Genomic DNA, 72,089 nt, shown 5'->3' on the forward strand with positions numbered 1-72,089 from the left:
GACGCGTCCCTGTCCCCCGAATGAGGATAACCCACCAGATAACAGGACAGGTGATCCCAAGCTCTTGGGTGCAAAGTGCAGGATGACTCCAAAGTTCTCCAACGAGGACACCCGTTGAATACAAGAACAGAGCTCCCAAAGCACACACCAAAGTTAAACCCCGCATCCCCAACGAGGACACCCGTTGAATACAGGAGGAGGCCTTCAATCATCAGGCACACCCCTGGAGGCCTTCTAGCTTTTCACGGACATCCCCCTCCTTGACCGTCTCAAGGAGGGAATTCTTCAGAGAGTACCTGCAACAAATACATTAGCAAAAATAATCCTCCATTGCTCCTCTCCATGCAAGCTTTGTCCTGAATTCAACATCAAAAGTATATAGATCAAACACAGGACGCGTCCTAACCAAGTGGGCGCGTCCTAACCTCCATAAATCCAACTCTGCTTTAATCATTTCTTATAACATGTAAAGTCACAGGACACGTCCTAAAATATAGGGCGCGTCCTTAACCTTATTAGACTTGCACTGTACCCTCTAAACCATCGTGCACAACATTTCACTTTCAATGACGCATCTTTGCTAAAGCAGGCGCGTCCTAAAGCACCCATCACCATAAGATTTCATCTGCCAAGCACTTTCATAAATATTGACGCGTCCATAAAGCCTGGGCGCATCCTTCCTTGACCATGCACTCTTCTCGCCTCATAACATATCCCTTCCCAAGTAGGCGCGTCCTGTAAGCTTGGACACGTCCTTACTTTCACAACGCAATACTGAATTTGACTGTAATTAGCCCGCATTTGACCCGAGTCAATCCAATGCCAAATTTTGGGTATAACAACTACCCCCCAAATTCCATTTGCAGTTAAAAACAAAATTGGAATTTCTTTCCAAGCGAAATTTGGCTCAAAATATGTGGACGCGTCATGACAGGAAGACGCGTCTTACTTTCAACTTCCGCATGTGGTGTACAGCTGTCGTCCTTAGAGTCGTCCTTCTTCTATAAATACCCTAATTGCACCATACCACCACCATTCTTTTTCTCTCTCGCACAACCGCCATTGCCGCCTTTTCAAGCAGGAGTTTCGAGGTCTAAGTTCCGGCGATCTATCCAACCATTTACCTACTTCTTTAGCTCAATCCACTCCTCAACTCAAAAGGTACATAAATCTCCTCTTATTTCTTTATTTGGCCTAATACATTGATTTTAATGAGCAAGAAACCGTTCGTATGCTTTTTGTTCATATCAATTGTCCTTCATGTTCATTTGTATGTATATATGTATGTATAGGTAAATATAACACGTTTAGTTTCCCTGATCTTCCAATCACATATTTCTAGGATTCCATCATATTTCCCCCAAATTGTTAACAGTCGATTAACATTCCACGATTATAATCATGTTGGACGCGTCCTCCCTATAGGGCACGTCCTGTATCTCCTAATTTAAGACATGTTTAAGCTGTCCCAAACAAAGATATATAGGGCCAAAGGTTTATTAGGACGCGTCATTGTAGCACACCAACTGCGGTAGATTTTTAGGACACGCCCTTCCAGTATCCTTTCTTTTTCCTTTTTTTTTTTTAAAAAAAATGGACGCGTCCTCAAATTTTTTATTCATTCTTTTGCAGCTGGAGGACGCGTCCTCCTTCTCACCATTTCATCCATTCAAAGCCCTCAACAAACGCTTCGGAATCTACTCCCCACATCTTATAGCTTTTAAACCCGACTTTCCCAACATCCACAGGACAAATTCCTTCCTTAGAGCAAAAAGACGCGTCTTCCGTTCCCTCAAATCAAAAAACTCAATAATGTCTGATTCCAGCTCTGATTCCATGGACCATGTTCCCATAATTTCAAGAATGGAAAAGAAGGGAGTTAAAAGGCAAAGAACTCCAGTTCTCCATTCAAGGGCCGCCATCGAAGATTGGACGGACGACGAAATTATCCCTACTACAAGCCAAAAACCTCAAGGAATGGCTATTTCTGATATGGACGCGTCAAACACACAGGACGCGTCATCTTCTGGGGACGCGTCCCCACACAGTGTAAGTGAATTCGAAAGAAGGATTCCTGACCCTGAAACGTACCCCATATCTCCTCAAAAATCTGATCCTCCCCTAGAGCATTGGGAACCTTCAGATGTTGAAATAGATTGTGACTGGGCGAGGCTCGGTACCCTTACTGAAGCAGAGAAGAATATCAGAAGGAAAAGAGAGGGTAAGCTGGCATGCGTAGCTCTTGACTCAACTGCAACCGACTGGGAAATTCAATGGCACATGAAGTACTATGACATGGAGGGCATCTGGGCGCGCCCTCTTTGAACTATGAGGCCACACATTTTTAACATCGGGAATCAAAGGATCCCCCGAATGGTGCTTACTCCAAAGCTGATTTCCCTAGGCGTGGGCGCGCCCTTGCATCCATACATTAAGAGAATTTTGAAATGGTACGACGTGGCTCCAGTCCAACTATCACCAAATTCATACAAACTAGCCTGGGCTCTGTACATTATGTACCATAACTTGAGGCTGGGCGCGCCCTCAATGAAAGAGTTCAGCTTCTTTTACAGCATCAGGAAATCAATTCCCGGATACCATTTTCTGGTAGTCAACAAATGGTTGAACAACAAAGGATTTAATGAAGGCAAAATCAGCCACGAGAGAGACTGGAAGGAACCATTTTTCTATATTTATGACGTCAAAAGGACGCGCGTTCGCTTCAATTTGGAACCAAGTGAGTTCAATGCTCTGGACGCGTCCTCCCTTTCAGGACGCGCCTTCTCTTTTATAATCCTTTTCTTTATTTTCCTTGTTGTAACCTATCATCCCCTCTTTTAGACAAAAGGACCCAGAAAGAGCTTACAGGAAAGAAGAAGAAGAGAGCAGAGAAGGTTTTGCAGTATGCTGAAATGCATTTCAACCTCAAAGATATGATTACCGAGGAGAATTTGAAGAAAATAGGAGCTTTGTCCCCACGAGTGGGTTCTCTCTGCAAATTTCAAGATTTCCACAATGGGAAACCCGTCCTCACCGCTTCTGAAAAATCCAAAGGGCTCCAAGCCACAGAAATTATTCAGCCAGACGTCAACAAGAAAGTGGATTTAGAGCAAGGTAAGAAATCATTACATATAAGACGCGTCACGGCTGTAGGATGCGTCATATTTAGCCTGACCTATAAGCATTACTTTATATATGCATTATCACCTTGGACGCGTCCTAACCCCCCTAGCGTGCCTCTTAGGTAATACGTATCACATCTTTAAGACACGTCATTCTCACACCCATTTATACATCTTTGCATTCATCTATATTTGTCCTGCATATAGATTTTTATATCACGTTATGGGCGCGTCCTACTTTCAGGACGCGTCTTTTGTACATAACTAATTCCTTTTTATATTTATACCGCAGATATGGCTTCACTCCCCAAAGGATTCGCAATTGGGGCTTCTAAAAAACTAAGGGCAAGGAAACAGGCTCCTACAAAAGTTGATCCAAAGCCAAAAACCCCACCTCCTGTTGTAACTCCTTCTCCTCCACCAAAGATAATAGACACTACCATGTCTGACATTCCTGAGAAGGTAGAGGACGCGCCCTCAAAGCGTCAAAAAACTGTTCCTGATGATCAGTCCTTTGTTCTCAGATATCTGGGCGCGTCCTCAGTGGGTGATTTTTCTGAGGACGAAGTGAGAGGTTGGACCTTCAGGACTGAGCAACAAACAGAGGAGGCCATGGTCAAGGCTGCAGCCGAGCTTCACCTGCATGCCAGGCAGAGCGCTAACATGGCTGCCAGGCTTAGGGCGCGTCTTGCTGTTACAGACACTGCAAAGAGCCAGGCCGAAGACAAGGTCAAATCCCTGGAAAAACACATTGCCCTGCTCACCAAAGAAAAAGATGCTGAAATCAGACGCCTGGAGGGCGAGAGGACGCGTCTAGAAACAGAAAAAGCTGTTTCGGAAGGCAATGTCTCTGCAATGGAAAAGCAAATGGACAGCGTCATCGCCCTGAACTCCACCATGCAGCTGGAGCTTGACATCCTGAATGATGATAGGCTGCATGGATGGACAGAGGAGAAAAAACTGGTTTATCAGCACGGCTTCCAGGCTGGATTTGAAGAATGGTGCTCTGGGTTCATTGCCAACGACCCAGAGTATACATTCTCAAAGTTTGATGCAGATACCCAGATATGGGTAAACGATTTCAGGGTCAGGGCTGCAGAATCCATCAAGAACAAAAGGATTTTCATAGGCTTAGAGAAAGAGGACGCGTCCCCTGAACCTGCTCTACTCCAAACTCAGCCTTCCCCTGCAAATGACCAGGACAAGCCCCAAGACGCGCCTCCTGCCTAGGACGCGTCTTATGTTTTTCATGTACTCTTTCTAAACTCTTTACAGGCGCGGGCCCTTTGAAGCCTTGCAAGTTGTAAAAACTATTTTTGACCTCCATTCACTTGCACTTTTCTCAATCATTTACATGGGCGCGCCTGGTGTTTAGGGCGCGTCGCCTTTGACTAATTTGTTATCATTTTCTCCTGTCAAGCAAATATCCATTGTGGGCGCGTCCTCTCCAGTTGGACGCATCTTTGTTTGTTTTGGAAAGTTCATGAGCACGACAATACATTGTACTTGTGTGTTTAACCAATGCACAAGGCACGATGGGGCGCGTCCTAACTGTTTTTACTCAAGTTCTATTGTTCCTTTTAGCAGCCACTACTTCAGTTAATATCCACATAGAACTATCAATCAAGATGCGCCTCTCCTTTGATCAAAAATAAATCATCCTTCACGCAGGACGCGTCTTTGACAAGCACTTTTTCTTTTTTACTTATGTTGTCAATATCACATTAATACCCAGTCTAAAGGAGCATCAACCAAGATAACTTGGGCGCGTCCTCGAAAATAGTACATTTTGTCTTGAGTTTCATTATGTAAAACCCTAACTTAGGGCGCGTCCTACATTTAGGACACGTCATGAGACCAAGCAAACTGAGCAAATATCCCTTAGGAAAGTTTCAAAATTTTATTTATAATGCGCTCTGATGTCAAAAGTGCACCAGTCCCACGGCTACTATGCTCTGTGGGGAAATTATTTCCAAAAAATGACCCTTCAACTAGTCCCAAGGTAAGTAGTACATGCACTACCCCCTTAGGCTAAGAGGAATTTATTTAATTCTAGCCTATAAACTGAGCATAAACCAAAATGATAAAAGACATATGCAAGGGGCCAAAGCCACGCCTTATTGGTAATACTTCCGGAGATGTTCCGCATTCCAAGCTCGCGGAACTAGCTTCCCGTCCATATCTTCAAGGTGATAAGTCCCCTTCCACAGGATAGACTTTATTCTGTACGGTCCTTCCCAATTAGCTCCAAACACTCCATGCTAGGGGTTCTTTGTATTGGGCATCACCTTCCTAAGTACCAAATCCCCCACCTTCAGCAACTGTCCTTTTACCTTCTTGTTATAATACCTTGCGACGCGCTGCTGATATGCTGCTAGCCTTAGCTGAGAATTTTCCCTCGTCTCCTCTAAGAGATCTAAATGAAGCCTTTGATTAACCTCAGCGTCTTCTTTCCCGTAACAATCCCTGCGAAGTGATCCCGATCCAACTTTCACGGGGACCATAGCTTCGTAGCCGTAAGTCAGCATAAACGGCGTTTCTCCCGTAGTAGATCGCGGCGTAGTGTTGTATGACCACATCACCTTCGGGAGTTCTTCAGGCCAATTCCCTTTACGTTCCTCCAGCTTGGTTTTGAGGGTATGCTTTATTATTTTGTTAACAGCTTCTGTTTGTCCATTGCTTTGAGGATGATAGACCGTCGCAAACTCCTTCTTAATTCTTAACTCCTCACATAGCTGCCGCAACTCCTTGCTATCAAACTGTTTTCCATTGTCAGAGACAAGATTGTAAGGGATTCCAAACCTACATACGATTGAATTGAAAACGAAATCCCTGATTTTCTTTGCGGTGATAGTAGCCAGTGGCATAGCTTCCGCCTATTTAGTAAAGTAATCGACCGCAACCACTGCATACTTGATGTCTCCTTTAGCTTTCGGCAATTCTCCGATAAGATCAATTCCCCACATGGCGAACGGCCATGGGCTTGCCATAGGCGTCAAGAGTGTAGCCGGCATAGACGAGTAGTTTGCAAAACGCTGGCAGCGATCACATGCCTTGACGAAATTTGTAGCATCTTCTCTCATCGTGGGCCAATAATACCCTTGGCGCAACACTTTCATTGCCAACGAGCTACCCCCCGAGTGATTGCCACAGATTCCTTCATGTACCTCTCTTAGGATGTAATTTCCTTCTTCTTCTTCAACACACCTGAGCAGAGGTTGGTTGAACCCTCTCTTGTACAGGACTTCATCGTATATCACATATCTTGCAGCTTGATAACGGAGTCGACGAGCCATAAACTTATCCTCGGGGAGTGTTCCCTTGCGAATGTAAGCTAGAATGGGCGTCATCCATGTTTCCTTAGGAGCCTCATCCACTTGCATAGTTTCTATCTCTGGGATACTAGAAATCTCCTGGATTTCAAGAGGGATGGATCCTAACAACACAGCTTCTTGTTGCGACCCCATTTTTGCCAGAGCATCCGCATTACTGTTTTTCTCCCGCGGAACGCATTCCAATCTAACTTCTTTGAACATTCCAATCAGGCGCTGTGTACATCTCAAGTATAATTCTGTTCGCGGACCTCGCGCTTGAAATCCCCCGTTTACCTGATTCACTACTAACTCTGAGTCACTTCTCGCAATTAGGTTTCGCACCCCCATTTCCAAAGCAATTTTCAGGCCATTGATCAGCGCCTCATATTCCGCATCATTATTGGTTACGTAAAACTTGAAATGAATGGTGCTCATCAGATGGTGGCCTTCTGGAGACACAAGTACTATAACCGCACCTGCTCCTCCATTGTTAACCGCCCCATCGACATGCAAGATCCACCAAGGATGTGGATGCTCCTCCAAAGACTCCCCAGCATGAGGTGTATGTAACATTACCAGAGCTTTATCATCGATTTCAGAATCAAATTCCAACAAGAAATCGGCTAAGGCTTGCCCTTTTATCGCTGTTCGAGGTACATATTCCAAATCAAACTGTCCCAACTCCACAGCCCATTTCAGCATTCTGCCTGATGACTCTGGTTTGTGCAGGACCTGTCGCAGCGGGTACGCTGTACGAACTTCAACTCTATGGGCTTGAAAATACGGCCGCAATTTTCTTGACGCAAGAATCAGGGCGTAAACCAGTTTCTCCATATTTGTGTAGCGAGTTTCAGCGTCGTGTAACCGCTTGCTCACGTAGTACACTGGTGATTGCTGCCCATCTTCCTCTCTTACCAGAACTGCACTGATCGAATATTCAGACACTGCGAGGTACAGTATTAGATTTTCCCCATCCAACGGCTTTGACAACATGGGAGGATGTCCCAGTTGCTCCTTGATTCTTTCGAAAGCCTCTTCACATTCTGACGTCCATACAAAGTCTTTCCCAGCTAATTTAATCGCCTTGAAAAACTCCTTGCATCTATCAGACGACTTGGAAACAAATCGATTTAACGCGGCGATTCTCCCAGTCAAACTCTGCACCTGTTTCACATTGGTAGGTGACTTCATATCCAATAATGCATTGATCTTCGCGGGGTTGGCCTCAATTCCCCTGTGGTTGACAATGAACCCGAGAAACTTGCCCGACTCCACGCCGAACACACATTTTTGCGGGTTTAATTTCATACGAAACCTCCTCAAAATATTAAACATCTCCATCAGGTGCTTGATATGGTCAGTCGTCACCTCAGATTTCACCAGCATATCGTCCACATACACTTCCATGGTTCTCCCGATTTGATCTTTGAACATCATGTTTACCAACCGCTGGTAGGTTGCGCCAGCATTAATCAAACCAAACGGCATTCCTATGTAACAGTATAACCCCCTGTCCGTAATAAAGGATGTATGTTCTTGATCGGGGCCATACATCGGAATTTGATTGTATCCGGAGTATGCATCCATAAAACTCAACAACGTATGCCCTGCCGTCGCGTCAACCAACTGATCGATTCTTGGCAGCGGGAAGCTATCCTTTGGACAGGCCTTATTGAGATCCGTGAAATCCACACATGTCCTCCACTTCCCATTCGGTTTCTTCACCAGTACTGGATTTGCAAGCCATTCGGGGTAGAACGATTCTTTGATCAAACCCACTTCCAACAACCGGTCTACTTCTTCTTTTAATGCTATCGCCCTTTCTCCACTTACTGGGCGGCGTTTCTGACGTATGCCCTTGCAATTCGGGAGGATATTCAAACGGTGACACATTACTTCCGGGTCGATCCCTATCATATCTGAATGACTCCATGCGAAAACATCAAGATTTGCAATTAGAAAGCGGGTGAGACCTCCTCTCATCTCATCATCCAACTGAGATCCCACTTTCAAAACCTTGCTCGGGTCATTTTTATCAACTGGGATAGATATTGTGTCTTCGGCCGGTCCCGTTTTTTCGGTGGGCATAGGGATCCTGGGATCCAAATTGAAATCAAAGTCTCGGGGGTCTTCAACTTTCACTTTTTCATCTGAGGGCGCGTCCTCGTTTGGAGGAGCATCAACCTCACCTTCATTCAAGGGCGCCTCCTTCTTTTGAGGAGCATCAACCTTGAAGTTATTGCCGAGACCTTGCAAAATCTCACTTCTTCCTTCCAACTTTTCCCCGTTAACCTCTTTCTGTGTGATTCCCTCTGTATGACTCACCACCACTTCTTCTATACTACGGATTTTTGAAACACGTCCCTGCATCACGAAAGAGTTCCCAGAGGTATTGGTTTCTTCCTTCCCCGGGTTTTCAACAAAATAGTGGGCATGGACCTCTCCACTTGGTTTTGTATGAATATCTTCTATATCTTCGAATGGGAGACCTTTCCCTTCATACCTTCTTCTGCGAAATTCCTTGACAGCCTTGTGATAACAATCGCGTGACTCATACTGTGACCCTCTCAGATTGCCAAGTCCGTTTGGCGTTGGGAATTTTATCATCAAGTGATATATCGATGTTATCACCCTGAACGCTCGCAACCAAGGTCTGCAGACCAGCACATTGTGCGCGGAATCCTGATCTAGCACCTTGAAATCTATTATTTGAGTAACCGACAAAGCTCCTTCCCCGAGCGTGACGGGAAGCCTGACCGAACCCATAACTCTCACGGCTTCCCCAGTAAAGCCATAGACGTGTGCATCTTTGAAATACATGTCGCTATCTGGGAAACCCAGCTTTTTGTAGGTGCTGTAGTACAAGATGTTTGTAGAACTCCCATTATCCAAGAAAACTCGATGTACGTTCATTGCCCCAATAAGCATGGTAATCACCAGCGCATCGTTGTGAGGATGATGCACCCACCTAGATTCTTTTTCCTTGAATGTAATATCAGCGGACTCCCCCTTAAAGACCTTCGGGGGTCTGTCTTCCAAGCTGTGGACGTTGGTGAGCGGTGGATGTCTCGCTTCTCTCGCATTTCTTTCTAGTGCTCGATTACTATCACCAACGAAAGGGTGTCCTCCAAAAATTGCCCTGATACTGCCGGCCCTCTGAAACTTGACCTCTGATGTTTTCTCAACATCCTCCGCCCGCGGGGGCTGTCTTTCATCTTTACCCTTTGTTATTCCTAGAGGACTAACAATGAGATTTACAGAAGGGGGGGGTTGAATGTAAATCTCAAAACTTTTTCAGGTTTTGAGAAGTTTATTAAAGCAGTGTGTTCTAGATGAACAAGTGTATGAATTGCTTTGAGCTAATGCAGACAGATATATATTCAAACACAAAATGTAAGGAACACAACAAACTTTAAAAACTTTTCTGGTGGATTTGTTGTTCCACCAGAGATGGTATATTAGAAAATCTGTGTTCAACAATGTTGATCACAGCTGCATCCTAGTACAAACTAGATGAATTTTCTCTCAAGATATTTCTTAACAGCTCTGGAAAATCTCTCTCTAATTACTAGCTTCTTCTTGGTTTATATATTACCAAGTGTACAAGTGAAAAACAATATAAAATTACAATAGTAAAATAAGTTCTTCACTTGCTTCTTTTCCTGTTCAATCAAGTACTTTGTTGACTATTGCATCTTTGTACTAAAGAAGAACGGCTGCTTTTTCTGTTGATCCTGAAATTCGGCTACCACATCTCAGTTTTCTCTGTCAACCCATGTGCCTCTGTTTGTAGGTACAACTACCACTTATCAACGGCTAATTAGCAGAACATCCGTTGAAGCTTTCATCCGTTGATGACTTCATCCGTTGAAGCTTTCATCCGTTGATTCTCTCATCCGTTGAAGGATGTTATCCGTTGAAGCTTTTAGAGACATCCGTTGAAGCTTAGCTTCTCATCCATTGAAGGTCTTTAAGTCATCCGTTGATACCACTTCATTTATACAAAATTACAAGGCATGAAATATTTACAATTGGCCTTCCTATCTGCATATCATCTAGTAGTCAACATGACTCATAGTTTCTCTCAACTTCTAAGAATTACATTTTAAATACAGAGACTGAAATATGCTACAATACTAGACTTATTTCTAAGTAAAGCTACACCATCAACGGATAGCCAAAGTGGTCTTATTCGTTGAGGCTACAGACACTAAATTTCTACTTAAGTGTTTTGTTAAACATATCATCAAACTAATGCACATATATTCCTAACAATCTCCCCCTATTTATGTCTATAAGAATTGTAGGCATAAATTCAGGGTTAACTTGATGATAACAAAACACTTAACAAATATTTGAATTGAAACTAAGTAGAAATATAAAAGTGCTGCAAAAGTGTATGTACTAGGAGGTAATTGAAGATTTACAGTATTTCCAAGGGTGCTCCTCTAGCCTGAGCAAATCATCATTTTCTTCTTTGTTCCCTGGTTTTCTTTCCTAGCCCTTTGTCATTTTCCTCAATTTGGAGTTGGAGTTGTCTGAAGAATTCAGCTTCATCTTCATCACTGATATCCAACTTAGATTGCATTTCCTTGAGAGTTTCATTGCTGGCAATCTTGAGTTGGTCTTCAAGTCTGAAAAATCTTCTGACTCCTTTGTCATCTCTAAATTCCATCAACCAATGAGGTGATTTGTGAATTTTAGTTCCCCTTTCTTGTATGAGTAAGGTTCTGGGCAAAGCATTTGGTTCCCTCCAAGTCTTCCTTATGTTGGCAATCTTGTTGAGAATTTCAGTCTTGGCTGTTCTGGTAAAGCCAGAATCCTTTTTGATGGCTGAAAAGACTCTGATCAAGGTAGAGTAGCCTTCATTTAGAATCCTGTAGAGAGGCCATGTTCTTTCCCCAGCTCCCTTATATCTGAACACCAATCTCTCTGGTAGCTGTCTGTAGGCAGCTATTCCCCTTACTTCCTCCAGCTCATCCAGATAGAGATTAATGTCTGAAGCTTCTTTTATGTCACAGATGTGAACATAATCATCTTTAGAAATGGGTGGCTTAGGGTTAGGTTTTTGTTTTTGAGTGAATTTCTTAGAGGTTAGGGGAGGTGTAGATTTAGATTTTCTTTTCTGTTTCTTTGGTAGTGGTAGAGTGGTTAAAAAGGTAGGCAATGTGATGTTGTCCCAATCAATAGGTTCCTCTTTTGGAATGATTGGTTCACCATGGATATTTATAGAGGGATCAGCAACAAAAGGTTCAGGTATGGAAGGTAGTGGTTTAGATATAGATTTGGTATCTTCAGGGTTATCTTCACTCCTTCTGTGTGCCTTGGCCTTTCTTCTGTTTCCCTTCTGCCATTCCTCTCTTTCTTCCATATTTTCACCAAATATGCTCCCAAGAACCTCATCTAAGTTAGCAATCTTTTCTTCACCCCTGACTTCAATTCCTTTCATTTCTTCAACTTGGCTTGACTTTAGCTGTTTTTCAAACTTTGCTTGTGCTCTTTTGTCAGCCTTGAGTTTTACAGCTTCTTTCTTCAACCTTCTGGTTTCTTCCCTTTTAGCCTTTAGAAATTTGGGATGTCCTTGCATCACACAGATACTCTTTCCCTCTCTATAGATAAAGGCCATGTTCATTCTCTCACCCTTGTCCTTGGTCTCCTTCTTCTTTATGATGCTTGCACTTAGAACTTTGTCTCCATCAGGTTTTGGAAGAGGAAAGTCTACTTCCTGCATCTGAGCAAAGTCTAGGGGATTCTTTGTGGAGTCCATACTGGATCTAGTGTTAGGCTTTAGAACCATAGGTTTTAAATTCTTGAAAGAAGTCTCTCCAACCTTATTTCTCCCTACTGGCTTGAGCTCCATGTTGATTGGTTCAATCTTTGTGCTAAATTTCACAGATGTTGATTTATTTTGTGTAGAACCAAACACCAATTGCAACCTTTCATCAATTCTCCTCCATTGTTCTTTCATTTGTATTTCAGCTGCTGCTAGCTGAATCAAATCAATTCCATCAGGTTTTCCCTTGATTTGAATGATTGGAGAGGTAGTGATGGCAGGAACTAGCACTTTAGATATCTGAATCTTTGTAGAGGGCTCTCCTTCCCCTTCCCTTTTATTCTCCCCCTTTTTGTTATCATCAAGGAGAGGGGTCAAGCCTTGTGCTTTTGCCAGCTGCATTAGGAGATTGGTTTGAGATTGTTGGTTGAGAAGAAGGGTGGCCACAGAATCTTCAATTCCTTGAACTCTGTCTTCCAACTTGGCCAGCCTTTGTTCAGTAACTGATTCCTTTTTCAATCTCGAAACCAAGTCCTGCAAAGTACCATAGGGCATGACTGAATCCAATTTTTCTGAAGTGAAGGATTTCAAGTCAGCAATATCTTTCCTGAGATCATCCAGACTCATATTTTGCTTTACTTGCTGCAACTTTATGAGATGCAGTGAGTCCAGGTGAGCTTGGAGGATAGCCTTGATATTTGCATTTGAAGTGTTCTGAATGGCCTTTTGAATAGTGATGATTTGTTTGACCAAGTGGACATTGAATTCACCTGTTCTATGCTCCTTAGTCAAGGCCCATTCAGGTAGATTAGGAATGGAACTAGGGTCTTCATCTCCCCCTATGTTCATGCTTCCATCAGAAGAAATAGAGTCATCATCATCAGAATTTACTCCAAATTCCTCAGATGGCTCACCAGCTGTAGAAGGCATCCTGTTAATAGCAGCTTTATCCCTTTGAAGAGATTCTGTTGAGTGCACTAGATGTAGTGTCCTTTCTGCCTCCTCATTGCCCTGAGCAGCCAACATTTGATAGGCTGTCACAGGATGAGTAAAAGTGTCAGCATCCAAGGAAATGTTATCAATTACAGCTTTGTAATGTTGCTGAAATTGTCTTTCCTTTTCAGCATCATCCACAATCATTGACTCATGAGCAATGGCTGGTTCCACCCTTGTATCAACTGTACCTGCTTTTCTCTCTTTTTCTCTATGTTCTTGCATCAGGGGCTCCCCCTGGCTCACACATCTCACTCCCTCACCTTCACCTTCTAAGGTGGTACTCCACTCACTGACTTTTGCCATGCTGGAAGAAATAGCATGCATTTTTGTGCTCTCAATCTCTCCTTTTGCCTGGGAGCAACCCAGCCTCTCACTCAAATTTTCAGTCCCTGCCCTCAATCCTAAAAGTGATTGCACAGTATTCATGTCTTCTACACTTGGAATCATTTCAGTTATTTGTGTAGAGACTATCAACGGATGTGGAATATCCGTTGAAGGTGAAACTGTTGTTATCAACGGATAACTGCTGTTGAGCTTATCCGTTGAAGAGCAACCACTTGTCAACGGATGAGTGATATCCGTTGAAGAAGGAAAAGAAGATGAAATTGAAAGTGATATAACTGTTGAATCTGTATAGATTGATTTGATATGTGTTGATACAGATCCTTCAATTATATCTGAAAGAATTTGCGGGTGATCCAACAAATCATCTAAAAGATGATGATCACCTGTATTTGAGTGGGGCTCCTCCCTGAGTTGTAAAGAGGGAGAATCAGGAATTGATGGGAATAACATATCCACATCCAGAGATGGTGAAGAAGTATTTGGTGATTGATGTGTAGTTATTGTGAGAGAATGGGGCTGTGACTCCACATTTATTGGAGTCACATCAAACTGAGTTTGAGAAGGCACAGAGACAGATGGATGTATCTGTGCAGTGTGTGCACCCTGTATAGAAGATTGGGTTCTAGCCTTCTTTCTTCTAATAAAAGCTTTTGTAGGTGAGTGTTTGGCTTTAGTGTCCCTCCCTCTTTTGTTCTGTGTTCCTGGTTGGGAACTCTTTTCAATAGTAACATCCTTTTGGGAGGATGCTACTAGGGATGTGCTAGAAACCTTTTCAACCACCACAGCTTTTTGAGAAACTGGGGCTTGGCTAGCTTGGGAAGCACTCAACTCTCTTTCCTTATCCTGGGGGTTTCTTTGATGTTCACCCCTCCCCTCACCACTCACACCCTGTTCACTTCCCTCAGGGTTAATGGTTGTTGTTACAACTGTTGTCTTTTGAGAAACAACAGAGGTGGTTTTCTTTGTCTTGGATTTTGAAAGTTTAGATTTGGTGACCTTGGTAGAAATCTGTTGGGGCATTGACACAGATTTCATGGCCACACTAGAAGATAAAGAAATAGAGGGGTTGGAAGAAGTAGGAGTTGTAGAAGCAATTACCTCACCTACCTGGGGTGCATTCATGATTGGTAAATATACCAATTGCACACTGCTGTTGAGATCCATTCTCAATAAGTCTGCAAGAACTCTTTTCTCTTGTGCCCAGCACTTGAGTTTATTATTCTCATTGATAATGACTAAATTTTCAGCAACATGGTTAGCCAATAACATAAAGAATCTAGCATAATAGATGTTATTAGGTCTATTAGCTTTGTTACCTAATCTAGTACCTAATTCTAGCATCACATAGTTGCTAAAGTTAAAGTACCTATCAGAAACAAGCATATAGAACATATTAACAAGAGATGAAGTTATGGCATCAAAATTACTAATTTTCCCAGAGAAAACCTTTATGAAGGCATCCCCAAGAAAACTCCATTCTTTCCTAAGGCCTTTTCGTCTAATACCCCCTAAATTAGCAGAGTTAAGAGAGTAACCTATGGAATCTAACATGCTGGATACATCACTATCAGTGTGTGGTGTCATGGCATTGTTCTCAGGTAATTTAAAACATGCTTGTAAGTCATCATAGTTAATACAGTGATTTTTACCTTTGAGAGTGAAGGAGATAGTCATATCCATGGAGTTGAACTCAGCAGTTGTCCAAATCTCCTCAACTACTTCACAGAAAATCGTTGGGGCTTCCAGCATTGCATAGCTAAGTTTACAGTTTTTGATGAAGTCCATCATTTTGTGATAATCTGAGTGGGCTTCATTCTTTTCTACCAGAGCTATGAAATTGTTCTTCTCGTAGATGAACCCAGATTGAGACATAATCTTCACGACTGGTGCCATTGTTGTGAGTAGAAATTGCAGAGAATAACTTGAAGGTTTTGCAGAGAGAAAATGGTAAATGCTTGAAATTCTAAGAAAGCGTAAAGTAATAATGAACAATCAGAAGGGCTTATATTCTTTCAAAGAAAAAGAAATAAATAAAGGATTAATCAGTAAATAGGTGTTAGTGAATTTCAGCCGTTTAAGAATAAACTGTAAGTATTCTAATAACTACCTTTAAAACCAATACATACAGATGTATGTATGGTATCAACGGTTAAGAAAATAGAATCAACGGCTGTGAGACACCTCAAATGTCTGATGTGACATTTCAACGGATAATGTAAATTGTCATCCGTTGAAAGGTACTTCAGTTTTATCCGTTGACGGATAAAAGTTCCAGAAATATACTTGTCTTTCAACGGATAATGAATATCCGTTGATAGAGCAATTTTGACTTTCAACGGATAGGGAACATCCGTTGATGGAATAAACTTTGTTAAAAGTCAAATTTGTTCTAGCAACTAATATACTTCAGGCTTCACTTCAAATTGCAAAGAAGACATGAATTTTAAGAGTAATTAAGCATACCTAGCTCACTTACCAATCTTGTGAATGTTGATTCATCAAGTGGCTTGGTAAATATGTCAGCAATTTGTTGTTCACTTGGAACAAAATGTAGTTCCACTGTACCATTCATGACATGCTCCCTGATGAAGTGGTACTTAATATCAATGTGCTTGGTCCTTGAGTGCTGCACAGGATTCTCTGTTATGGCTATGGCACTTGTGTTGTCACAAAAGATAGGTATTCTATCAACATGAAGTCCATAATCAAGGAGTTGATTCCTCATCCATAACATTTGAGAACAGCAACTTCCAGCAGCAATGTATTCAGCCTCAGCTGTAGAAGTAGAGACTGAATTTTGCTTTTTGCTAAACCATGATACAAGCTTGTTTCCCAGGAATTGGCAGGAGCCTGTTGTACTTTTCCTGTCTATTTTGCAACCTGCATAGTCTGCATCTGAATAACCAATTAGATCAAAGCCAGATTCTCTAGGATACCAAATTCCTAAATTTGGTGTACCCTTGAGATATCTGAAAATTCTCTTGATAGCAATTAAGTGAGACTCCCTAGGATCAGCTTGAAATCTAGCACACAGACATGTAGCAAACATTATATCTGGTCTGCTAGCAGTTAAATATAAAAGTGAACCAACCATGCCTCTATAACTTGTAATGTCCACAGACCTTTCAGTCTTATTTAATTCAAGTTTGGTGGCAGTGGCCATGGGAGTTTTTGCAGATGAACATTCCATTAAGTCAAACTTCTTTAAAAGATCATGAATATATTTAGTTTGACTAATGAAAATTCCATTACTAACTTGTTTAATTTGTAAACCAAGAAAATAGGTTAGTTCTCCCATTAGGCTCATTTCATAATTACTTTGCATTAGCTTAGCAAACTTTTTACAAAGTTTATTATCTTTAGAACCAAATATTATGTCATCTACATAAATTTGAACAAGTATACTAGAGCCATTAACATTTCTAAAGAAGAGAGTTTTATCAACAGTACATCTAGTGAAGTGATTCTCCAAAAGAAATTTTGATAATGTTTCATACCAGGCTCTAGGTGCTTGCTTCAGTCCATAGAGTGCTTTCAACAGATAATACACATAGTCTGGAAAATTTGGATCTTCAAATCCTGGAGGTTGACTTACATAGACTTCTTCCTCTAATTTTCCATTTAGAAATGCACTCTTGACATCCATTTGATAGACTTTGAAATTGGCATGGGCTGCATAGGCTAGAAAGATTCTGATAGCTTCAAGTCTTGCAACAGGAGCATATGTCTCATCAAAATCTATTCCCTCTTGCTGAGAATAGCCTTTAGCAACCAATCTGGCTTTATTCCTTATGATAATGCCATTTTCATCCATCTTATTTCTGAATACCCATTTTGTATCAATAGGACTCTTGTTCTTTGGTTTGGGTACCAGCTTCCAAACTTTGTTTTTCTCAAATTGGTTTAGCTCTTCCTGCATAGCTAATATCCAATCTGGATCCAATAAGGCTTCTTCCACTTTCTTAGGTTCCTCCTGAGATAGAAAACTACTATACAGACATTCATCTTGAGTAGCTCTTCTTGTTTGCACTTTAGATGATGCATCACCAATGATCAGTTCAAAGGGATGATTCTTGGTCCATTTCCTTTGAGGTGGAAGATGAGCTCTAGATGAGGTGATCTCAGTATTGTCATGATGTGAGACAGCGTTTTGATTTGTTGAAACTCCCCCTGAGTTGTTGGTCCTTTGCAGGGAACTTGGAGTTCCATCAATTAATGATGTAAATTGATTATCAGTTGATGAGCTATGATCAACGGATGCTTCATTAAGTACTTCAACGGATGATGCACAATGTCTTTCAACGGATGCTGAATTTTGTGCATTATCCAGGGGCAAATTTTGTATTCCTTTTGAAGTGTCGTCTCCATCAATCTCTTCTTCACTATCATCACAATATATTTCAATATTGTCAAATTTGAGTCTCTCATAATGTTCCTCATCTGTTAGTCCATCAATCTTTTTATCATCAAACACAACATGCACAGATTCCATAACAATGTTGGTTCTTAGATTGTAGACCCTATAAGATTTTCCAGCTGAATAACCAACAAATATTCCTTCATCAGCCTTTGCATCAAACTTCCCTTTATGGTCAGATTGATTCCTCAGTATAAAACATTTACATCCAAAGACATGAAGAAAGTTTAGAGTTGGTTTTCTTTTCTTGAACAACTGATAAGGAGTCATGCCTTTAGCTTGATTGATCAAAGAAATATTTTGAGTGAAACAGGCACAATTAACAGCTTCAGCCCAAAAATATGTTGGTAACTTTGATTCTTCAAGCATTGTTCTGGCAGCCTCAATTAAAGATCTGTTCTTTCTTTCAACTACCCCATTTTGCTGAGGTGTTCTTGGAGCTGAGAACTCATGCATGATTCCATTTTCTTCACAGAACAGCCTTAATGTCAAATTCTTGAACTCAGTTCCATTGTCACTCCTGATGTTTCTTACCTTCAAGTCAGGATGATTATTGACTTGCCTGATGTGATTGATAATGATTTCACTTGCTTCAGCCTTTGATCCAAGAAAATAGACCCATGAGAACTTTGAGAAATCATCTACAATCACTAAGCAATATCTTTTTCTTGCTATTGACAATACATTGACTGGTCCAAACAAATCCATATGTAGCAGCTGTAATGGTTCATCAATTGTTGTTTCAAGCTTCTTCTGAAATGATGCTTTCCTTTGTTTGCCTTTCTGACAAGCATCACACAGACCATCCCTTGAGAATTCAACAAGAGGAATTCCTCTTACTAAGTCCTTTTTGACTAGATCATTCATTGTCTTGAAATTCAAATGGGATAGCTTCTTGTGCCATAGCCAACTCTCAACTGAACTTGCTTTGCTGAAGAGACAAGTAATAGATTCTGCATCTGTAGAGTTGAAGTCAGCTAAGTACACATTTCCTTTTCTAACTCCAGTTAGAACCACTTTGTTGTCTTTCTTACTAGTGACAACACAGGCTTCAGAATTGAAGGAAACTGTATTCCCTCTATCACATAGTTGACTGATGCTCAGTAAGTTGTGCTTGAGACCATCAACTAATGCAACTTCTTCAATGATGACATTCCTTGTTGAAATCAAGCCATATCCCATAGTAAACCCTTTGCTGTCATCTCCAAAGGTTATGCTGGGGCCAGCTCTCTCTTTAAACTCTGTGAGCAGGGAGAAATCTCCAGTCATGTGTCTTGAACAGCCACTGTCCAAGTACCATAGATTTCTTCTATTTTCCTGCATACCATAAAATCAATCAATTTGATTTTGGTACCCAAGTTTCCTTGGGTCCATTCTTGTTAGCCTTTCTCCTAGACTTCATTCCTCCTGCATCTTTAGACTTAGGTGAGTTTGAGTCAACCTTGGTCTTAGATGTGGTTGGTTGAGGTGTAGGGTTAGTCACAACATTATCCAGCACATTTATAGAATTATTAGGCATGGATTGTGCATACATGTTATTCCACATTGGCATATTGTATGGCATTTGAGGCATACTGAATGCAGCAAGATAAGGATTGTTAAAATATGGCATGTTTGCATAATGTGCATAAGGATTTTGTTGAGACATAACAGGCATAGCATGTAGAGGTGATACAGACATGTTAGGCATGGAAGAGGGTACAGTTATGGGAGATTTCTTAATAGATTTACAATTAGCAGATAGATGATTAACACTACTACAATACACACAGCTTTTTCTAGGAGCATACTTATCAGGTGTGTAATTGTTATGTTTGTTAACTCCTACCTTCCCATTTCTGTTGGATTTCCTTTTGGATTCCTTTTTATCCTCAACCATCTTGAGCCTATTGTTTAACTGTTCTAAGGTCATGTGCCCTACATTCACCTTTCTGACATCTTTGGATGTGTTTGCTTCTTCTTTGACAAAGTTCTTTGAAGTTGAACCAAACTTTTTGTTGAGTTTCTTTAGATTTTCTCTTTTAGAAGCATCTGCCTGTTTTAATTGAGGAACCTTCAACGGATGTTCCTTTTCTTCCTTCAACGGATAACTTTCATCATCCGTTGATTCCACATCCGTTGACAGTCCATCAATTAATTCCAGTTTCTTTTTATTTTTATCCCAGGCAGTTTCACAGAATGATTCAATTCCTTGGACTTTGGCAATTTGAGCACTTACATCCCTAGATGTTTTCCAGGCTTTAATCACCTCTTGCTCTTTCTCTAATTGATTGGAAAGTATTTCTACTTTCTTAACAGATTCAGCTAGTTCATTCTCAACAGATATACAATGCAATTTGGTTTTCTCTAGGTCAATCAACTTATTTTCTAACACAGTATTTCTATTGCTTAAAAACAGATTGTTCTCTTTGATCCTACTATTTTCTTTAGCAAGAGATTTAAGAGACACACGCAAATGATACAATTCAGTAGACATGTCATTGAAAGCATCATTGCACTCTTCTTTAGTAAGCTGTGTTAAATCAGTAGTGATTACCTGATTGCTTGATGAACTAACTTCGTTTTCTTCAGAATCAGCCATGAGAGCAAGGTTGACATAATCCACATCTTCATCCTCTTCATCTCCATCAGCTGCCCAGTCCTTTTCTTGAGTAATGAAAGCCCTTTCCTTCTGTTTGAGCATATCAAAATATTTCTTTTTGTAATCTACTTGTTCAAATTTCTTCTTTTCAGAGGTTGGCTTTCTGCACTCACTTGCAAAGTGTCCACTTATACCACAATTAAAACACTTGAACTTGGATTTGTCCACCATGTTCTTATAGGGTTTAGTGGCTCTAGTGTTTTTCCTGAACTTCATCTTTGCAAATCTCCTGGACAGAAATGCAAGATGCTCATCAATACCATCAGAGTCATCTTGACTGGAGTTGTCTTCATTTTCAGCAACTTGCTCTTTACCCTTGTCTGATTCTGGATTTCTTACACCATCTTTGGAGCTTGATGTAGATCTCACAGTTTCTTTTCTGCATGCTTTCTCATTTTCAGCTACCAATGCAACTGAACCTCCTTTCTTTCTCCCCCTCTCCAATACCTCATCCTGTTCCAACTCTAGTTCATAAGTCTTCAAGATTCCATATAATCTTTCAAGAGTAAAGTCCTTATAATCCTGAGAGTTTCTTAAGGAAACAGTCATGGGTTTCCATTCCTTTGGTAAGGATCTCAAAAATTTAAGATTTGAATCCTTCACCTGGTACACTCTACCATACAGCTTCAGTCCATTCAACAGCTTTTGGAATCTATTGAATGTGTCATTTAAAGATTCATTCTCTTCAAAATGAAAGTACTCATACTGTTGAATGAGAAGCTGCATTTTGTTCTCTTTTACTTGTTCTGTACCTTCACACAGCAGCTGAACTGTGTCCCAAACCTCTTTGGCAGTTGAACAATTTATCACATTATCAAACATATCCTTGTCAAGACCATTAAACAAAATGTTCATAGCCTTCTTATCCTTGTGGACTTCTTCTGTGTCTTCCATTGTCCATTTTGCTCTAGGTTTTGGAATGGATTGACCAACAGCAATTGTGGCCGTAGCAACTGTGGCTACTTTGTGGGGAATGTGAGGACCATTCTCAATGCAGTTTACATAACCTTCATCTTGGGAGAGTAGATGAAGGTGCATTTTCACCTTCCAGTGGTGATAACTGTCTTTGTCAAGAACTGGGATCTTTACTCCAATATCCTTCTTACTCATCTTTGTTAGATTCCAAGATCTTTAAACTCTTTGTGTGTCAAGAGCAGGCTCTGATACCAATTGTTATTCCTAGAGGACTAACAATGAGATTTACAGAAGGGGGGGTTGAATGTAAATCTCAAAACTTTTTCAGGTTTTGAGAAGTTTATTAAAGCAGTGTGTTCTAGATGAACAAGTGTATGAATTGCTTTGAGCTAATGCAGACAGATATATATTCAAACACAAAATGTAAGGAACACAACAAACTTTAAAAACTTTTCTGGTGGATTTGTTGTTCCACCAGAGATGGTATATTAGAAAATATGTGTTCAACAATGTTGATCACAGCTGCATCCTAGTACAAACTAGATGAATTTTCTCTCAAGATATTTCTTAACAGCTCTGGAAAATCTCTCTCTAATTACTAGCTTCTTCTTGGTTTATATATTACCAAGTGTACAAGTGAAAAACAATATAAAATTACAATAGTAAAATAAGTTCTTCACTTGCTTCTTTTCCTGTTCAATCAAGTACTTTGTTGACTGTTGCATCTTTGTACTAAAGAAGAACGGCTGCTTTTTCTGTTGATCCTGAAATTCGGCTACCACATCTCAGTTTTCTCTGTCAACCCATGTGCCTCTGTTTGTAGGTACAACTACCACTTATCAACGGCTAATTAGCAGAACATCCGTTGAAGCTTTCATCCGTTGATGACTTCATCCGTTGAAGGATGTTATCCGTTGAAGCTTTCATCCGTTGATGCTCTCATCCGTTGAAGGATGTTATCCGTTGAAGCTTTTAGAGACATCCGTTGAAGCTTAGCTTCTCATCCATTGAAGGTCTTTAAGTCATCCGTTGATACCACTTCATTTATACAAAATTACAAGGCATGAAATATTTACAATTGGCCTTCCTATCTGCATATCATCTAGTAGTCAACATGACTCATAGTTTCTCTCAACTTCTAAGAATTACATTTTAAATACAGAGACTGAAATATGCTACAATACTAGACTTATTTCTAAGTAAAGCTACACCATCAACGGATAGCCAAAGTGGTCTTATCCGTTGAGGCTACAGACACTAAATTTCTACTTAAGTGTTTTGTTAAACATATCATCAAACTAATGCACATATATTCCTAACACCCTTGTCATCAAGTCCCCTGCGTCGCTTCACCTTGTCAATCCATTCTCCCAGGTGTCCAGCCTTGATCAATTCTTCAATCTCATCCCGCAAGTGACGACACTCATGGGTGTCATGGCCCGTAGACTCATGGTAGTCACAGTACTTCTTTTTATCTCTGCTTTGCCATGAAGTTAGACGGTCGGGCTTCTTGAAGATTCCCCTATCCTTATTTACCTCGAAGATATGATCAATGGAAGCCGCCAGCGGTGTGTAATTGCTGACTCTTCTCTCGTAGTTCGATGGTGGGCTCCATTCTCTTCGCGAGCTCACAGCATTTACCCTGTTAGGGCTTCTGGCGTTTCGCCGATAATCCGGGCTCACGGATCTGTCCCTTCTCTTGGATCGCCCCTTGGAGTTATAGGTATTATCGTTCTTTTTTGTTTCTGCAAGCGACTGCTCGATTGCTTTGAACGACTCCGCCTGCGCGAGCACATCAGCCAATGATACTGGGTCCTTCCCTTGTAGGTGTTTCCAGAAATCCGTCCCCACGCGCAACCCAGCTATAAGCAATATTTTCAACGTTTCATCAGTTGCACCCCTCACCAAAGTAGATTCTGCGTTAAACCTCTTGAAATATGAAGTCAAACTTTCTCCTTCCTTTTGTTTCACATTAGCCAGCGTGGTAACAGGTGGTGTGTACTTTACCGCGGCTTGGAATTGTGTCAAAAACAAAGTTTTCATCTATTCCCAGGATGTAATTACACCTGGACCAAGCTTTTGGAACCACTGCTGAGCGCCTTCTCTGAAAGTGGCTGCCAAGAGACGGCATCGAGCCAAATCAGGTACTTGATATACATCCATTTCAATGTTAAAACGCCCCAAGAACTCCACAGGATCAGAGTTCCCGTGGAAACGCAAGTCATTGGTTGTGTTCCGGTATCCCGCGAGCAATTGCGCCTCCCTCACAACAGCAGCAAAAGGAGAAGGAGCTTGCGCAGTCGCCGTTACTCTTCCCCCCTCAAGATGGTTGAGTAACCGCTTGAGGTCGTTCACATTAAACGTCCCTACCCCAGGAATGGTTTGAACATTAGGCTGTTGGGGTTGCTCTGCGACTTGCTGAAATTCCCCTTGATTACCCCCCGGGTGTGGCGGAGGATCTCGCCGCCCCTCGCCCTGAGGCTGCAGCGGTGGCGTGTTACCATTTTGGTCCTGTACATTTTCCCGTACGCGAGGTTCACCTTGACCGCGTCGCGGAATTTCATCATTGTTCTGCATTCTTACTTGAATTCGCCCGCCGTCCTGGTCATGAGGACGCGCTCCAGACCCATTACCAGTAACGCTGTGAGAAGCTACGGGAATAATGGCGGGGGCTTCTCCAGTGGAGTGCGCTCCACCTCTCCTACCATTGTAAGGGGCTCTTCCGTATTGATATCCCATTCTTCCTCGTCCATTCCTCTGATATCCCCGGTAGAAATTCCCGGGCCTTCCTCGCGGAGGGGCACGCTCGTGCTCGCGGTGCCGCATCTCGTCATCCCTTTGGAATGCGGGGGGCACACGCGTCGTATCACGGGGCCTCGCTTCTCCGGCGTTTCCTTCCTTTTGCCATTCTATCAGCAACATCCTCAAATCTTCATCCTCCAACCTTATGCCAAGCCTCTTCTTCAAGGTTGAAAGATCCCTTCCTCCCTCGTCTTGGCTTTGAGCGTTCTCCGCACGGCGACGCTCGTCCATCGTACGTCCAGACCTATGCGGGTGTGGCACTACCTGGTTGCCCAGGTGAGGTCTTTCTCTGCCTTCAGTGTCCTCATCCGCAAGCTCTACAATAGGTTCTACATCATCAGAATACTACAAACGCCGCGGAGTGATTCACGGGTTATCCCCACTCCCCTGGGTATCTCCCTCAACTACAGGGGCTTTCCCCAAGGCATGACCGTGACGGGGGAAACGACGACCTCTCCTCGTCTTTCGATGCTCCACCGTGTTCAGTCTTGAGTTAAAACTGTTAAGAATATCCCCCATGCGATATAATTGCTCCAATATATCAGCGTTGCTGATGAGAACTGGAGGTGTCCCCCCCACATCCGGAGCCCTTGGTGGATCCGCCATGTTTCTGGGAACGTAAGGTTCGTGGCGAGTATAGCGCCCCCCGTCTTCCCCTTCTGACCTGCTGTCACTTTCATCATAAGAACTTCCATCACGATTGTAAGACATCTTTTCCTCCTAAGATTGCGACCTTAATTAGCACCCCTCCTTCTAGCGCCAATTTGTTGACGGAGGAATCTGGTAACAACAAAGATTGAGGTTTCTCGCCGGAACTAAGATCTGTGACGGTGGTTCTTTACCGGAAACTTAAGCGGTGTGTGGTGGTTTATGGTTGTTTTAGGCTGAGATTGATCAGAGTAAGTGGTGGCTCTCTTATCGGCTCTCAACTTCTTACCCTTTCAATGTGCCTACGTACCCTTTATATAGGGATCAAGCCTGACGTAGTTCTCGTAGAACAAGAAGTCTAATGCGTTGAGACTTCTTACTCCTAAGCCCAATAGAAGCCCATCCGATATCCATCTTCTGCTAGCTTTAGGAATGTCCAACTATGAGGCCCAACCGTAAAGGCCCAAGGCTCGTCCGCAATCGTAGGACTTCACGGATAGTACATCTCCCTGCGCAAGGATAACACTCCGCTACAGCTATCTCCCTTGATTTACGAACGCAGGTATAGCCACGGTTCACCCCAAGTGCCAGACGCGTCCCTGTCCCCCGAATGAGGATAACCCACCAGATAACAGGACAGGTGATCCCAAGCTCTTGGGTGCAAAGTGCAGGATGACTCCAAAGTTCTCCAACGAGGACACCCGTTGAATACAAGAACAGAGCTCCCAAAGCACACACCAAAGTTAAACCCCGCATCCCCAACGAGGACACCCGTTGAATACAGGAGGAGGCCTTCAATCATCAGGCACACCCCTTGAGGCCTTCTAGCTTTTCACGGACATCCCCCTCCTTGACCGTCTCAAGGAGGGAATTCTTCAGAGAGTACCTGCAACAAATACATTAGCAAAAATAATCCTCCATTGCTCCTCTCCATGCAAGCTTTGTCCTGAATTCAACATCAAAAGTATATAGATCAAACACAGGACGCGTCCTAACCAAGTGGGCGCGTCCTAACCTCCATAAATCCAACTCTGCTTTAATCATTTCTTATAACATGTAAAGTCACAGGACACGTCCTAAAATATAGGGCGCGTCCTTAACCTTATTAGACTTGCACCGTACCCTCTAAACCATCGTGCACAACATTTCACTTTCAATGACGCATCTTTGCTAAAGCAGGCGCGTCCTAAAGCACCCATCACCATAAGATTTCATCTGCCAAGCACTTTCATAAATATTGACGCGTCCATAAAGCCTGGGCGCGTCCTTCCTTGACCATGCACTCTTCTCGCCTCATAACATATCCCTTCCCAAGTAGGCGCATCCTGTAAGCTTGGACGCGTCCTTACTTTCACAACGCAATACTGAATTTGATTGTAATTAGCCCGCATTTGACCCGAGTCAATCCAATGCCAAATTTTGGGTATAACAGGTTTCACTTATTTTCTTGGTTTAATCACCTTTTAGTTTCACCTTTTATAATACATGTTATAACTCTAAGTGTATTATTTTTATCCTTTTTTATTCCTATATGACTTATAATTCTATATATATGATTTTTACCCATTTTTTTGAATTTATAAGCCATGTTTTTTTTAATTATTTTTATAGGTATGAATCCTATTTTTAATTATATTTAAAATAAATAGTCTCATATATTGGCTCAACTAAATAAGTTACGAAAAATATAAACCACGACCAAGTAAATAGGTCATATGTTTAAATTGAAATATTTTAATTTAGAATTTTTAAATTTGTTGGTCGAATTCCTTTTTAGTAAAATAATATAGATATTATAAACACTGTATTTGGTATCACTCCTAAAAATAATAAAATTGTTCAAACCATATTATGGTTACAATTCTATTTCTGTAGAACTCTAAATTATTTATTGATAGAGTTTCAAGTAAGGTTTGAAATATGTACTTGCTTTCATCTTAGTAGCCGTATTTTGGTTTCGCTACTAGATTTCTATTTCATGTAGAGTTCCATGTTATTTTTTAACAAAATATAGATTGTTGGAATCATATTATAAATTTATAACTACGATATTTCTATTTTCCATAAAATTCTTTTTTTACTTTTTATTAAAATAAAAAAATGGAATCTTTTATACATCTATACTATACTATAATAACCGGAACAGAGTATAATTTGGTTCAACGGTTATCCCCTAATTTTGATTATAAAAATAATAAATAAATAGTGTTATATATCCGTTAAACTACTAAACTGTTAAACTACTAGACATATTCTACTTATTCTACTAAATTACGACCACAATTTATTTTATTATTAAAAAATAAATAAATAGTGTTATATATCCGCTAAAGTACTAAATTGTTAAACTATTAGATATAGTATACTTATACTACTAAATTACGATCACAAGTTATCCTATAATTTTAATTATAAATTTATAATTATTATAGATTTATATAAATATTTTAAAATTATAATTTAACAGAATAAAAAAAATATTAAAAGGAAGTCATCTGCATCACACGGGATTCAAACTAATCTATACTATATTATAATAGGCGAATCATTAAAAGTTTGGTAGTCGGTCGGTCGGTACTTGTTGAAATTGCTTAATTACCCTTTTTGTTAATTTAATAATCCATCAGTCCCACTGGATTCTTTACATTACTTTTTGGCACGTTTTTCAATACTCATTTAAAGTATAGTTCCATAATATTTTTTTAATTTTTTTTTCTAATAAAAGTTTTATGATTAAACTTTTATTCAAAAAAAAATTAAAAAAATATTATGAAACTAAATTTTATTGAAGTCTCGAAATACGTGCAAACAGTGAACGTAAACAATTCACCGGGACGGAGGGAGTATTAAACTAACTAATATGGGAGTCAAACTTCTCTTATACTTCTTCCGTAAATTAAACAGAAATCCATCCTGTTTCTTCTACTTCCTCCAGCAAAACATTCGGCTAAATATAATATTAATATATTTTACTGCAAAAAATGTTACGAGTATAAATTAAAATTTTCTTTTAAAGGGATGAAAAGTAATATTGTTATCTTACAAATTTATCTTATACATTTATATTATACTATATATTTATCTATATTATATTATAATATACAAAATATTAAAAATTTTATTGGTTAGTTTAATCGGTCGGTCAATATTATATTATAATAAATAAAACATCAAAAATTTGGTAGTCGGTCGGTCTTTACTTGTTGAAATTACTGTAACTCCTTAGTTTTGATGATCACAACACAGCAAGCCATCATGTTGTTATTTAAGATTATTTGCAGGATATATCAGCTTAATGACATTGTTGTTTAAGTATCATGACAGCAAGCTGTCATTAGACAGTGATCTATTTCAGCAAAGCTATGATCACGTTATTCAGGATAACAGCAAGCCAAGATGGACAGTCCAGATTCAACAAGAAAACAGATTTTCAACAGAAATTTTAGGACTTCTCTATTATATTATACGTGTTTTTATATATTATAGAGCTCAGATATAAAATGTTTTCAAGCATTAAAACAGTTTTCCTAATTTGTAGGAGTTTGTTTAATCATCAAACTCCATCTTCTACAAACCTGATTAAAATATTTTATACTCATAAAAAATAGAAGAGGCTTTTACTGAATTTTAAACATTCTTTCTCTCTTCTATCAAATGTATACATGCACGTTGGAAACCATCCTAACAAACTTAAATGTTAGAATTAAATTCTAACCGTTGTAAGTTGTTGAGATTGTTTTAAACGTTAGTGTATGTTAAAATATGAGGTTTCTTGCAGTTTTTATGCAAAAAAAATGAATTGCAGCAAGAACACTAACAACTCACTGAACTTTATTGATTCTAAAATACTCCCGAGCTCTTATTATATACATGTGTTTTATCTTAAAGAGTCTATAGATTGAGTTGTAATTACTTTATCATTCGATTTGTATTGTTCAATTTGTATCGTGTAGTTGCTAGATAGTTGGCTAAGGGAAACAAGGGTTTGGTGGACTAGTGCTAGAGAAGTTTGTACTATGGGGTAGTATAGTACTTAGAGGGCAGGTTCAGAAACAGGGTTTCAGCAAGCCATTATCAGCAATTGGGATAAAGGGAGATATATTAATGTATCTTGTAGGTGTAAACTTATTGTGATTCAATAATATATTCTCTTACCAAGTTGGTAGGGGACCAGGACGTAGACCATAGGGGCTTAGGGGTCGAACCTGGCTAAAATTCTTGTGTATTCTTATTACTTTTCTGCATATTATTTTCTGCACTGCATTTAGTCATCTTAACTTACTATCATTGTCAAATTATAGTACAGTTGTGAAAATCTCAATAAGCTATTATCAGGTAAAATTTAAAACTGATCTTAGTTAGACATATTCACCTATTCACCCCCCTCTAGGTGTATTTTCAATTGGTATCAGAGCTTTGGTATACTAATCTTTATGTAACAAGAATAGTATTCGATCGAAATGGCTGACAAATATCCCGAAGGGACCTCGGATTACCGAGCACCTCTCTTGCTTGGTACAGAAAACTACAACTGGTGGAAAGGTCGCATAGAATTATACCTATCCAGGGAGCCACTAGCATTGAGAGTTGTTCAAAAGGGTCCATTTGAGTTCAAGGACAAAGAAGGTAAAGTGAAAGACATTGATGATCTCACGGAGGCTGAACTACTCAAATACAGTTTCAATGGAAGGGCTAGGAATTCTCTCATGAATGGGTTATGTCCAAGTGAATGTGATAAAGTCTCTTCATATAAATCAGCTAAAGAGATATGGGATACCCTGGAATTGTATCATGAAGGATCCAAGAGATTAAAGAAGGTGAAATTGAGAAAATTAATGAATGAGTTTGGAAATTTCAAGCTTCGAGATGGAGAAACTATTCGAGAAAGTCAAGCTAGATTCCAGATAAATCTGAATGCCTTAAAGTAACTTGGCAAACATATCCCTAAAGAGAAAATTAACATGAAGATACTTAGTGTTGTGGCATTTATCTATGAACCAAAGGTAACAGCTTTGGAATCCTCTCCAACTATAGATACTATGGATCAATTGGTTGTTTTTGCAGAATTGGAACAATTTGAAAGCAAAATCAAGGAAAGCCAATCAAGTTCTATGCAAGCTCCAGTTGCTCAAATGAAGCAATTAGCTCTTCACACTGATAACAGCTTACTGGAATCTGAAGATCAGTCAGATGAAGAACTAGCTTTAATATCCAGGAAGATCAGAAAGATGATCGAGAAGAAGAACAAGCTGAAAAGAGATAGAGGTAGATTTTCTAACAACAAGAAGGCCAACAAGGATTTTAAAGATCAGATATGCTTTGAATGTGGAAAGCCAGGCCATTATAAGCGGGACTGCTACAAATTGAAGTCAAAATAACAAGCTGTCTTCAAGGATAAGAAGAAAGCTAAAGCTCTAATGACTTGGAGTGATGATGACTCAGTTTCCAGTGATGATTCAAGTCGAGACATGGTTAATCTTTCCCTAGTTGGACTTAATGATGATTCTGTTTGAGGAAATTCAGAAAGTGGCTACCTAGAAAGTGATTCAGAAGAAGATAAGAGTGAGGTAAACTCTTGTAAATATAATTTATCTTCTGAAAATATTATTTTGGAACCACTAACCATGCAGGAATGTGAGGATGTATCTATGGGAGAATATCATTCTCTTAAAGCTGAAAATAGCAAGCTAAAAGAGAAGAGTGATTATCTCAAGACCATGGTACAAGATTTGATGAGCAAAGTGGATACTTGGATTGACAAGAGGGTACCTACACAAGCTAACAAAGAGGCTGAAATCAAGGATCTTCAAGCTAAAGTCAGTCATGTGGAAAACTTCAACAATATTCTCCTCAAAAGAAACAAGACTCACTTAATGGAGATCACAGAGCTAAAGAAGGAGATTGAAGAAAGGGATGAATGTTTGGAGCTGTTCAAACTCAAAGAATCAATAAATGCAGAACTTATAAATCAAGCAGAAGAACCATCTCAACAAGCTGAAATCATAAGTCAGCAAGCTGAAAAATTGATCTGCTCACAAAGGAAGTTGAGGATCTGAAAAGGGGCATGGGATCTTTTGTTCAAGGATAAGAGAGTCTCAAATCAATGATGAACAACACAAATGTTCCATTGGTCAGAGAAGGAATTGGAATGAATACCAACAAGATGGACAAAGCTCTAAGATATGAAGGAAAACATGGCATACCCTATGATTATGCTATGCCTTGGAAGATATGCAACAGATGTAAAAATAAAGGGCATCTGAAAAAACATTGCAGAGTTCAGAATGGACAGAAATCATACCATGGAGGAAATAAACAGAAAACAGCTTACTATGGTCAGAATGGCGGAACAAAGATAGCTTACTATCATCAGGCTGACAGAGTTAAATCACCTAGATTCATCCAAAAATGGATAAAGAAATCTGATTTACATGTTTTATATGCTAACCATGTTGGACCCAACAAACTTTGGGTACCAAAAGGTTGAGTTGTTTTATTTGTTTTGTAGATGTGTCTTGTCGCACGAGTCAAATCAACTCAATGGATCTTGGATAGCGGATGTACTAAACATATGAGTGGAGACAAAGCACAATTCTTGAGTCTTCAGATGAAAAAGGGTGGAAGAGCGACAATTGGTGATAGCAAAACTCTTCAAATCCTTGAAAAAGGTAAAATAGGTAATAAATACATTTCAATTGATAAAGTTCAATATGTTAAAGGTCTAAAATATAATCTACTTAGTATAAGTCAGTTATATGATGATGGTCATAAGGTTGATTTTGGTATTGAGAAGTGTATTATTACTATTGGTACTAACAAAGTCCCCCTAGTTGCTAGAAGGGAAGGAAATATATATATATATTGGACTTTGAGTTGCAGAAAACAGCTTGCTATCTTGCTGCAATAGACACGGATCCTTATGTTGGCATATGTTAGGACTTAAACACGCGCTAATATTCACGCAAGTATACGCGATCGCAAGTAATATAGAATAAATTCTAGTTCGTTCCCACAGGGATAGGTTTAGGTTAACTTCAATCAATGTATTTATGCAACACTAGTATGGTTATTATCCAATGCTAAGACGAGTAACAATTTGTGTTGGTTTATACTAAGATTAACTAAGAGATTATACTAAAGAACATAAACTAAGAAATTAAAGAGATTTGAATAATATATGACACAAACATGGGATTATAACTTCATTAAATACTTCATTCTATAGTCTTTTCATTCTTAACATTGGCATGTAATGGTGATGACACTAATCAGATAATACGAAACTGATAAACGCCAACTTTCGTTGTACGAATACCATATTACCAGACATCCACAAAAGAGATAGAAGTTGAATAGACACCAATTATATTGAGACCCTATATATTTATAGAATTTGACAACATAACGGTTTAATATACAAGTTATCCCTCGTGATTAAATAGGGCGAGTACGATGGTTAAAATTACCTACGATTCATGCATAACAAATACATGAACCTATGCTAGCATGGCAAGTTCAAAATCCTTAAATTCACTTTCACTTCATTAAAGATTAATACACTATCTTTTAAGTTCGCGACGCTCATAAGACGAATAAGCACAACCAAAACTAGGTTATCATACAATCACCACACACTAAGGAATCAAAATAAATTAACTAAAGATATCCATAAATAAATCCGTTAGAACCCCACGATAACGATTAGCCCATGACCGGACTCATCATCAACGTGGGTTCCAATGAAAGCATGAGATAATAAAAGTAGTCTTTATACTTAATAAAACCAAGTACGAAATAAGAGTAAAGGTTCACGAATAAGAAAACTAGCACCCAAAGTTACAACTTAAAACAAAGAATCACAAGAATAAACTAGATCTTCTTCACCTTGGTTGTTTTGTGCTCTACAGTCTTCTTACGCCTTCTCCTTAAGCTCTGGTACGTCTCCTTATGAAAAACGAGCATAAGTTATGTTTATATAGAAGCCCATGCAAAGTAGAAGTCTTCTGGATCAAAATTCCATGAGAAACAGGATTTTCTGAATTCGACCTGGCGCGGCCACGCGCTTGACCAGCGCGGGCGCGCTGCATCTCTAGACTCCTGGCGCGGTCGCGCGCTATCACAGCGCAGGCGCGCCGACTCCCTGGAATAAATTTTGAATTCTTCTTTTCTTACTGATTTGAGCCGGTCTTTTCATGAGCTTTTATTATAGACACCATTATAACACCAAATTAGCACTAAAACCATGCTAATTCACCCGGTTACCTGGTAAATGCCTGAAATGCAAAAATACTACAAAAACACGTTAAAAACACTAATAACTTAAGTGCAAAACATCAATCCAAAGCTTTACGGAGCGTAATAAAGTGTCATAAATGCCACTCAATATACCCCCAAACTTGAATCAATGCTTGTCCTCAAGCATAAACAGACTCAAAGAACAAGAAATAAAAATACATAAATGCAAACTATATGAATGCAACGATCCCCATAGAATAACTAAACCAATCAATAAGAAACATCTCAACAAATGCAGCTATTCGCACAAAGATCAATCAAACCCCACAAACCAACTTACAAGCCAAAAATGTACGTGTGTGCAACTGCTTACAAATATACTATCGCAACTAGATCAATAATCATAACTCACTACTCATCAAAGCAATCGCAAGGTTATAACTAGAACAAAAGCTAGACTCAAAATAACTTATAACACTTCAATTCTTATATTGGAGGTTTACATGGATTCACGCTTTTATTCACAACACAAATATGCTTATTTGATCGTGCAATGAGTGAGGACCACGAAAGACTTATATAATAATACCCATGTAGCGAGCGTTAGGTTATTGGATCCCAGACTATAAAAAGCCGTAGGTCACTAGGCACAAAGTCCCCTAAGAACTTAATAACTCGAGTATCAAAGAGCCCACTCGTAATCAATTATGCATAAACTCATTTTTTTTCTTTTTTTTTCTTTTTCCTTTTTTTTTCTTTTTTTCACAAATTTCTGAACGAGTTTGTTTCACTCTATCTCGTTCAACCCTAGACAACTCATATAAAATGAGCTGGCTACTAGCCATTTGACACCTAGCCACAACAACTAGCAATGAAATCCAATTTTCTCCAATTTTTAAATATCCATATTTTTTTATTATTAAGAGAATATCCCAAATTCTAAATATAAACAAGCCATTAAAATTTGATAAACAAATAAACCATGACCATGATCTAGCCCTCAAGCAGCTTATAAGACTTAGTTAAATATAATTGTCTCTAGCATGCAAATTAACTTGATAAGACTTAACGTCACTAAATACGACATCACTACACTAGCATCAATATCACCAATCAATCGGAAAAATCATCTAAGGGATCATGTTATTATGCAAATGCATGAAACTATATGAACAAACTATCATAAAAACTATAAAAATAATAAAAAAGAAACAAAAAAAAATAACTACATGGAAAATATGCAACTATATGAACTAAACTGGCATGAATATGCAAACTACATGCGATTCACACAAAACACATACTCCTTAACTACTACCCCCAAACTTAAAATATTCACTGTCCTCAGTGAAGGTAATAGTAAGGAATCAGGCATACCTGATTAGAACCAGGATCATCACCCTCAAGGGGTGGAGTGTCAGGAGTGTTTGGAGGCGGATACACCAAGTCCTCACCGAATACTGGCCACTGGATGTCAACTTCTGTGGCTCTGAAAGCAGTCCCCAACGCCTAGGTGAGATCATGTGCAAACCTGCTATGAATGTCATGCATAACATCCATCCTCCTAGCTAGACGCATATACTGCGTCGAACTCAAACCAGCACTGCCCTGTGCTTCCTCCTACTGCTGCTGTTATTGCGATCCCGAAGGACCAACCTCCTCTCCCAACTGAGCTCTTCAAGATGCTCTCTTTTCCTACGCCGTCCCACCAGTAAAAGTTTGATCCACTGGCTTACCACATGGTAGATGATCATACGAATATCCAAGCCCCTTAGGATCGGGCTTCCCACCATACCACTCTGTCATGTTCAATAATGTCGAGCTATCAATCGGAGCACTAGGGAGCTACAACTACTCATGTGTGGGCCAACAAACACTAACCTCCACGCACAATGGACGCATAGGGTATCGAACCCGTAGTACTCCCTCGCAAGAACCTCAGAATACCCTGATAGATAACCATCCCAAGATCCACATAATCTCCCTGCAGAATACCCCACAACAACCGAACACGCTCCACAGTAATCTCATACACATGAGAAGATGGCATGATATTAGCACAAATAAAAGAATTCCATGCACGTGCAAACCTGTTCATGCACGAAGCGGGAAAAAAGGTATACTCGTTCATGCCCTTCCTGAACTTCCAATGCGTCTCAGGAACGCACAGGGTAGCAACAATCAAATTCAAGTTAAACTCCTCCAGAGTCTTCTCGTTCCAGTTCTCCTGATCCACCCTTCTCTCGGGCTGCTCAATCACCCTACGAATCTCCTCCGCACTGTAGTCCACTGTCATCCCCCTCACCACCGTGAATCCATTCTTCTCCGCCTTAGCATTAGCATAGAACTCACGCACCATACTCATGGGCACAGCAGCGGGTGTCTCGGAGAAACCACCCAGCCCATCTTCAAAATTATCTCCAATAACTTACCATCTTTCCTCGATGACAGAAAACCACGCTCCTTGGCTATAGGCTTCGAAAGAAGCCTCACATACTCCGCCTCAGCCTCGGGAGTAACAAATCTAGGCCTCACACCACCTACACTTGAAGAATCAGTGGTGTTGCTGCTTACTTGAGTTCGATGTCTTTTTGGTGCCATTGAGATTGATAGAGTTTGAGAGAATAGAATTTGTAAGAGAGATTGTGTGTTTGAGAGTTTTGAGAAGTGATGGAGAAGTTTGTGTATAAGTGTATGTATATATAGGATATTGGGAGAGAATTAGTTATGGAAAAGGAGTGGGAATTGATTATGGGAATAATGGGTTTGATTTGTGGAGGGAAATTTGGGATGTGGAAGAGTAAAAATCGGGTGGGAATTGATTTTCTATTAAAAACCCCGATTTCCTCTTCAAAAACCGACTTAAAATTTTTTTCTGAATTAGGGACCCGGCGTGGCCGCGAGCTGTCTTGGCACGGTCGCGCCCAATTTCTGGAGTTTCAGCACGGCCGCGCGCTAAGTTAGCACGGGCGTGCCCGGTTTCTGGAAAAATAGCGCGGTTGCCCCGCTTCTCAGCGCACCGTGCTACTGAAGTTGGCCCTGGATTTTTTTGTGTTTTTCTCTTTTCTTTTTGCTTCCTCTACCTACTAATGTACAACAAACTTGGGTTGCCTCCCAAGAAGTGCTTATTTTACATCGTGAGCTCGACGTAGAATCTCGAGATCAAGTAGACAATAGAACGGCACTAACCACCTCACGGTTTATTATATCCCCATAGTAGTGCTTCAACCTCTGACCATTTACCTTGAATGCTTGGCCTGGATCATTCTCAAAAATCTCCACAGCTCCATGCGGAAACATAGTTTTGATTATGAAGGGCCCTGACCATCTCGACTTCAATTTTCCAGGAAAAAGACGGAGACGAGAGTTAAACAATAGAACTTGTTATCCCGGCATAAATGACTTGAGCACTAAAACTCTATCGTGCCACCTCTTGACTTTCTCCTTGTACATTTTGTTGTTTTCATACGCTTGAAGCCAAAATTCGTCGAATTCATTCAATTGAAGCATTCTCTTCTTACCAACTACATCCAATCAAGGTTCAACTTCTACAAAGCCCAATACGCTTTATGCTTGAGCTCCACAAGCAAATGACACCCCTTACCATAAACCAACTTAAATGGTGACATTCCCAATGGAGTCTTGTATGATGTTCTATACACCCAAACAGCTTCATCAAGCTTCAAAGACCAATCCTTCCTTGATGGATACACAACCTTCTCTAAAATGCGCTTGATCTCTCTGTTAGATACCCTAGCTTGACCATTCGTCTGAGGATGGTAGGATGTAGGAATGCGATGATTCACATTATACCTTTATATCATGGCAGTATATTTGTGATTGCAAAAATGTGATCCCTCATCATTGATTATGACTCTTGGAGTCCCAAATCTTGTGAATATCTGCTTATGAAGAAAATTAAGCACCACCTTCGCATCATTTATCGGCAAAGCCTTAACTTCAATCCATTTTGACATATAATCGGCCGCCAACAAGATATACTGATTATTGCAAGATGAGACAAACGGCCCCATGAAGTCGATTCCCCAAACATCGAAGACTTCAACCTCGAGAAGCACATTAAGAGGCATCTCATCCCTCTTAGACATATTACCCACACGCTGGCATCGATCATACTTCAAAACAAAGTGAGACGCATCCTTAAACAATATAGGCCAGAAGAATCCCGCTTGAAGGACTCGACCTGTTGTATTCTCTCTACCGTAGTGGCCTCCATAAACAGTTGAATGATAGTCTCGCAAGATTCCCCTCGTTTTGTTGTACGGAATACATCTCTTGATGATTTGGTCAGCTCCTTTCCTAAACAAATATGGCTCATCCCACATGTACCACTTCACCTCATGAAAAAACTTTTTCCTTTGAGCGTACGACAAGTTTGGAGGCATGATATTACTCACCCGGTAGTTCAAAATGTCTGCAAACCACGATTCTTCCTCTTGCACTCCAAACAGCTGCTTATCGGAAAAAGACTCATTTATCAATGTCTTATCCAGTGAAGTTGCACTTGGATCTTCCAAACGAGAGAGATGATCAGCGACTTGATTCTCAGTACCTTTTATGTCCTTGATCTCTAACTCAAATTACTGAAGCAAAAGAACCCATCTAATCAATCTAAGCTACGAGTCCTTCTTCGAGACGAGATATCGAATTGCAGCGTGATCAGTGAAAACTGTCACCTTCGTCCCAAGCAGATAAGATCAAAACTTCTCAAAACTGTAGACAATCGCCAGAAGTTCTTTCTCAGTAGTAGTATAATTCAGTTGAGCACCATTTAGGATCTTACTAGCATAGTAGACCACATGAAATATGTTGTTCTTTCTCTGCCCAAAAACTGCTCCAACTACATAGTCACTTGCATCGCACATCATTTCAAAAGGTTCATTCCAATCAGGTACAGTTATGACAGGTGCCGTTATTAAACTCTTCTTCAAGAACTCAAAAGCAGCTAGGCACTCGTCATCAAACTTGAACGGGACATCCTTCTCCAGAATATTGCACAAAGGTTTAGAAATTTTTTAGAAGTCCTTGTTGAACCGCCTGTAGAAGCCCCATGACCAACAAAACTACGAACTCCCTTAACAAAAATTGGTGGAGGAAGATTTTCGATGACCCCCACTTTGGCTTTGTCCACCTAAAGACCCTTACTAGAGACCTTGTGCCCAAGAATAATGCCCTGTCACACCATAAAGTGACATTTCTCCCAGTTGAGAACTAAGTTGGTCTCAACGCACCTATCAAGAATGTCGCCAAGATTTTGCAAGCACTCATCAAACAAATCGCCAAACACAGAGAAATCGTCCATGAACACCTCCACATTCTGACCAATCATGTCAGAGAAGATAGCCATCATACATCTCTGAAATGTGGCAGGTGCCCCACATAAACCAAAAGAAACCTTTCTAAAGGCGAAAGTACCAAATGGACAAGTGAAAGTAGTCTTCTCCTGATCTTCCGGAGCAATACAAATTTGTCAAGCATCTGATCAATAAACGACAGAGGGAAGTGATCTTTTCTCGTGGCCTAGTTCAGCTTCCTGTACTACATGCAAACTCTCCACTCCGTGACTGTTCGAGTAGGAATGAGCTCATTCTTCTCATTAGCAACAACTGTGATACCTCATTTCTTTGGCACACTGAACTGGACTCACTCAAGAACTGTCAGAAATGGGATAGATGATCCCTGCATCCAACCACTTAAGAATTTCCTTCTTCACAACTTCCTTTATGATAAGATTGAGCCTTCTTTGTTGCTCAACAGTAGGCTTGCTACCTTTCTCTATCAGAATTTTATGCATACAATAAGAAGAGTTGATTCCATTAATATCCGCTATCGTCCATCCAATTGTCGATTTGAACTCTCTCAGAATTCTTAAGAGTTTTTTCTCATCACTACCTGAAAGGTCAGATGCAATAATAACAGGCAAAGTAGATGCATCACCTAAAAAAGAATACCTTAAGTGTTCAGGTAATGGTTTAAGCTCAAGTGTAGGAGCTTCCTCAATAGATGGCTTGAGGCGCTTAGGAGATTTGTCCAGCTCCTCCATTCCAAGAGATTCAAAAGGCATATTTATCTTTCTTTTCCAGGGAGAAGCATTCAGATATTGCAATTGCTCATCACCTTCATCATCTTCGCTATCAAAATTTCCCAATAAGGCCTTTTCTAAGGCATCAGACCTTAGCAATTGATCAAGTTCTGAAGTAACCACAGAATCGACCAACTCCACCTTTAGGCACTCCTCATTTTCCGTAGAGAACTTCATAGCATTAAACACATTAAAAGTTACATCCTGATCCAGTACTCTCATGGTAAGCTCACCCTTCTGCACATCAATCAAGGTTCGGCCAGTCACCAAGAAAGGTCTTCCCAAGATTATTGGAATCTTTTTATCCTCCTCGAAATCAAGAATTATAAAATCAGCAGGAAAGATGAGTTTATCCATCTTGATCAAAACATCCTCAAAAATGCCTCGTGGATAAGTAATAGAACGATCGGCCAACTGCAAAGTCATATAAGTAGGCTTTGGATCCGGTAAGTCCAACTTCTTGAAGATTGATAAAGGCATCAGATTGATGCTAGCTCCCAAGTCACATAAGCATTTGTTAAATGACACTTTTCCAATGGTGCAAGGAATAGTGAAGCTTCCAGGATCTTTAAGCTTCGGAGGCAACTTTTGTTGCAACACAACACTGCATTCTTTCGTGAGAGAGACTGTCTCTAAATCATCGAGCTTCGCCTTCCGAGAGAGAATATCTTTCATAAACTTTACATAACTAGGCATATGTTCAAGAGCTTCAGCGAAAGGTATGTTGATGTGAAGTTTCTTGAACACCTCCAGAAACTTCTCAAACTACTTATCCAGCTTTTTCTTCTGTAGCCTCTTAGGGAAGGGAGGTGGAGGATAGATCTGTTTCTCCCCTGTATTACCCTCAGGAGGAGTGTGATCAACAATAGTCTTCCTTGGTTCCACTTCAGCTTCCTTCTGCACTTCTTCCTCGACCATAGCTTCTTCATCCGAAACTTGAGAGTGTTTGGGATTCGCAACCTTCTCAAACTTCAATGTAATTGTCTTTACCTGCTCTTTAGCTTCCTTCTTTCCTGGTACTTCAGTGTCACTAAGAAGTGTACCAGGTTGACGATTTAACAAGGCATTGGCAATTTGCCCAATTTGATTTTCCAAGGTCTTGATAAAAACCGCTTGGCTCTTGCACATGAGCCTCAACTCCTCCAATTTATATTTTTCATTAGACTGTTGCAGCTGGAGTTGTTGCCTTGGTGCATATTGTGGTTGTTGAAAACCAGGGGGTTATACTTTTTTGCTGGATACTGCTGATAAGGCTGTTGAACCGCATTCTGAGTGTAACTCCAGCTAAAGTTAGGATGATTGCAGCCATCGGTTCAATTAATTCATAAGATTCATCGTAGCTTTTATCCCACAAGGCTCCTCCTGATGCTGCATCAAGAATGGGTCTAGAAGTGGTACCCAAACCATTATAGAAACAGTTAATGATCACCCAGTCAGGCATCCCATGATGAGTACACTTCCTAAGCATCTCCTTATATCGATCCCAAGCCTCGCATAAAGATTCTCCAGATTGCTGAGCAAATTGAGTAAGTGTGTTTCTGATTGTAGCAGTCTTCACCATAGGAAAGAATTTGGTTAAGAACTTCTGAGCAAGATCCTCCCATTTGGTGATAGACCCTGGTGGTTAAGAATGTAACCAGCACTTAGGTTTATCTCGCAGAGAGAATGGGAAAAGCCTCAACTTGATAGCGTCTTCCGAGACTCCATTGAACTTGAAAGTGTCACAGATCTCGATGAAATCTCTGATGTGCATGTTGGGGTCTTCCGTCGGAGAACCCCCAAACTGAACTGAGTTCGGTATCATCTGAATCGTGCTCTACTTGATCTCAAAGGTATTACCCGAGCTGGCTGGTCGAACAATGCTAGACTGAATATCATCGATCTTCGGTTGAGAGCAGTCCATCAAAGCCTTTGGATTCGCTTATGGTTCTCCCATTCCAACAAGAGCTTCTTCTTCCTTCTCAACTAATATTTCTTCTTCAACTTTCTCCTCGACTACAACTTCTTCCTCAGCTTGATCCAGTATCCTCTTACGAGTCCGAGAACGCGTATGCATACACGCTCGCTAGAGTACCTGAAACACGACAAGGAATTAAGTAAGTAACAATGTCCGAGTCACTGAACTTTAACGACCAATGATGACAAACACATAAACTAAAAACTAACACCGATATCCCCGGCAGCGCCACCAAAAACTTGTTAGGGCTTAAACACGCGCTACGCGATCGCAAGTAATATAGAATAAATTCTAGTTCGTTACCACAGGGATAAGTTTAGGTTAACTTCAATCAATGTATTTATGCAACACTAGTATGGTTATTATCCAATGCTAAGATGAGTAATAATTTGTGGTTGTTTATACTAAGATTAAGTAAGAGATTATACTAAAGAACATAAAGTAAGAGATTAAAGAGATTTGATTAATATATGACACAAACATGGGATTCTAACTTCATTAAATACTTCATTCTATAGTCTTTTCGTTCTTAACCTTGGCATGTAATGGTGATGACACTAATCAGATAACACGAAACTGATAAACGTCAACTTTCATTGTACGAATACCATACTACCAGACATCCACAAAAGAGATAGAAGTTGAATAGACACCAATTATATTGAGACCCTATATGTCTATAGAATTTGAAAATATAACGGTTTAATGTACAAGTTATCCCTCGTGATTGCATAGGACAGGTAAGATGGTTAAAATTACTTATGAATCGTGCATAACGAATACATGAACCTATGCTAGCATGGCAAGTTCTAAACCCTTAAATTCACTTTCGCTTCATTAAAGATTAACACACTATCTTATAAGTTCACGACGCTTATAAGACGAATAAGCACAACCAAAACTAGGTTATCATACAATCACCACACACTAAGGCATCGAAACAAATTAACTAAAGAAATCCATAAATAAATCCGTTAGAAACCCACGATAATGATTAGCCCATAATCAGACTCATCATCAATGTGAGTTCTAATGAAAGCATGTATAATAAACGTAGTCTTTATACTTAATAAAATCAAGTATGAAACAAGAGTAAAGGTTCGCGAATAAGAAAACTAGCATCCAAAGTTACAACTTAAAACAAAAAATTACAAGAATAAACTAAATCTTCTTTTCCTTGGTTGTTTTGTGCTCTACGGTCTTCTTACGCCTTCTCCTTAAGATCTGGTACGTCTCCTTATGAAAAACGAGCATAAGTTATGTTTATATAGCAGCCCATGCAAAGTAGAAGTCTTCTGGATCAAAATTCCATGAGAAACAGGATTTTTTGTATTCGACCTGGCGCGGCCCCGCGATTGACCAGCACGGGTGCACTGCATTTCTGGACACATGGCGCGGCCGCGCGCTATCACAGCGCGGTCGCGCCGACTCTCTGGAATAAATTCTGAATTCTTCTTTTCTTGCTGATTTGAGCTAGTCTTTTCATGAGCTTTTATTCTAGACACCATCCTAACACCAAATTAGCACTAAAACCATGCTAATTCACCTGGTTACCTGGTAAATGCCTGAAATGCAAAAACACTACAAAAACAAGTTAAAAACACTAACAACTTGAGTGCAAAATATCAATCCAAAGCTTTATGGAGCGTAATAAAGTCTCATAAATGCCACTCAACAGCATAGAAGATTGGGTCATGCTCACATGGACTTGCTTAATAAGCTTTCAAAGAAGAAGCTAGTCAGAGGTGTACCCAAAATCAAGTATGCCAAGACTGAGGTGTGTTCGGCATGCCAATTAGGCAAGCAAATTAGAAGTACTCACAAAACAAAAAAGATGGTATCTACTTCTAAACCCTTAGAACTTTTACACTTAGACTTATTTGGTCCAGAAGCTTATAAAAGTATTGGAGGTAAGAAATATGGTTTTTTAATTGTTGATGATTATTCTCGTTTTACATGGGTATTATTTCTTCGTACTAAATATGCTGCTTTTATTGAGTTTAAAAACTAATTAAGTTACTTGAGAATAAACTCAACACAAAGCTTGTAGGTATAAGGAGTGATCGAGGTGGTGAATTCCAAAAAGACTTTATTACTTATTGTGAAGAAAGAGGAATATCACACGAATTCTCGGCTCCAAGGACTCCACAACAAAATGGTGTGGTAGAAAAAAAGAATAGGTCATTGCAAGAAACAGCAAGGACATTGTTGCAAGAAAGCAAGCTATCTAGAAATTTTTGGGTAGAACCAGTCAACACAGCATGCTATATTCTGAATAGAGTCTTGATAATACTTATTTTGGACAAGACTTCATAGGAATTGATAAAGAAAAAGAGGTTCAACATCAGTTACTTCAAGATTTTTGACTCAAAGTGTTTTGTACTCAAGACAATTGGTAATGATGGTGAATTCAATGCTAAACCTTATGAAGCTATTTTTCTTGGTTATTTTATGACTAGTAAAACCTATATAGTTTATAATTTGTCTAAGCATATTGTTGAGGAATCTATAAATGTTATTTTTCAAGAACCTAACAATGATCTTCCAAGAGACGAGGAAGATGATGCAGGTGAAGCGGGACAACAGCAAGCTGAAACATAGAAGGCTACTTCAAAACAGCAAGCTGAAACAAAGACTGATTCTGGAAAACAGCAAGCTGAAATTGAAACTGCCTCTGGAAATCAGCAAGTAGAAACTTCTTTTTCAGTCGATGATGCAATTGTAAAAATGGCAAAGATGACTCTCAATGGTCCTAGAGGAAATAGAGCAAAGGATAAAATGCCAGTCTATGATGGTGAAGACTTAGCTCCTCCATCTAAGATAAAAAAGACCTCTCATGAATATATCTTTAAGCATTCATTGCCCAAAGCTACACGGACAGTGAAGAATCACCCTCCAGAGCAGGTTATTGGTGATATTACTGATGGACTCAAGACAAGGAAAGGCAATGCAAATTTTTGTGCTTATGCGGCATTTCTAGTTCAAGAGGAACCCAAGAATGTCAAAGAAGCACTCGAAGATGAGAACTGGGTCACGGCTATGCAAGAAGAACTCAATCAATTCGAACGATGTGATGTTTGGGAACTTGTCAAGCCACCAAAGAATGCTTCAATCATTGGTACAAAATGGATTTTCAAGAATAAAGTGGATGAATTTGGTACCGTTACTCGAAACAAAGCAAGGCTCGTGGCACAAGGGTACAATCAACAAAAAGGCATTGACTTTGATCAAACTTATGCTCCAGTAGCTAGATTGGAATCAATTAGGATGCTTCTTGCTAATGCATGCTACAAGAAGATTAATCTACATCAAATGGACATTAAAAGTGTTTTTCTTAATGAATTTCTGAAAGAGGAAGTTTATGACAAGTAACCCCCTGGTTTTGAACATGAACAACATCCGGACTATGTTTACAAGCTCAAGAAGGCATTATATGGCTTAAAGCACCAAGGGCTTGGTACAAGAGGCTTAGTAAGTTTTTGATCAAATATAGCTTCATTCGAGGTAAAATCGATCCTATTTTATTTACTAGGCAAAATGGTAATGATATTTTGATTGTCCAGATATATGTAGATGATATAATTTTTGGATCCACTAATGATTCTATGTGTGAGTGGTTTCTAAGTGTATGCGCAGTGAATTTGACATGAGCATGATGGGTGAGCTCATCTATTTCTTGGGACTCCAAATCAAGCAATCAAAGGATGGCATCTATATTCATCAGTCAAAATATGTGAAGAACTTGCTGACTAGATTTGGATTTGAGCATGTCAAACCAAAATCTACACCAATGAATCAAAACAGCAAGCTGACTTCAGATGAAAACGGTAAGGCAGTTGATATCAAAAAGTATAGAGGCATGATTGGTTGTCTTTTATATCTTACTGCTTCTCGGCTGGATATTATGTATAGTGTTTGTGTGTGTGCTCATTTTTAAGCTAAACCTAAGGAATCACAATTAAATGCAGTTAAAAGAATATTTTGATATTTAAGTGGGACTATTAATTTTGGGTTATTTTATCCTATTACAACCATATTTGATCTTATGGGGTATAATGATGCAGATTATGCAGGATGTCAAACTGATGAAAAAGCACAAGTGGTGTTTGTACATACTTAGGACACAGTCTCGTATCTTGGCAAAGTAAGAAACAAACTTTAGTCACATTATCCACAACAGAAGGTGAGTATTTGGCAGCTGGTAGCTATTGCTCTCAAATTTTGTGGATGATTCAGACTCTACGAGATTTTGGAATCAAGTGTGGTAAAGTTCCAATCTATGGTGACAATACTAGCACCATCAACATATCAAAGAATCCGGTGAATCACTCAAGAACAAAGCATATTGATGTTCGTCACCATTTCTTGAGAGATAATGTTGCTAAAGGTAAGATTGAATTAGTTTTTGTGCCTACTGAATAGCAACTGGCAGATATCTTTACAAAACCCCTTGGTGAAGCAAGATTTTCTACCATTCGACGGAAACTTGGCATGTGCAGTGTATAATGGCAAGCTATCTTTGGAAATTTGGTAATATTAGCTTACTATCAATTTTCATGGTAGCTTACTATGATTGTTTATTAAGTGTCATAATTTATGTTTAATTTGATTTATTAATTTTGACATGCCATTATTAGTTTATTGTTGCTTACTTGTTTGTGAGTTTTGATGCTTTATTTTATCATTTTTTAAAAACTGATAACATGACGCCCCCAAATCTGGGGTCAGAGGATTTGGTCGTCACGATAAAACCTCAATCCAAATTAACCTGTTTAATCAAAATGCAAATACCAGCAGAAGATATTTATCATCTATGATCCCAAACTAATCCAAGATCTTTTAAGATTACAGTTCTAGAAACAAGAATCCAAATTCCATAAATAGATTTTCACTTTCTTTTAAAACTCTTTTCAACAAATTCCCAAACTCAAAACTTAACCCGCTAGTATAACTTCGAAAAGAAGTATATTAGGCCCAACTATAAAATAACACAATTATAATATAATATAATATAAACAGCTTTACATAATAAAACTTACACTAGTCCGCAAACCCTGGACCAACCACCTTCCAAAAGCTTCTTCTTTGCTTCCTCGAATTACGCGGCTAAACAGCGCAAGTTAATCCTCACTGGAGGTTAAATTTAAAAACAGGCAAGTATGAGCGAAAGAAATGCTCAGCAAGATCATTATAGCAAATATAGGGTCATTTTGATATATAACCGACATCTGCAATAGCGCAGATCATTTTAAAATCATAATTGCCGAAACAGAGAATTTATTAAAGAATCGGATAATTGTTTCTCACTGTATTCAAAACTTTTTTTGATATTTTCGAGCGAAATATTTCAGCAATACTTTTAATCTTGACGAGAATAAAACTCGCAAAAATCGTGTTTACGGGAATATCGTAAACAACAATAACAAGAAGTAATGATTATGAATTGAATCATAAACTTTATTCAAAACCAAACTATTGATATTAATACTTATTTTGTTGTCAAATCAAATTAGATATCAATACAAACTTTGATGCTCACAACATCCCATACTGAAGTCAACATCAATCATCTATACTAATACCACCTTTGATATTTAACAATAAAGTAAGTATCAGCATAAATCAGAAGCTGAATCAAAACTGCATTTCACCATTAGTCCAAACCAGAAACAGTAGATAAATCATTTATTCTATGATTATCAAAACAATATAATAATTTAGATTGGGACCATTCACCGACGAACGTACTATCACATGCTGATCAGCCCGTGTGATAGCACAAGGTCATGATTCATAGAAACATGTCCCCAAAACACGAGTACTCAAAAAAAGGCAATATATCTTCCTATGCCGCAAATTGTGTCATAATATTTCATATGACACTTAGCAATAGCCCTCCACTGGACCGTCCGCCCCGGTCACTTACGCATTGATCCAATCTTAAAACCTTTTATTGAAAAGGGGTCATAATAATTGACACCCAAAATAGTTTTATTCCCCCATTTACTTGGGTATGAATACTCTCAACCAAAATATCTTTCTCAAAATCCAAAACATTTATAAATCCAGTAATTTGATAAGTAAAATCACTTAGCTATTCTGAACATAGAATAGCAGAAGAGTGCTTGCATAAACAATCATTTAATTCAGCGATATGTAAAACATTTATCTATTCCGAACTGAGAATAGGGAAAGCAATACTTGCATAAGAAGATTTAAAATAAATATCACTTGAACAATAAGTGATGATAGGGATACTTGCCTTTGATTTAAGCAATTAGTCACACTCGCAATGACACATCTATTCTGACATTCTGTCTCAAAACATCACCATCTTTCTTTTCAACACTTTACTGATATGATGCTCCTACAATTGCTAGAAGCCAGATATCCAATATTATTCCATCTCACTCTTTATCCAACGTCTTGTCCTGATCAACTCGAATAATCTGCATCTATAATTAAGAGACACAACTTTAATCTTCTAAACGATAATTACTCGAAGAACTGCGCGTCAAAACCCTATTGTCTACCCATACATTAGCCCCGCACATAATTATAACCGTCAAACATAAGACATTTGACTCATGTACACATGTAATACACATAGCATGAGTAATAACCCCAAAATTTTGAACTTTTTTTGTAACCCTTATGAATAGTGTTTTTGCTGATAGTGCTGAATAAGAAAATTTTTCATGCCACACTATGTAGGGGTTCTTTTATTGTTATTCTGAGATCTTATTAGCACTCTATATGATATATAAGTGTATGTAAAGATCGTCAGAATCCAAATTCGAACACTTTGATTTTTCCCGAAAATCCACCAGATACCGAAAGAATTGAGTATAAGGTAACAGGGTAAAGAGGATTTAAATTCAAGGATTATAAGAGAGGATCATAAAAGGAATATAATGTATTGAGAAAGGTTAAGGAAACCCAAGTAATAAGATCCCGAATATGATCCCTCAAACGATAAACGAAAATGAAAGTTAAGCGAACCGTATAACAGATCGGCGGTCATTAGCCAAGTAATTAGAAGCTAATCAAAGAGATTAGTGGGGATGTGTCATCAAACCAATAAGAAGAGGACAAAGGTAGGAGGGTGACATCACATGGTGACATAAGCATGACCAAGCAAAGTGTGTTGTTGGTTGATTTAGAACCACACAAAAGTTACCATAGTAAAAAGGTAACAAAACAAAACAAATCAAAAAAAAACAACCAACCAAGCCAAAACATTTCATTCTCACCAAAAATACAAAATTATTTCACCTTCTTCATCCTAAAAGCTCTCGGCTTTTTCTTCTTCTTCAAAGCAAGAAATTCAAAATCTTAGTTCCAAGCTTTGTTAATTAGCAAGGTAATTATCTAAGACTCCTTATGCATAGATATAGCTATCCTATAAGTTTGAGCTCCTAAATCATTCACAATCTCTTCCTAAAAATCATGGAAGAAGATGGTGAATAGTGTTTTTCAAGAACTAAAATTTTTGTTCTTGAGTTTTTGTTTAGATTAAGCTTGGATAAGGACTTTTAAGGGTGACTCCAAGCTAATTACTTGATTCTCCACTCTCCAAGGAAGGTATAACCCCTCCAAACCCTAACTTTACTTGAGTATTAGGTTTAGTTTTGTTGTTATAGTTCATGAGAGGCTTGTTTGTTGTGAATGTAGAGGATAGTTGGTATTGTAATGTTTTGGAGTTGTAATTCTTGGAGTATTGATTAATGAACTTAAGTATAGTTTAAATTCATGTTTGAGAATAGTATAAATTGTTAATGTTGAGTTGTTGGGGCTGTTATGGTGAAGTATGGATGGAGTTTGGTTGGGATGTTGATTGTGAGTTGATTGTGATATGATTTGGAGTGGTTTAAATTTGGGTAATCGCGTAAACATAGCCGTCGTAATGTCCGATTTACTTTAGACTGTTTTTGTTCTTAACATTAGGACCCGTGAACTCACTACTAGGTTTTGACCATTGCCATGATTAGATAGTTCATGTTACGAGCTCGTTTTGATATGTAGTTCGCTTGATTCCGATGTACGGTTTAGGAGAAACGACCGTTTTAAGTAACGGCATTTCGCGAACGAACCATTACCCCTCGCCTTACTTTGAAACATAGGTTAAAGACCTAAAAGGACTAATTGGAGTATGAAATATTTATGTAAAGTGTATTAGGCAGTTGGTAAGACACTCGCGAAAGAATCGCCTTAAACTCTTAATGGTTAATTTATTAAAAATGGTGGAGCCGAGGGTACTCGAGCGACTTACGAGAATCAGTAAGCGCAAAGCGAGCGTTAGAGTCTAAATTGGTTAAAGTATAGATTTATAAGTGACTTTGGTTTAATTCGAACTTATATGTTGTTTATAGGTTACCAGACTCGTCCCAAGCCATTTATAACCCCCAGTCGCTCAGGCAAGTTTTCCAATCCGTTATACTGTTGTTGTGATGTATACATTTGTACATGCATTATCTTGTGATAGATGCCTAATGGTTATTTAGCAAATTTTTGCGATATATTGTAGCATGTGATATGGTATATATGCATGCCTGTTTCGTAATCTTGATACATCTATTTGTTGATTCCAATGCTTATAGTTGCATAATACCTATGCTAGAGATAAGCGGTAATTTGCATATATCCTTAGTATAGGGGACCCAAAGGTGAACATTTTTCTAAAACCGGGAGTCGATGCTTCCGAGTATAATATATATATATATTTATATATATATATGAATAGTTTTTAAAATCTATGAATCAAATAAGGTTTATTCGATAACCTTATTTTATTAATGAATATTATTTTGAATATTCATTCGAGAGCTTATGACCCCGTTTATTATATTATTGAATATTATTTTTGAATATTCATTCGAGGACTTATGACTCCGATTAATTTATTAATGAATATTATCAGTTGAATATTCATTCGAGAACTTATGACTCCGATTATTTACTAATTATTATTCTTAATTTTATTAAAGAATAATGTGTCGATAATCAAACTTACTTTTGATTATTCAAATAAAGATAGTACTTTCGTATAAGTATATCTTTGGTCATTTAATATTCATTGCAAGTATAAGTTTTAAAACTTCTACTTCAGTTATTGTTATAAAGACTATTCTTTATGAGAATATTATTTAAATAATAATATTCGGATATTTTTTAATAAATTGGGACTGATTTATTTCATTAAATCAGCATTACTCCAAACATTCTTAAAAATGTTTGCGAGTCTTCAAAATGATTTTAAAAGTTAGAGCGGACCCCAAAACTCATTTTTTTTATATATTTATGATCCTCCTTTCGAAGGGGATTTAAATACTCGCTCAAAACCTGAGGGATTCGGCTATGTGGTGTGTTTCATATTCGCAACAAGGTTGCTATTTTGATAAAAAGAGTTTTTGATTACTTACCCAACACTCGGGAAGTAAAATTCTTGGAACAAGTTAATCCATTAACAGGCATCGCCTGGGAAATATCGGTGAGTTTTCATTTCCAACTAGATACGACTTCTTGGTGGAGCCGTATCAACAAGTTTCTACTTGGGGAAAGTGGGGACGAGCTTTACGTTTCAGAGTCATGGATTTCATCTGAACTAGGAGTGGCGTAAGTGGTCGAGTGGCGCCGGCCCAGCCTTATTATATTGGCCAAAATGGCCTGGAAGTTCCGCAAGACGGTACATTCCTTAGGAGTCCAGTGTTCAGTTGACAAGTAAATCCGACAGGTTCTCCTCTACATGTAGAAAATGGTGGGGTTGCACTACTACGACTGATCATCATAAGTGGTCTTCCTGGCGCGACAAAACTCCCGTAATGAATTCATCATCCAGTGGGACAATTCTGCAACACTACCCAGAGCATTTCGATCGAAAGTCTACGAATGGGTGGTTGCCGAAGCTTTGACAAAGTCAAACAGTTTTAATGGTGTTTCCATTGAATGAAGTATCTCGTAACTTCATTTTCTTTAAAAATATTTCAAAGATTGAATCTATTCAAGTCTTAACTTGTGGTCTCATCTATGGGATGACCTTTTGAAACTTATTATACTGTGAACAGTAGTAGTTCAAGTAGATTTCTAAAAATGGTATAAGTATAGTGAAGTAATTGGTAACTTCATCTTCCTTAAAACTTATATCCAGTAAGTAATTACCTTACACTTGATAAAGGATTCTAGTAAGTTATCCATTTAGATACTTGCATTATTGTTTACACTATATATTATCTTGCGAGCTGTAATGCTCACTCTTGCTTCATTTCTTCATCACACAACAACAGTTAGGAAAGATAGCCAGACTCAAGCAGACCCAGCGCAAGCGCGTGGGAAGCGTCCCGCGTCTTCCCGTTGATGTTGTAGCTGCTATAGCTGCAGAGGTAGATCTATTGGTAGATCAGGCATTCTACTTTTGGAAACCAAATATTGTATAATTATAACTTGTGGCAGATAATGGCAATTAACTGTAAATTTATCAAGTAATCATTTTGGGTTGTAATAACTTTTAAATTGTGGATTCAAGGACTTGTACTTATTTCAATTTCATCTCTGAGACTATAACGGGTTGTGGTGTGTGTTAGTGTGGGGTCACAGCATGAGGTTATTTATTATTAATTAAGTGAAGTGATATTGTGGAAAGGAAGACCGTGACGACCCGGATCCTTGACCCCGGATCTGGGGGTGTTACAGCATGTAAACACATAACTCATGTATCACATAATTCATATCACACATGCCTCGGTTCGTCAAAAGGTTTGACTCGGTATGTTTAAAACTGAAATCGGGTCAAAAATATGATTTACCGAACAATAAATGACTCACAAAACAAGCGACATTTTGAAACAAAAGAATTTGGGTCTCGAAAGTATTTTTAATGAAAGCAGAATACTTTTCTGAGTCTATACGCGTTCGTTTCGTATTAAACAGACGAACGGTCTATTTATTATGAATAAAATAAGAATAAATCAAAATAAATTATAAATAATTGAATCAAATTATGATTTTCGAAAATAATAAAAGATAATAATTTGAAATTGAAATAAATATTTTAGAAAAACTTTCGAAATAACGTCTTTGTAAAACGGACTTTTCCCGGGGTCATAACCCCTCAAAATCAATCCCAAACAATACAATCCAACTGTACTCTAATAAAATCAATAAATTTAAAACACACAATAATTTATATCTGCACATATAAACACGCCAGAAATGAAAAATACGGCCAAAAGTGATTTCTACAACAACTTCTGAAAATTATGAAATAAATATATAAACACTAACATGCTATAATATACACAAGTACGAAGCCGGAATTTTGAAATCGTTACCCAAAATAAATTCTGATCACGCCGAAGTGAATATTTGATATCCGGAAAATATCTCCAGAAAAATCCGAAATTCATAGCCATAGACATATAAACGCTGAAATGCCATGTGGAGTAATCAACGCCGTCAAACTTCTTTTCTATGCTCCGAAAATAAATTAACACGAAAATATGTTACGCAAATTATCTCCTCAAAATCTTGCAATATATATCAATGTGTAGGTATCGAAGCGCTGAACTTTTATATATATAGCAATTAAAATTTGAACGAACGGTTGAGAAGATATAAATTTTTAAAAATTGAAAACATATAAAAGAGAGAGAGGAGACAGAGAGTGGAGGAGTCGGTGAACAAAATAATAAAGGAAAGGGAAAAGGGAAGGGTATACTCGGGGGTTTGCCAGGGTAAGGTGGGGGGCACGTGGCAGGGCTGGGGGCTGGGGGAATACACGTTTTTTCTTCTTTCTTTTTCTTCTTTTTTTTTATTTTGATTTTGTTTTTTTTCTTTTTTTTAACAAAATATTTTAATACAATATAATTAAAAGTAGCCCAAAATTAATAATTAGCGGGGAATAATATTTAATCAAATAAATATAAAATTTATAACAAAATTTCCTAAAAATTATGAATATTTCAAAAATACATTATATAAAATATTTGGAATTCCCACGATTTTATAAAAATGACTATATAATTTTTGTGGGGTTTGACGTCCCAATAGGGCCCGGTCCGATAATTTTTATGAAACCGAAATATTTCTAAAATTCTCGGAATATTTAAAACCTTATAAATAAAATTTTCATAATTTTTATAACATTTATAAATCACGCGTCATATCCGCATTTTAAGATTTAACGAACAAACGTGCTGGTAAATATAACCCGAAAATTTTTTGAAGAACTCTTAAAATTCTCGAAATATTCAAATACTAATAAAATATAAGTTTCATGATTTTTGAAACATTCTGTAATTTAATACTGAATTTACACTTATATATCGGATCCAAAAATAGATTACTTAGCCACTAAGCAACTATAAAAATGATACAATTTAATACCAGATTTGGATAATTATTAAAACCGAGCTTCTTATAAAACACCCTATAAGAAAATAATGTAAAAATATCTCGTCTCTCGAGAATACGGGTTTTATTGATCTACCGAAATGATTATCGTATCGAAAATTATACGCCAGGACGCGTACGGGTCAAACCGTAACCCGGATTGAAAAAGTTAAAATACGGAAAATATCTGGGATTACCAGATTAGGTTAGGAAGAAGTTTTCGGAAGAGTTTCGGGTTGTAAAAACATAAAAACGGTTGAGGTTGGACGATTCCCGGTTTTTATAAAATAGTTTTGCAATTATACAGAAAATAATTATTAAATCTATAAATCCTTATAAAATCATATAACAATCCAAAAATTACTAGAAAAATACCGTAATTATCTATACTTTATTCTGGACATATTAAAAATCAAAATACTTACACTTTATCACATATAAACACCCAAATATAAATATCAATCATCTGATAATTCACCAAAATGCCTATAATAATCACATAATAATTATTTATTGATAAAGATAATTGCACGATATTTTCAGGATATTACAAAATAATTTCAATTTACCGATATCAATAAGATCGACTTTCAAATAACTTTTGAAAATAATATATTTAAATAAATATGTTCAGAAATTAACAAGGATCGATATAACACTTAACAATCAGCACATTACCAATTAATAACATGAATTCTTCCAACAGGAATAAAATGTCCACCATTTTATTCCTTCTAAATCAGAAAATCACATAAGCATATTCAAATAATAATAATAATAATAATTCTGAAAAATACGGGATATTACAGATAACATGTGGTAGTTCTAATAGATAGACATTATATTTGGATAATTGTTAGATTTTGGATAACTACTTTTTTAATTAATCCTAAATCCCTCCCCTAAAAAGTCTATCACACTCGGGTTAGGGTTTTTAACCTTATTTCACGCCACATCATTTCTATCGCCGCTCCTCATTATTTACAGCAATTGTTTCACCATGGTTCATGCAATACGAAAATCAGGCCTTCTAGCAAATCGTTCTACCTCTAAACATGATAATAGTGTGGTTGATTTGGGAACCGATAGTGCGGATGAAGTGTCTCATACCCCCGACTCTAAGAAGCTCAAGCTCACTCTCTCTTTTGATTCGCCTGACTTGGAACAGAGGTCCACAGAAAATACTTTGGATACTCGTCCCATCCTTCCTGGTATTCCAGTTAATGGTAAGCTCCTTCAATAGTCTGGTGCATTATCTTTGTTTCAAACTATTGGTATAGATAGTTTTATTCTAGATTTGCCTAAGACATATTATCCTGATTTGATTCGTGAGTTTTATGCAAATCTTCATGAGGATAAGTTTGGTAATTGTGTTTCAACTGTTCTTGATAAGCGTATTCGACTGAATCCCCCTTCCCTTAGTACTTTAATTAAGTTTGAGAATCCTACTGAAATTGAGGTCTTTACGGGAAAAGGTTATGTTGTATTGCCAGATTTCTCTGTTATGGATCAATTTAAGGTTCTATTAGGTTCAGACAGAAATGTTGAAGAAAACCCCCAACCTCCATCCACTACTATAGTTACCCCAATGGCTCATTTCCTGTTTAAGATCTGTCGTGCTGATTTATGTCCTAGAGGAGGAAACAAATCTACTTTCAGTTGCCGGGATGTGACAGTAGTTGCCATGATATTAGCTGGTAGGGCATTTGATTTATCTCATTTGATCCTTAAGAACATGCTAGCTGCTGTAAATCAAAAGAAGATAGGCCTGCCTTATGGTCTTTTGTTATCCATATTTTTTGATTCTTTTAAGCTTGATCTCAAGACTACTGCTAAGCTAACTGTCAAGGAAGTGTCAGATGCCAAGACTATAGCCATGTCAAATTTGTATATTGAGAATGGTGAGCTGGTAAGAATTATTCCAACTCTACCTCCTGAATCCCCTGTTGTTGTTGCCCCTACTGTTAAATCAGAGTCTGAAGTGATTCTGTTGCTTAAGGGAATACAAGATGACAATACTCTGCTATTTGGTCATGTGGCTGCTACTACAGAACAGGTAAACCAGCTCAAGACAGAGATTAAGGGTTTGAAGGACATTCTGCTGAACTTCATGTATGCTGCCAAACCCTCTGCCTCCCAGTCTAATGCAGACTTGGATACTGGTTTGGATGATCTGGTTGATGCTGCTGAGGATATGGACAATCAGGATTAGCAAGATGCTTTATTTTTTCCAAAAGAGGATGCTCTCAACACTTCTGATCAGCCCTCAACCTAAATCTTTTTGATGCTTTAAGGGGGAGAAATTTAGGAGATTTATGTTTGTTTAAGACTTGTTTCATCTGTTAAGACTTGTTTCATCTGTTGGTTTATGTTTAATCTGGTGTGGTTTGCTACTTGGTTTATGAACTTGGTTTATGATGGTTGTTTTTGTTTAAGACTTGATTTGCTTTGGTTATGTTAAGACTTGGTGATGGAATGATATGTTGTTATGTTGGTTGTATTGGATATGCATTTTTTGATATTTGTAGTCGTGTGTTATAAAGTATTGCTTAATTTTGAGATATGCATAGATTTAGGGGGAGTTTTATAATACTCCTAAATGTGTGTAATCATCAAAAAGGGGGAGATTGTAACTCCTTGGTTTTGATAATCACAACACAACAAGCCATCATGTTGTTATTTAAGACTGTTTGTAGGATATATCAGCTTAATGACATTGTTGTTTAAGTATCATGACAGCAAGCTGTCATAAGACAGTGATCTATCTCAACAAGCTATGATCACATTATTCAGAATAACATCAAGCCAAGATGGACAGTCCAGATTCAATAAGGAAACATATTTTCAAGGAAAATTTTAGGAATCTCTTTTAACGAATTGTAAGGACTTCTCTATTATATTATACGTGTTTTATATATAATAGAGCTCAGTATAAAATATTTTCAAGCATTAAAACAGTTCTCCTAATTTGTAGGAGTTTGTTTAATCATCAAACTCTATCTCCTATAAAACTGATTAAAATATTTTATACTCATACAAAATAGGCGAGGCTTTTACTGAATGTTAAACATTCTTTCTCTCTTCTATCAAACGTATACATGAACGTTGGAAACCATCCTAACGAACTTAAATGTTAGAATTAAATTCTAACTGTTGTAAGTTGTTGAGATTGTTTTGAACTTTAGTGTATGTTAATATATGAGGTTTCTTGCAGTTTTTATGGGGGGGAAAACGAATTGCAGCAAGAACACTCACAAATCACTGAACTTTATTGATTCTAAAATACTCTCGAGCTCTTATTACATACACGTGTTTTATCTTAGAGAGTCTATAGTTTGAGTTGTAATTACTTTATCATTCAATTTGCATTGTTCAATTTGTATTGTGTAGTTGCTGGATAGTTGGCCAAGGGAAATAAGGGTTTGGTGGACTAGTGCTAGAGAAGTTTGTACAACGGGGTAGTATAGTACTTAGAGGACATGTTCAGAAACAGGGTTTCAGCAAGTCATTATCAGCAGCTGGGATAAAGGGAGATATATTATTGTATCTTTTAGTTGTAAACTTATTGTGATTCAATAATATATTCTCTTACCAAGTTGGTAAGGGACCAGGACGTAGACCATAGAGGCTTACGGGTCGAACCTGGCTAAAATTCTTGTGTGTTCTTATTACTTTTCTGCATATTATTTTTTGCACTGCATTTAGTCATCTCAGCTTACCGTCATTGTCAGATTATAGTACAGTTGTGAAAATCTCAGTTAGCTATTATCGGGTAAAATTTAAAACTGATCTTAATTAGCCCTATTCAGCTATTCACCCCTCTTGTATTTTCAATTACTTAAATATCCTTACTTAATTATTCTAATTATAATTTTTCGGTTGATTAGTCGGACGGTAAATTCTAATTTTAATCTGATATTGAAGTTAACTTTCTTTACGGCTTTAACAATTTAAATTCTATTTTATATCATTATAATTGATATTAATTATTATTCTAATTGTTATTACGGCCTAAAATAAATTTAAACATACTAAATATAATCAGTTGAATTTGGTCGATATAATGTGCATTGGTCTAAGACAGGCTAAGACAAAATAATAAATATTAATAATCTGGCTAAAAAAATATACAGTTGAAATAAGATATACAAAATAATATATAATATTTATCCAAGATAAAAAATATTATACGATTTTGATCCAAACTAACACAAAACTAAAATAAAAATATTATTTGACCAATTAAAATAAAATTATTTTATTGATTTGGACTTAAAAAATTAAAATTAAACTAAAATAAATAGTTTGATTTGGTCGGGGTCTTAGCTGCTGAGCTAAAATAAAATAATGTAAACATTCGGGATAAATCAAATTAATATTAGACCAAGTATACCCTATTGATCTGAACTAAAAATCAACTTTTATAAAAATTGAAATATTATTTTTTAAACCACAGGTACAAATATCAACAAAACTCTATCGTCTAATCAGTAATATTGTCTTTTTCACGTATCGCTATAATAATATTTTTTCCCGATACCAGGGTTATTACTTTAGCTAGGTTTAAATGTTCAAAAAATTATGAATATGTATGTGTATTAATATAATTATCATTAAATAATATTATTTAAAAATTTTAATAAACAAAATTGAGAATTTAATTCAAAATATTTTTAAAAAAAATTATATAACACAAAAAAATCAGTATGATCTGTGCAACGCACGGGTTTTAAGCTTGTATTATATAATAATAATAATAACAACCGGAATGGAGTATAATTTGGTATGCCTTTTTTTGGTTGAATTGGTTATCCCCATTTATGACTGTCGGATCCTTTTAATCAAGTAATTTGGACCGTTAGATTCAAATACTAAAAAAAATACATTACTCAAACTCTCAATCTCGCCAACAACAAACATTTATATTATTATTTATACAATACTAAAACTCTCAGGTTCGAATCTCACAAACAACAAATATTTATATTATTATTTATACACTATTCGAGATTCAGGTTCGAATCACGCCAATAACAAATATTTATATTATTATTTATAAATTTACTAATAAGATAATGATCCAAAAAGAAATTTATTATAATTTTAAATAATATAATATATTAATGAAGACTCGTGCATCGCACGGGTTGTAAAGCTAGTATATAGTACAATAATCGGAATGACATATATTTTGGTTCAACGGTTATCCCTCTATTTTGGTTATTAAAAATAAAAATAAATAATGTTGGACACTTACTAAACTACTAAATTATTAAACTACTAGAATTAGTCTCCTTATTCCGTTAAACCATGACCAAAATTTATCCTACTAAACTACGATAACGGTTTCTTCTAATTTTTTTATTATTTTATATATAAATCTATAATTATTATATAGGACTTTTTTCATAAATATCCTAGTTCAAAAGAATTTTTGTAAATATACTGTCATTTATTAAAATAAATTACAAAAATACTATCTTTCAAAAAATATTTGCAAAAATACGGAGATTGCATTTACAACCATATCTGCAACTACTAGCAATCATATATGCAACTACAAATGCAAATTTGAAAAATCCGTTGAAAATTACATTTAATTATAAAATAAGTTGTAAAAGGTTGTAAATGGCAAAAAATAAGTGTCCCTCTTAGGCCAATACTAATATCACAAAAGTAATCATGAAATCAACTAAAAACAAAGAAAAAATACCTAAAACCCACCAAAATTCATCCTCTTCAATCTTCCTCTACCTTCAATACCAAAACCTATTCCCTTACATCCTATTCAGAAATTAAAATCTGAATTAACAACTATCACATCTAAATTATGCACAAATACATATAATTAATATACTACACAAAACTTATATAAATTGGAAGAAATATAAAAAAGATTCAATAAGTTTGGGTTCTAGCAAAAAACAAAGAATCATAAGAGATAAAATCACTTGTATAAGGCGAAGTATGATTTCTTGAAATTATCATAAGATTACAGATCAAACACCATGAAAACGAAGAGAAAGTGATTGAGATTAAAGAGATAGAGATTAATATAAGAAAAAAAGTGAAGAGAGAAACAGAGAAGAGAATGCGGGGAAAATGGGCTGGGTCTTTATAAAAAACCCTAAACCTAATTTTACTAAACAAATGCTGTTATATTAAAAGAAAAGATATATTTACAATAACTATTTTATATTGGTATATTTGCAAAAAATTATTTCAAAATTGGTATTCTTGATAATTTCCCTATTATATATTTATATAAATATAATAAAATTATTATATGATTGAATAAATAAAATATTAATAATATATAGATATTAACGAAACCCGTGTACCACGCGGGATTTAAGCTATTTAAGCTAGTTATTAATAAAGGAATCCATGTACTTTGGTTTCACCATTTTTGGGTTTCACTCATTTTTAAATCTTATAACTCTAAAAATATCATTATTATTCTTTTTGTGATTCCTATATAACTTATAATTCTATATGTAATATTACCCTTTTTTTATTATTATATACCACATATTTATATTATATTTATATAAATGGAACCGTATATATATTATAATTTCTAGATTCATACCTGTAAAATTCTATTTTAGCACCAAATACAAATTTATGCATACACGAAGAATATTAGGAAAAAAAAATATACGGTCACAAACTATATAAAAACACAAATTCAGCTGACAATAAGAAATCTTAATATGCAATTACTTAATAATGTTGATTTAATGTTTTGTTAAATTATCCGTCAACCGTGATTCTTATTGCTCGGCTAAAGTTTCAATGTAAAGTATTAATTATGTTTTTTCAGACAACAGAGACATAATAAGGTTGAATTTGTTGTTCTAATAAGATTTGAGTTAAGGAAAACTACATATAATTTTAAAAGAAAAATTATAATAATAGTACAATTTTATTTATTATATATTTTATTTATAATTTAGAATTAATTTCTATAATCATTATTATTTTTTATCCCGGTCCGTGCTTCACATTGTAAATAATAATATACAAATGTCAATTTAAATCATAAGGCAAACAAGAGAAAACAGAAAATTTATGTCAGTAAAAAACACAAACTTATTGATGGGCTTCTACAAGACACAGACAGTCCTCGACTCCCTGTGGTCATATATCTAAAAAAATTCAATTCAGGACCAAAGTAACCAAGTATCTGTTCAGAATGGAGTGTGGAGAAACAGAGAGGAAGACAAACTATACAAATTTAAAGTAGAGTAAATATACCTGTGTTCCCTGAACTCTCAATCTCAAGAAATTACAGGCTATCGTCAGTATTTGAACACTTGACCAGGTAACAGCTTTTCTACCGTTCCTTTGGTTCTTCCAGCATAACATTCGGCAAACTTTTATGTTATTCTATATATAAATTGGCAAACATTCACATGAAAAAAACCAATTTTATCATGAAAATATGCAACCCCTACATCCAGACGTCGGTTGAACTGGTTAACTAAATCCGATATATGTATGTGTATATACCAAGCACCCACCAGCTGTTATGAGAAATAAGAAAGGGGAACTAATATGTGAAATTCATTAATTCCCACCACCTGAACAAAAATTTATAATTTATGCGAAAAATATTGGAGTGTAAACATAGAAACTGAAGCCCGCACTTGATCACGGTGGAAAAACTGGTGAAAAGATCCTTAATCACTTACTCTAATGTTTAAATATAGAAATTTTTCATGTATAGATAATATTCAAATCTCCTAACTTTTCTCATACTTTTTTCCTTTTTAATAACAGTAATATATTAATCAGTACCCATCAAAATCAGATGTATTACCTAGTACAGAAGCACACGATTTGAAACTCGTGACAAACCAACACTTACCAATGGTTGTCTCGGACTGTAAAGAAGCTAGCTTAATGAAATTAGATGAAAGCGCCGCGTAGACTTCAGTTCTAAGCTATACTCCTTACTCCTAATTATCACCGAGTTATTTAACTTAATTTACTTGCATATATCAGGGATAAAATCAACAATTAAAAAGTTCCGACTCAAATATATTACTTGTTCCATCTAATATGCTGCCATAGCCGTCTATCATGTTTCTCTGCATTCACCATAAGCAACATACATTACATGGGATCTGCCAAGGATACTATTGCAGATCTCATTTGAAGAACTACGAAAAAAAATTAAGTCTGATCTGCAACGTGCATCCACCTGATAGCCCACTTGTGCATTACATGCTCATACCCAATTATAGACAAATTTTTACATTCTTTGCTACACTTCTGGGAAATAAGGTGAGTATTGCAATTTGCACCACATATGCTACAATAATGGAAAAAACAGTCTCAAACCACTAACCAAAAAATAGAAGGCTGGCATGGACTTCAAACGTACTCAACATTTAATAAGCTTGTTTACAGAGATAACCGATTCTAGTAACCAGTATAGGGAGCTACAAGCAGTCAAGGACCTTGTTACTCTTCACACAAGGTTATTCTGTGACCTAGCTATGCCCATCATAACATTGAACACTACTGTGACGTCTCTGATAAATCCAAAACTAAGATGGGGACAACAAAGAAATGTAATTCCAGGATGTAGCATGTTAACGAATTATCTGGCGCCATCGATTTTTTTTAACAAATTCCACATCCTACAATATATAAATGTACTTGATCCAGGTCCCAGCCTGCATAATTCCATTATCACTCTATTCTTGATATGTCAGCACTAGAACAAGGTACCAGGATCTACTTGCAGCAACACAAAATTTATACCACCAAAACAATCAATATTTCTTAGCTAATTTTTTTAACCACTTCATATGGATAATTAGGTATCATCAATACAACCGCCAAATGTTTCCATTTGCAGTAAAGCTCGCATAAAATTTACCAAATCTTATAAAAATTGACAATTTTATCACCAGCAAAGTTCAAGTCCAACAACTTTTAATTCTAATAAACCTTAGGTTGGAATATATTGGCCCATCTCTACAAAACATACAATCAGTATGATTTATTTCTACCTTGTAATAAACTAGCCACAGGTTATCAGAAAGTAATCTAGCTTTATACAATACTTGAGCTCAACGTACGATTAATACATGAAATGAATTACAGTGAAGGACTTTCGAGAGGTCCTCTCTCTCCCAAAACCCTAACAAAGAGTATTTTCAATAATCATTTTCATAACCCCAGTCATCCCCTCTTCCCCTTCTTATCAGTCTCCCCTTTCCAATTACTTCTCTGCCCCTTGCTTTTCTTGTTTAATTACTTCTTTACCCTCTTGTCTTGTATTGACTTCTCTGCCCCTGTGTTTTTTCTTGAAATATAGAATTAATTTATTTGCATTGTCACGGTTCATTACATTACCGGCGGCCCAAAGTTTCACCTTGTCCTCAAGGTGGAAGTCAGGAAGTTGGCCTTCGAACCGGGTTGTACTTGACGCACATCGGGAAGCTACATAACCATAACAATAACCCATTTCAGTAGCTTGATTTTCTCTATCATTTCCTGCGTCACCAACAATGTCAAATGGAGATTCCTTCTTATATTTTCCTTAAAAGAAGTCTCAGATTGTTGCAACACTATGTGCAAGTGTGATTCTAAAGACAACAAAAGAGTCTTGAATGACTCTTCAGAATCAATCATCTTCCAACCACACTCATGTAATTCAATAAATATTCTACCAGAACCAGGATCATATCTAGAAGAATATGCAACAAATTTCCAATAACGATTATGCCTCTGATATTGACCAAAACGCAGAGATTTGTACACATGTATTGCTTCTGCTCTTTGGCCAACACAAGATTTCCACTGTAACTGTGACCTTTCCGATAGTGAACCATTATGCTGAACTATAGGAGTATTCTGATTCACGGAGGCATTTTGTACCACTACCTTCCTGTCAGAAGTCATATCACAATGATTGTTCTGTTCCTTCTTGACATTGTCTGGATCAATAAACGGCTCTACTTTAATTGTAGTGTTAAGAACAACTTCATTGTTCTTATTTTCACCGAATCCTACAAGGCTATAGCTTCCGTTCGCTGTCTCAGTTAAATAAGGACCATAAAATTTACTAAGCTTTCATCTTTTAAGTGTTTTTTGTCTAATTGAGCTTCAACCCACATTTGTTTTCTAAGAGCATTTGCTGCATTCAGACAATCCTCTAGAAATTCAACAATAATGTTCCCTTTATTCGCAACACCAATTATAGCAACAGGGGCATTAAGGTGGTCCTCAATACAGAGACCACAATACTCTCCTTCACCAAGTCCCCGGATCCATGACTCCCCAGATTTGCTTTCATCAATCCTTGTAACCCCTTGAGCAGGATCACTTTCAGAGACATCTTGACCAAAATTGTAAAGTTTTTCCATAAAATTACTAGGAACATTTATGTCATTTTGCATTTCTAAAGCCACAACATTGCCAGAAATATCAATGACATTAACTGATAAAGAACCAACTTCCATACAAAGATCACTTTCTTTATTTACATTGGACAGAGTACCCAATTTGTCAAATTCGGGAACCTAAGCAACATCAGAATCAGATTCATCGTTTTTCTCAACATGGTCGTCGATTTTCTCTGCCAAAAGCCCTTTACAAAATTTTTGTATCTTTTCCCTGGCTTATGCAAGTATTTCCTCTACATTAGCAGGATCATTTCTAAAAGCAGGTTGGACACCGTAAGTTAAAGCAAAGAGAACTAGGTCCGTTGATAAAGTAACAAAAATATAGGCATATGACGTCTTGCTTGTTGATAGGACACAGAGTCCAGACTTCTGAATCTTTTCTGCAAGTTCTAGAACTGTTTGTCCCTATCACCCTCTGGACAAAGAACATGGTAAGCAGCAAAATTTACTATTCCGGGGGTATACTGACTCCTAGATCGGCGCGGGAGAGATGACTCTTTTTCTTGCATTGTAGAAACTGCATTTTCTTCAACAGAACCATTGCGTAGCATGGAAACTATATCTTCACACCCTTTAGAAATGGGGAACACCGGATGTATCGTACTCTCCATCTTTTTATCATCAAGTTCTTTTGTTCTGGAATCCTTTATCAATTTGTCAAGCAACTTCCAATCAGATTCGGGTTTCCGACTTTCAGCAAAAGTCTTACTCTTACCATGTTCGTCTTCAGGTTGCTTATAACATATACTTTCCTCATCACAATGCCAAACAACTAATTCTATGTGAAGAATATTTCCAAAACAGTCAGATCCTCTTATTTTATACGACTTATTTACCAACCTGATTAGATTCATCTTTCGAGTGAACTTACCTTTAACAGACCATTCATCGAGCATTCGAGTTATATTAATAACATTTTCATGATCAAAATATAATTTTTCTTGTAGTTTACCATACTCATTTTCATGAATCCTTTAGGTACTAACTGAATCAGCTTTGTTTAGTTTATAGGCAGGGTATGTTTCCAAGACATTCTCAATCAATTCGTGCGGAAAAATCATGGAGATCATAGCATGCTTAGCAGTAAGGAACGGGGTTTTAACACCACACAATCTTCCACCACTATAATCAAACATTTGAGGGCCTAACTTGGCAAGTTGTGACACTTTTAATTGGGCTAAATCCTCAGTCGCACCATTAATTTATTTCTCAACTCTACCCACTTTATCCAGTTTATCAACCACTAAAGCATGAGTGGGGGTATTAGAAAATTGGCTTACTTGATTTGGGGGCAGATCTCTTGTCGTGGAATCCCCTTCACCAGCTTTACCAACCTTCCTAACCATCTCCAAAAGTAAATTATGCATCGCTTCCACTGCCTTATCTACCGCCTTAGACACCATCTCCGAAATTTCCCTCACCAGATCTGTGAACTTCACTTCAAATTGTTCCACCCTCCGAGACACTGTCGGCAGCCCCATCTCGTCTAGGCTCTGATACCACTTGTAATAAACTAGCCACAGGTTATCAGAAAGTAATCTAGCTTAATACAATACTTGAGCTCAACGTACGATTAATACATGAAATGAATTACAGCGAAGGACTTTCGAGAGGTCCTCTCTCCCAAAACCCTAACAAAGAGTATTTTCAATAATCATTTTCATAACCCCGGTCATCCCCTCTTCCCCTTGTTATCAGTCTCCCCTTTCCAATTACCTCTCTGCCCCTTGCTTTTCTTGTTTAATTACTTATTTACCCTCTTGTCTTGTATTGACTTCTCTGCCCCTGTGTTTTTTCTTGAAATACAGAATTAATTTCTTTGCATTGTCACGGTTCATTACATACTTCTGTATAAGTTATCACATTCTCGTTAATGGAATTTTCCATTGTCTAATGTCCTATCTTAAAGAGAAGCAGTAGTCGGTTCACAACTCACACAACACAACCATTAGAATCACGTTTTCATCTCTTTTAGAAATAACAAAAACAACTAATTCTCATTTACAAACACTCCAACCTCACCGGCCGGATGAAACTGCTTTTCAAAGATAACTACATTGAAATGAGATAGTGCATTTCTAGGCGGCACTAGATCAGTGCAATAAGTTTCAAACAAACTTCTATTTCAATAGAGAAGCCGCGTATACTATCAGCTTCAGTATAAAAGTCAGTTCTTAGCTTGACGAAAGAATTTGGATATTCAAATCACCATTATGTGATCCTTTGGCAGCCCTAGTTTTCGAAGTAAGAGTTTTACGTTTTATGTCAAATAAAAGATTAATTGCCAACACTTCCGCGAAAAGTAATATAACATTATCACAAACGAGATAATTTATCAGTGTAATCACCTTTTTACCCTACATTAGCCAAGTTCTAAACAAGAAATCTTCTTCATATAGCAAGCAAAATTACACTGTTTAATCTCTATTCACTTGAATTGCCACATGTCGTTGAATTATGTTGAGGAATGAACTACAAACTGCAGCCACCCAACTATCATCTACTTCAAAACTAATTGGAGTATGGACATAGAGTCCAATATTCAATTCGCTAGTCACCAGAAAATCATTGTTTAAGAGAGGACCTTAAATACTTTCCCCACAGGAATAATGGAACTTTACAATAATTTTTTGGCTTTCGGAAATTATTTGAAGAATGAAAAGTTTATTTCCCCGTAGTGAGTAAAAGAGAGAGAGAGCATATTGCAACTATAAAAGATTTAGCATTACATGTTTTATGTTTTTGGATAGGGGATGATACTTTTAGATAATTATTTTAGGGGATACCAGTTTTTCCTTTGGTATAGTGTTGTCATACTTTGCTAGAAAAGTTGGGCTGCTCAGCTATTACCAATTTTGCTATATTGAGGGGAGATGTACCACTTTTGCTATTTCAACTGTTTTCTATACTATAAAACTAACGGAGCCGTTATCTTGATGACCTTAATTTTCATCAAACAAGTGTTTCATAATGTCAATTATAAACGCAAAGATAAAATAGTCAACTCAGACTTTTCAAACGAAATGGATGCACTTGAAAGACATAATTTATGAGGCGAGAACATAACATGGGACTAATTTGTCTGACGAGTTTCATCAATAGCCAAGGTGAATCCAAGAGGCGTACGGAGGCGCAAAACCCTTTTGGAGCTTAGGCTAGGCAACAAAGAAGGCACTTGTCGCATTATATTACATTATAAATATTTATATTTATCATAAGAATATGATAAACATTATATATTATATATATATATATAAATAGTACAAATACAAACTACATACATACAAATATTATTATAAAAACAATATAAATATATATATTTATCATAAGAATATGGTACCAGTTTGTACCATATAGATACATACAAATTAATATACAGTACATACACACAACAAACCCACCAGACCTAACTTAAAAATGAGATTGAGACGAAGATCAAGCAAATTAGAAGTGATGAAATGGGAAAGAAATGTAAGAAGTCATCTGAACTAAAATCCTGGATCTCTAAAGACAGAGACCGTTGTCTACGTTCCGGGTTTCTTATTTTTCATCTCCAAATACATTTTAAATCACTAATTTGGGCTGAAATTAAACGAGATGTTGATTAAGGCTTTGACTTTTCATTCGCGCTTCATCCTCAACACGTCTCTAGCATCACAGGTCGAGGTGCACGATTCATTGCAGGGGGTGCGCGTAAAACAAGTCATGTTGGCGACACTCAGACTTTCTTTCTAGTGTCAGACACTCAGACTCAGACTAGGTTGTCGATCCATCGATACAAGGTCACTACCTACAATAGCTACTTACCAAACTTAAGAAATTGAGACTAAAGATGAGCAAAAGTCATAAGCAGAACCATGCATGTGAACTTGTGAAGAGTTCAACTGAATCATTAAATTACAACTTCATTTTGGAACTAGATTTTACTTTTATTTTTTATTTTGGTCTATTAATCATCTCCTAAACAGGGCTCAAGTAAAACAACACTGATTCACTTTATTTAACATATATAAATTATCTGAATATAAAACCCCCCGCCCCCTCAAAATCCTAATGCTAACTCTTTTATAGTTGCACACCCGCAATCTGCTATTTCTATTTCTTCATTCTCTGACAGAATTTTATTCTTCTTTATTCGACTAATTCCAGAAGGCCGTCAGAGATTCCAATCATGCGCATAAGGACATATGCACGCGTATGTATGAAGTCACATGTACTTGCATAACCTCTGAGCCCAAGATCTCTGAGAATTTAAGTAACAGTAAGCTAAATTGCAAGGGATCTAAATTAGCAGTCACTTATATATAGCATCAGAAATCCAACTTTTTATAAGCTTTAAACACCAGGACTGATACAGAATAAAACTTAAACAGATTGCTACTGTATAAACCAAACTAAATTTGGGGAGGAGGAGTCTGGTAAACAGACTGCACCTTTGATTCCAACATCGAAACATGTTTATCTAGCATTGAAATTACAGCTTCGAATTCAGTTACTTGCCTCTCTATTGCATCGATCTGTTGAACATAGTCGTCAAAGTTGTCACTTTTTGACTTCAGTTGCTCCACAAAAACCCTTAATCCAGATGCCACATCCCCAAGATCATTATACTCTTCCGTCACTTTGAGGTTCATCTTCTCTACAAGTTGAAGTAGGTCATTTGTTCCCTGGATCATGTAACAGCTGTTCAATGTGTGTAGAGAAATACACCCTTGCAAACTCAAATTATCTCGACAGGAGAAAAAAGTAATAACAATGAAATAAAGGTAAACATAAAAGAAAGCTTGAGTGTGGTTCTCTTGTATTGTTAAAGCGGTAGACTCATATATACATATAATTTGTAATTCCGTTTTTAAAGCACGCAGTTATAAAATTGAAATTAAATAAATACACACAATTAAGCGAGTGATCTGATGAAATAGGCAAAGAGAGGGAACCTGAAGCTCGGCTTTGATAAAAGTGGAGACACTGGTGAATAGATCGTTAATTGACTCCCCCAATTCGTCTCTCTCACCCATCCCCTTACTTTTGATGTCTTTATTCTCGTTATATATCGCCAAAATAAGTAGATTCGGGCTCTCTGTTACGGTTGTTGCAAGTGACGGTGATTCCAGATTTGTCCGGAGAGTGAGGTTTACCGGGGGCACGCAAGGGCAGCAGAGACCACAAAAAGGTCCTATTTGAGAGCTTTAAATATTTTGAAAATTCAGTAAAAAAATTGATACCGAGCATTCGGTTGTTTCCGTTCAAAACCGGACCAAACCCAAAAACCGAATTCTCGCTTTTTCTTGGACCAAACATGACCGAAGTTCTATTATGGACAGGACCGAACTGAACCGAAATAATTCGGCTCGGTCCGGTTTTGAACTGAACGGATTGAATTTTTTTTCAAAAAAAATGTTTTAAAAATTAAATCAAAAATTATAAAATATAAAAATTAATTAAAATAATGTGATATGTAGAGTTTTAATAGTGTATAAATACAATTACAAATTAAAAATATTATTATAATTTTTAAGATTTATGTAAAATATATATAATATAAAATTATAGTATTTATGATTTGGTCTATTCGGCCTATTCGATTCGGTGTTAGGAATATGTTGTGAATTTGATGATAAATTAAACAAAACACCTTAGTAGATTTAACTTAGTGTATTTTGTAGCTCTCGACGGATGTTTTATTATAATCCCGACGGATGATCTTTTATAGTCCCGACGGATGATAACTGAACATCCATTGAGAGTGTAGCTTGTGTAACAAATAAGTATTGTAGCTCATTTCTGCAAACAACAATATTTTAGTCTAGTAGATTCTGTAGGATTCTCTAAGTCATGTTGACTACTAGATTGATATACAGAATAGGTTGGTTAATTGTAAATATGAGATGTCTTGTAATTTTATATAAGTGAAATAGAGTCAAGTGGCAGAAAGACTCCCAACGGATAATCTACAAAGACTCTCGACGGATGATCAACATAGTCCCTACGGATGATCTTATTCAAAATAGTTGTTGACAGTGACAACACAGTCACATGCGTCGGGTGTTTGCAAAAGGAATGTGGCAGCCTGTTAAGCATGATTTTGAGAACAAAGAAGCATTACCATTTCCATGCAAATGTGAAGATATTCAAAGATGTTGGATAGAGTAATGTTGCAGTATGATATTAGACTAGATTCATTTTATTTTATTGTCTTGTCTTATTATCATTTAACTTGGTGATATATAAACCAAGTGTAGCAAGTAGAACAACTAAGCAAGCACATTTTTCAGAGAAATAGATAAAGTTGTACTTATTAAGAATTTTTCTGTAGTTTGTTCACTCGTAAAAGTAGCTGTGTGCTATTCAAAACATCACAGAGTTCTCAATCTTATATATATAGATATATCTAATGGATACTTTCAAATCCATCATAAAGTTTTAAAGCTTGTGTTTTATTACTTAGTGTTTTGATTTCTATTATTCTTTCATTCCGCATTACTGCAAATCAAACACTGTTATATATATTGAATTAGAACATTTTTAGAATCTCAAAAAGGAACGAGAATTACATTCAACCCCCCTTCTGTAATTCTTGTTGTATTGTTAGGGAATTACAATTGGTATCAGAGCAAGCTCTTGAAGTACAAAGAGTGTAAAGATCACAACAATCAACAAGATGAACAAAAAGGATGTTGGAGTGAAAATTCCATTTCTAGACAAAGACAATTACCACCACTGGAAGGTGAAAATGCACTACATCTTCTTTCTCAAGATGAGGCTTATGAGGATTGTATTGAAAGAGGTCCTCATGTCCCTATGAGAGCTGCTATAGGGAATGAACCATCAGTTCCAAAACCTAGGCATGAATGGTCTGATCCAGACATTGAACAAGTCAGGAAAGATAAGAAGGTCATGAACATACTGTTTAATGGTGTTGATGGTGATATGTTTGATAACATCATTAACTGTAAAACAGCCAAAGAGGTTTGGGACACAATACAAATTATTTGTGATGGTACTGAGAAAATAAGAGAGAACAAGATGCAACTCTTAATTGAGCAATATAAGCATTTTTATTATGAAGAAAGTGAGTCATTCACTGATATTTTTAGTAGGTTTCAAAAACTACTGAATACTCTAAAACTACATGGAAGTGTCTATCAAACAAAAGACTCTAACCTCAAGTTCCTTAGATCTCTTCCAAATGAGTGGAAGCCAATGACAGTCTCATTGAGAAATTCACAAGATTTCAAGAATTCACCTTGGAGAGACTGTATGATATCCTGAAAACCTATGAGCTTGAAATAAAGCAAAATGAAAGGATGGAGAAATGATGGAAGGAAGGAGGATCCATTGCACTAGTTTTTAAGTTAGAAAAGGAGAAAGAGGTGAAGGTTGAAGCTGTGGAATCTACATCAAAGGTCTGTGAAAGCAAGGGTAAAGGGATGGTAGTTGAAAATGAAGATCAGTTGAGCCAAGATGACATGGATGATATTGATGAGCATCTGGCATTCTTATCCAGGAGGTTTGCTAATCTCAAATTCAAGAAGAATTTTGGAGCATCCAAGCCAAACAGAAACATGGTTGATAAGTCAAAATTCAAGTGTTTCAAATGTGGCTTGGAAGGTCATTTTGCCAGTGAGTGTAGAAAGTCTGATTCCAGCAAAAAGAAGTTTAAGCCTGTTGATTATAAGCAGAAATACTTTGAGTTGCTCAAGCAAAAGTAAAGGGCTTTCATCACACAGGAGAATGACTGGGCTGCAGATGGATTGGATGAGGATGAAATAAGCTATGTCAATCTAGCCCTAATGGCTAAATCAGATGAAACAGAGACCAGTTCATCAAGCAATCAGGTAATCACCACTAACCTAGCATATTTATCTAAAGCTGAGTGTAATGATGCAATAAATGACATGTCTACTGAATTATATCACCTGCGTGTTACACTAAGTCCCTCACTAAGGAAAATGCTAAAATTAAAGAAAACAATTTGTTTTTAAGTGAGAGGAATAATGTGCTAGAGTC

The 72,089-nt window shown here is 37.4% G+C and overlaps 3 protein-coding genes and 1 non-coding gene across 4 annotated transcripts; 2 read left to right on the forward strand and 2 right to left on the reverse strand.

Moving 5' to 3' along the window:
* Positions 1 to 5,383: 5,383 nt before the first annotated feature.
* LOC141718802 (uncharacterized) lies at positions 5,384 to 23,566 on the reverse strand. The gene is made up of 6 exons (XM_074521182.1): positions 23,060 to 23,566; positions 8,579 to 9,658; positions 7,144 to 7,885; positions 6,330 to 6,912; positions 5,829 to 5,924; positions 5,384 to 5,588 (listed from the first exon to the last, which is right to left on the reverse strand). Exons 1-6 carry the CDS (start codon positions 23,564 to 23,566, stop codon positions 5,384 to 5,386), a joined length of 3,213 nt encoding a protein of 1,070 aa, XP_074377283.1.
* Positions 23,567 to 29,433: 5,867 nt separating this feature from the next.
* LOC141718803 (uncharacterized) lies at positions 29,434 to 29,901 on the forward strand. Its single transcript, XM_074521183.1, has one exon. It carries the CDS (start codon positions 29,434 to 29,436, stop codon positions 29,899 to 29,901), a length of 468 nt encoding a protein of 155 aa, XP_074377284.1.
* A 10,849-nt stretch (positions 29,902 to 40,750) lies between these two features.
* LOC141721977 (small nucleolar RNA R71) lies at positions 40,751 to 40,857 on the forward strand. Its single transcript, XR_012575017.1, has one exon. It is a non-coding gene; the product is annotated as a small nucleolar RNA R71 (small nucleolar RNA).
* A 27,503-nt stretch (positions 40,858 to 68,360) lies between these two features.
* LOC141718676 (biogenesis of lysosome-related organelles complex 1 subunit 2) lies at positions 68,361 to 69,250 on the reverse strand. Its single transcript, XM_074521055.1, has 2 exons — positions 69,017 to 69,250; positions 68,361 to 68,746 (listed from the first exon to the last, which is right to left on the reverse strand). The coding sequence occupies exons 1-2, from the start codon at positions 69,095 to 69,097 to the stop codon at positions 68,474 to 68,476; spliced, it is 354 nt and encodes a 117-aa protein (XP_074377156.1). The 5' UTR covers positions 69,098 to 69,250; the 3' UTR covers positions 68,361 to 68,473.
* Between the last annotated feature and the right edge of the window lie 2,839 nt (positions 69,251 to 72,089).

The sequence above is a fragment of the Apium graveolens genome, chromosome 4, assembly GCF_009905375.1.
Source record: "Apium graveolens cultivar Ventura chromosome 4, ASM990537v1, whole genome shotgun sequence".
In the NCBI taxonomy this organism is placed as follows: Eukaryota; Viridiplantae; Streptophyta; class Magnoliopsida; order Apiales; family Apiaceae; genus Apium; species Apium graveolens.

Bases quoted from the DNA above. Each gene is read 5' to 3' on its own strand.
- LOC141718802 (XM_074521182.1), bottom strand. From the start codon at position 23,566: ATGAAAACTTTGTTTTTGACACAATTCCAAGCCGCGGTAAAGTACACA. The intron at 9,659-23,059 runs GTAAATAAGGAT...GGAATAACAAAG, and splicing joins CCATTGATCATATCTTCGAG to GGTAAAGATGAAAGACAGCC. The intron at 5,925-6,329 runs GTGTGTTGAAGA...AATCGTATGTAG, and splicing joins TTCAACCAACCTCTGCTCAG to GTTTGGAATCCCTTACAATC.
- LOC141718803 (XM_074521183.1), top strand. From the start codon at position 29,434: ATGGCTGACAAATATCCCGAAGGGACCTCGGATTACCGAGCACCTCTC.
- LOC141718676 (XM_074521055.1), bottom strand. From the start codon at position 69,097: ATGGGTGAGAGAGACGAATTGGGGGAGTCAATTAACGATCTATTCACC. The intron at 68,747-69,016 runs GTTCCCTCTCTT...TACATGATCCAG, and splicing joins TTATCAAAGCCGAGCTTCAG to GGAACAAATGACCTACTTCA.